This window comes from Staurois parvus, unplaced genomic scaffold (genome assembly GCF_062004578.1).
Source record: "Staurois parvus isolate SC_StPar_1 unplaced genomic scaffold, SC_StPar_1.0 ptg000470l, whole genome shotgun sequence".
NCBI classification, from domain to species: Eukaryota; Metazoa; Chordata; class Amphibia; order Anura; family Ranidae; genus Staurois; species Staurois parvus.
The window spans coordinates 4406426-4478514 of record NW_028318266.1 but is presented as its reverse complement, the minus strand read 5'-3'; the positions used below and the strand labels follow the sequence as shown (position 1 = coordinate 4478514).

General features: G+C 40.8%; 3 protein-coding genes across 3 annotated transcripts in view; all 3 read right to left on the bottom strand.

The window, feature by feature from the left end:
- Positions 1 to 23458: 23458 nt before the first annotated feature.
- Positions 23459 to 24394, bottom strand: LOC149452604 (olfactory receptor 10A7-like). Its single transcript, XM_089689286.1, has one exon. It carries the CDS (start codon positions 24392 to 24394, stop codon positions 23459 to 23461), a length of 936 nt encoding a protein of 311 aa, XP_089545412.1.
- A 16712-nt stretch (positions 24395 to 41106) lies between these two features.
- Positions 41107 to 42265, bottom strand: LOC149452603 (olfactory receptor 1M1-like). Its single transcript, XM_089689221.1, has one exon. It carries the CDS (start codon positions 42263 to 42265, stop codon positions 41327 to 41329), a length of 939 nt encoding a protein of 312 aa, XP_089545347.1. The 3' UTR covers positions 41107 to 41326.
- Positions 42266 to 72056: 29791 nt separating this feature from the next.
- The window catches only part of LOC149452602 (olfactory receptor 1468-like), a 990-nt gene continuing 957 nt past the window's right edge, over positions 72057 to 72089 (bottom strand). The window contains exon 1 of the mRNA XM_089689285.1: positions 72057 to 72089. This exon is cut by the window's right edge and continues 957 nt beyond it. Within this exon, the coding sequence (XP_089545411.1) occupies positions 72057 to 72089 (33 nt within the window).

The window sequence follows — 72089 nt, the reverse complement described above, 5'->3', positions numbered from 1 at the left end:
CGGGTGAGCACGCTCAGCATCATGGTGGCAACAGCTTCTCCACTTCAGCTGCTTACTGACACACAGCTCTCACTGAAGCAATGCCACCAGTAGCCAGGAGTCTGCCTGCTCTCAGTCACATTATGGTGAGTCTTCACCCCCTGATACCCCCACTACCCACAGCTCAGCTAAAGCAAAAAAGTCTAAACAGGGAGCAGAGGAGGGAACTTTTCAAATACTAAGTGAAGGATTCCCTTACCCAGCCTTTGCAGCCATTAGAAGTTTATCCTGCTTCTACATAGCCTGTTACTATTGCAGACCTGAAAGACATGCTACTCTTTCCTAAAGAATTCTTGCATGTGGACACGTCCTCTATGCTTTCTAACATAAACACTGCAGTGAAAAACCTTTCTCTTAGAGTGTCCCCTTCTGATAATAAAAACAGTTACATCTTCCATGCTCATGACAATCTTATTGAAGTGTTCATTGGTCATGATACTGAAATCCAAAATCTTAATGCTAAAATAGTGGACTGAGCCCCCTTTCACATATATGTGATATATTTCCCTTATTGTATTCATATATACCTTTATATATTTTTGAAAACTAGAAAGAAATATTGGGTTTAAAAAAAGAACAATCACGGAGCATTTATGGGTCATTGTATTTATTCATCCCCAGTCTTCCACTGTAAGGGAGAGGCTGATGTCTTTTTCTCAAACTTTACTTCCTGTGTCAGTATTGGGATGCAATTGAGAGGACATCAGGCAGCAGAAATTTAAAAATAAGATGTCTATAGGAAGTTTTATCACTGTATAGGTTTAAAGTCAAAGACTCCCATCTCTCACTTTGCAAATTAAATTACAAAAATGTTCAACTTTTTTAACCTTTATTACACAAAAATGTTGCTAAATACTAAATTATTTAAATAACTTAATTTCTCAAAGTCAATCCTCCCCCCTCAAAGTATGTTAAATTTGTTGGCGAGTTGTCTTATAACTTTATTCAAGTCTTTATTCCTCAGACTATATATAATTGGATTCATTAGCGGTATGGCTATAGTGTACAGCAATGATAGGAATTTAGCAATATTCTTTGATTGTCCTTTTCCGGGTACCAGATACACACAAAGCATTGTACAAAAATAGATGGAGACCACAGTCAGGTGGGAGCTGCATGTTGAGAAAGTTTTCTGCCTCCCAGTAATAGATGGGATTTTAAAAACAGTTACTAATATATAAACATAGGAAACAATGATAATAAAAAATGGGATTGGATTAAAAATAGAAATTGCCAATGTAGATTGCAGTTGAATCATTGTAGTATCGGAGCAGGAGAGTTGTAGAATTGGATCAAGATCACAGAAAAAGTGATCAATAATATTTGGACCACAGAATTGTAACTTGAAAATGTTAGAAATTGGAATCAATATGCTTAAAGATCCAAACGTCCAGCTTGTGATAATCATTATCCAGCAAAGCCGGTGGTTCATTATCAAAGAATACTGCAAGGGTTTACAGATGGCCAAATATCTGTCATAAGCCATCATGGTTAGAAGAAGACATTCCATAATTCCTGCAAAAGAAAAGAAATAAAGCTGCAAGATGCAATGAGAAATAGTTAGGATGGCCTCTTTCACCAAAACAGTATGGAGCATGTTAGGAAGAATATCTGTTGCCATTAATATATCGGACACAGACAACTGAGATAGGAAGAAGTACATGGGGGAATGGAGGGTTGTGCCATAAAACACCAACACGATGATCAGGAGGTTTCCAGATATTGTCACACAATAAACAATGAGGACAATTACAAAGATCAAAATTGAAACATCTTGTGAGGTATGAAACCCTAGAAGATGAACCATTTTTATTTGCGTCAAATTTATCTCATTCATAACCTTAAGATAGAACATAAAAATAAAAGGTTATCCAGCATAAAAACTAAAATATCATAAAATATATATATATATATATTTAAAATCAAACTGGGACTTTTAATTTTATAGGTATAGATAGGGAGGCTAGCGTGGCGGTGCTATATGCAGTAGTAAGTGGCAAGTGTATTCTTTTATGGATAGATGGCACACAGGTCAGAGACCGTTAATCAAGATGGCAGACAACAATGTTAGTGCGTGCATAGAACAGCTTGTGGTGGTGATGTCTCTTGTGAACGAAGGTGCAAAACCCTCAGATATCTACAGAAAACTTCAAGTACAGTATGGTGATGAGACATTTGAAGGTTGTAAATGTTTCAAAAGATGACCATACATCTGTCAATGGGGGTTCGCAGCCCACAGCAGTCATTTTGAAAATTCAGCATGTGGAACTCCTGATTCAGGATAATCAACATAACCTGTTGTGAAATTGCACAAGAGACAAATCTTTCTGTGGGAATAGTGAACACAATGATGATGAAGTGAAGCCGGCTGTCCTTGGATGGTTCAGGTGTACTGACAAATCTTTCTGTGGGAACGGTGAACACAATGATGATGAAGTGAAGATGGCTGTCCTAGGATGGTTCAGGTGTACTGACAAATCTCTCTGTGAGAACGGTGAACAATGATGATGAAGTGAAGATGGCTGTCCTAGGATGGTTCAGGTGTACTGACAAATCTATCTGTGGGAACGGTGAACACAATGATGATGAAGTGAAGATGGCTGTCCTAGGATGGTTCAGGTGTACTGACAAATCTCTCTGTGGGAACGGTGAACAATGATGATGAAGTGAAGATGGCCGTCCTAGGATGGTTCAGGTGTACTGACAAATCTTTCTGTGGGAACGGTGAACACAATGATGATGAAGTGAAGATGGCCGTCCTAGGATGGTTCAGGTGTCCTGACAAATCTTTCTGTGGGAACGGTGAACTCAATGATGATGAAGTGAAGATGGCCGTCCTAGGATGGTTCAGGTGTACTGACAAATCTTCCTGTAGGAACGGTGAACTCAATGATGATGAAGTGAAGATGGCTGTCCTAGGATGGTTCAGGTGTACTGACAAATCTTTCTATGCTGAAAGTGGTTCTAAAGGCTCAAGATTTTTTACCCTCATGAAGACTATGAATAAAGGTAAAAAACCTTTTCTGTGCAGCATCCCCCTCAGCCCCCCTAATACCTAAGCCCCCTCTTGATTCAGCAATGTGCACTGGTATCTCGGCTATCCCGGGACTCCCTCTCCTGATTGGCTGAGACAGAAGCAGAAGCCATTGGCTCCCACCACTGTCAATCACAGCCAATGAGCCAATGAGAAGAGAGAGGGGGAGGGGCAGAGCCATGGCTCCATGTGTGAATGGATACACGGAGCAGCGGGTGCCCCCATTGCAAGTTGATTGCTGTGAGGCACCCAACAGGGCCAGGAGTGCCAGCACTTGACCTGGGAAGAGGAGGATCCTGGCTGCTCTGTGCAAAACCCCTACACATAGCAGGTAAGTATAGACATGTTTGTTATTTTTTACAAATAAATGCGCCTTTAGAATCACTTGAAGCTTTTCAGACATTAGTTTAACGCTGGGATAAGTGTATAATGTAGCAGGAGAGTATGTTGAAACATAAATGCAGTTTCCACTCCTTGAAATCTGTTCTTTTATTATATAAACTCAAATGTCCCATTTTAACTTGAGCGCCCCTCAGTATAATATATAAAGCCATTTATAACTCTGCCCCAAATTAGATTACCAATCTTGTCTCCAAATATCACCCAAACCGTACTCTCAGCTTCTCCCATGACCTCCTGCTTTCTAGCTCCCTTGTCTCCTTCTCCCATGCTCATCTCCAGGACTTCTCCAGAGCTTCCCCCATCCTCTGGAACCTTCTACCCCAATTTATCAGACTATCGCCTACTATGCTCACTTTTAGGTGATCTCTGAAAACCAATCTCTTCAGGGAAGCCTGTCCTGCTCTCAGCTAATAATGGAATCTTCTATTTCTCCTATCAGTCCACCCCCCACAGTTATTACCTTTTGTACAGCCAGCCCCTCCCTCTTAGATTGTAAGCTCCAAGGAGCAGGGCCCTTCTATCCCTCTTGTATTGAACTGTATTGTTGCTATATTGTCTCCCGTTATATTGTACAGCGCAGAGCAAACTGTTGGCGCCATAAATCCTGTATAATAATATATATATACAGTAGATACCAAGCCAAGTACAGATAGACCAAGAAAGATTGCAGCCACAACTGCCAGAAGAATTGTTCTGGATACAAAGGGAAACCCACAGGTAACCACAAGAAAAATACAGGCTGCTCTGGAAAAACACAGTGTGGTTGTTTTGAAGGTGCACAATATGATGACACTTGAACAAAAATGAGCTGCATGATGGAGGTGCCAGAAAGAAGCCTTTACTGCGTCAATGACACAAGAAGGCCCGGTTAGACATGTCAAGGTGTTGCCAGGCATATTGTAATCGAGCTTTTTTGTGCCATTGGTGCAGTGAAAGCCTCTTTCTGGCACCTCAACCAAACAGCTCATTTTTGTTAAAGTATCACCATATTGTACTCCTTAAAAACAACCACACCATCTTTTTCCAGAGCAGCCTGTATATTTTTTAAGGTTCCCTGCAGGGTTTTTCTTTGAATTCCAGGCAATTCTTCTGTCAGTTGTGGCTGCAATCTTTCTTGGTCTACCTGACCTTGGCTTGGTAGCAACAGATCACCGAACTTTCCACTTCTTAATAGGTGATTTAACAGTACTGATTGGCATCACATCACAGCTCCAGGGTACAGCAGAAGCTCCACAGAGAAAACCATACACAGATCCCAAAAGATGGCCGCTGGAACGCACCGCTCAGCGTGCGCTCCACTCACCGGAAGTGACGTCAGACGTACGGGGTATAGACCAGAAATGCTTCTGCTGTACCCTGGAGCTGTGATGTGAGATTCCTGAGGAGGCTGTATATCACTCATTTTCCATCTGGAAGAGGTTGTTTCAATAAATGTGCCTTTTTAAAGTGGTTGAAATGTAAGTGGCCTTAAATCTTTGATTTTATTGAAAGTAGCAATTAGCAATATCACACTATCTGAGATTTTGTTTTCTCCCTGGTTGAATGGTGGAGCCTATTCTGATGGTGAGGAATCCTAAAGAGTGGATATGAAAGAGGGTTTAGGATCCCTTTAAATCCCTAAAAGGCGTTTCATTCACTAAAATCTGGTGAGTGCAATTGATGTTGGTTTGCACGGGTGGAAGGTGGAAGTTTTCTTTGCATCTGAAGAATTTCTGGATTTCTTATCTCTACATAATTTTTTTGTGATTCACAAACTTTTGGTGTCTATTATTATGATGGACTTTCACTATTAATATTATTTATGATATATTTAGTAATATTATGCACTTGATAGATTGATTATATTTAGAGGTCTATGTTTGCGCTGTTTATTTATAGTTGTCACATTTTGTGTGTTTCATCACATTGCACAGCAGCAGGGTAGATCCTGTAGTAGTTTCTTTGGCGCAGGAAGAATTTTTGGTATCTAGCCTAGTCGGTGCTTCCACGTAAGAACTAACAAACTCATTGACTATTTATACACTGACACTAATTGCAATTTAAAAATCCACAGATGTGTGACATTAACCTCTAATTGGCATTTTAACCTGTGTGTCACCTTGTGTGTCTGTACCAAGGCCAAACATTCCAGGGGAGGGAAACTTTTTATCAGGGCCATTTGGGTGATTTCTGTTATCATTATGATTTAAAAAGGAGACAAACAACTATTTGATAATAAATGGCTTCATATGATCATCATCCTTGAATAAAAGAGCATTTTTTGGCGTAATCAGTCATATTTTCAATATCAATGCCAAAATTTCACAATTTATGCCAGGGTATGCAAACTTTTGAGCACAACTGTATATAGTATATATTTTGTGATATTTAACTTTTTATGCTGGATAAACATACATTTTTTGTTCTATCTTCAGGTTATAAATGAGATAAATTTGACGCCAATAAAAATGGTTCATCTTCTAGGGTTTCATACCTCACAAGATGTTTCAATTTTGATCTTTGCAATTTTCCTCGCTGTTTATTGTATGACAATATCTGGAAACCTCCTGATCATCGTGTTGATGTTTTACGGCAGAACCCTCCATTCTCCCATGTACTTCTTCCTCTCCTAGTTGTCTGTATCTGATATATGAATGGCAACAGATATTCTTCCTAACATGCTCCACACTGTGTTGGTGAAAGAGGCCATCCTAAATATTTCTCATTGCATCGTGCAGCTTTACTTCTTTTCTTTTGCAGGAATTATGGAATGTCTTCTTCTAACCATGATGGCTTATGACAGATATTTGGCCATCTGTAAACCCTTGCAGTATTCTTTGAAAACAAACCACCTAGATAATGATTATCATAGGCTGGACATTTGAATCTTTGTTTATATTGATTCCCATTTCTAACATTTTCAAGATACAGTTTTGTGGTCCAAATATTATGGGTCCCTTTTTCTGTGATCTTGACCCAATTCTACAACTCTCCTGCTCTGACACGACAACAATGGTACAACTACATGGTACAGTGGCGGTCTTTATTTTTAATCTCATGCCATTTTGTATCATTATTGCATCATATGTTTATATTATAGTCACTATTTTTGAAATCCCGTCTATTACTGGGAGGAAGAAAACTTTCTCAACATGCAGACTGTGGTCTCCATGACTTTAATGTCCTTTGTATATATAGTATTTATATATATGTATATATATTAGTATTATTATAATAATTAAATATTATACATATTTTTATTACTATAAATAAAATCCATAAAAATAAAAGATTATCCAGTGGAAACTGATCTTAACCACGTCCGGACTTTTTTACCCCCTTCCTGTCCAGGGCAATTTTCAGCTTTCAGCGCTATCACACTTTGAATGACAATTGCGCGGTCATGCAACACTGTACCCATATGAATTTTTTACCATTTTTTGAGACAGATAAAGCTTTATTTTGGTGGTATTTATTCACCACTGGGATTTTTATTTTTTTTACTATGTAAATAAAAAAGTCCAAAAATTTTGAAAAAAAGTGTTTTTTTTTTTATAACATCTTGCAAATAAATAATATTTCATCATAGATCTTGGCCAAAATTTATTCCGTTATTTTTTTAGTAAAAAAAAAATCCAAATTAGTTTATAACCAAAAATTATAATTTTTAAACATTTTTTTTTACATTTTTATTTTATTTTTTTTATATTATTTATTTTTTACATACTGTCACCCTAGCAGTACAGTGTCACCATGGTGACACTGTACTACTTGTGGGGGTGATGAAGATTTTTTTTTTTTTTACACTGATTGCTTTTATACCCATATAGGATGTAAAAGCAATCATTTCTCTTTCTCTCTGTGTGCATTCCTGCACTCATTGAGAAATACTGAGTGAGCTGTGATTGGTCACAGCTTGTCACATGGTACAAGGCTGTTGTGAATAGCCTTGTACCACGTGACCTCTGTGATTATTCACAGATTTCACACGTAGTAAGCAATGATGTCACAAGTGACATCTTGCTTACTACTTTGCATGTGATCACTGATTCGCCAATCAGTGATCACATGATCGGGACCTCGTACAGAGGTCCCGTCTGACGATCAGTGTTTCACTGTGTCTGGAGGACACAGCGGGCACCGGATCGCGGTACTGCGCGCTCCCAGGGAGCATGCACAGCTAGAAAAGGCGAGTGCTGTTTAGGAACGGCAACCCGCCCCTGGACTGCCACCGCCCTGCTGTTTATAAACAGCAGGCGGACGGCAAGAGGTTAACCAAATTTAAATGAAGATCAAAGTGAGATAAAGATTAAACAATAAAACAAGATCAATAATTGGAAAGGAACATACCCTTTACGCTTTAAATGACCCTGTCCACTTTCTCAGGCCTAAAATATAACTTCAGGCAAACGACTAAATACAAAGATGAAAAATATATGAAGAAGCTGTTTTACCCACCAAAAGGAAAGCGATTTATATTTGTCCAGTGAGATTACACAGCTCTGTAACAGAGCCCTGTCTGGCAGGGCAGGAGACCGGCTTTTTCTCTGCTGCAGTTAAGTAGCACAGTTCTTGTCCTTATCCTCAGCCTTTGACTGGACAGTGAAATGAGAAGCAGAGGAATGCTGAGTTCATCTCTCTGTCATTCTACTCTCTTCCATCTTCTGTTATGGCCAGCACATGTGTACTGCTGAAAAACCAATAGGTTCCTTGTGTTTCCTCTCCCCGTCTGAACTCTGCTATACAGGGAATGCAAGAGGCTGATGCCAGGTCAGATTCAGGCACTTACACTGCTTCAAAAATATTGAATTTACCTGGAGTTAAGCTTCATTTAATAAAGCAGTAAAATGAAAAATTATCATTTGCAAAAAGCAAAAACCAAGAGAGATTTTACCTTGTGGGAGTGTGACAGTGAAAAAGTAATTCTAGTTGGTTATACTGTAGTTTTAATGTTAAAAAATAAATGTATTCGTAAACAATGCAGCTATAAACAACTGTCCTGTCAATGTTGATTGTTCTCATTATAATAATTGTTGCGGCTTTTTTTATAATATAGTAGAATTCATTATGTGGATCCACTGGGATTATACAACGTTCAGGGAGGTTTCTTTGGGACTCCCTATCACTGATGTCTAGGGAACTATATGTCAAAATGAGTTTGAAGGTTTATTGACAGGAATGTTTTAAATTGAATGTACATTGGTTAAAATTGGATTGAACAATAATTAGGTTGTATATCATATTTTAGATTTGACATCTTTTAGATCCTTTTGAAATTTTATGTAGTCCATTTTGTAGATGTATTAATGGCACCATTTTTGTTCAAATTAAAGGCTCAGTTCACCTTTAGAAAAAAACTAAATGTGCATATTTTTGCAGGGAAGTAAATGTGCATTTATTATTTTTTCCATAGGGGCCTGCAAAGCTTTGCATTCACAATCAGTGGGTACAATGGCAGGCTTCTTCAGACACTTCCTACAGCTTTCTGCCTGTACCTCCATATGTAACTACAAACCCTTTGTTAAATACATATTACATACACTCTACCATAACACTTGATGTGTCTAGTAAAATCACAGGCAATTAATTTACATTACACATCACTAATAAAGCAATTGGTATTGAGTAGAAATATAGGGGGTCTAATAATGAATGTTCTTGTAAACATATATACTGTTTTTTTGTTTTTTTTAAAAGATCTTTTAATGCACTTTGCCCTTTCTTCCTTCTTAGGAAACGTGGTTTGAAGTTTGTGCCTGTGACGTAAGCATCTACGGGATGAACTAGCCGGATATCTTCCTGTTTCAAGTTTAAGAAAAGCATCTTGTGGTGAAACCAGTTTGAACCAGCAACTGTCATGGCGGATGACCACAAGTCTCTATTTTGGACGAGTCACATGATGTTAACACCCATTTAACTCTGAGCTTGCTGTTAAGCATATAAGGATCTGATTGGACTAAAATTATACGATCGGTGGTGTAAGTTGCCCTAGGCAACACAAAAATTGGCCGCTGCCGCCACCCCCCCCTTCTCTGCCCCAGTACTACCGCCCCCCTTCAAAAATGCTGCCTTGCGGTAAATACGCTACTGCTCTCCACCAAGTATAGATCCCCCTCTCACCTCAGTAAAGACCCCCTCTCCACCAAGTGTAGATCCCCCGACACCTCAGTACAGACCCCCTCTCCACCAAGTATAGATCCCCCCTCACCTCAGTACAGACCCCATCTCCACCAAGTATAGATCCCCCCCTCACCTCAGTACAGACCCCCTCTCCACCAAGTATAGATCCTCTCTCCACCAAGTATAGATCCCCCCCTCACCTCAGTACAGACCCCCTCTCCACCAAGTATAGATCCCCCCTCACCTCAGTACAGACCCCCTCTCCACCAAGTATAGCTCCCCCCCTCACCTCAGTACAGACCCCCTCTCCACCAAGTATAGATCCCCCCTCACCTCAGTACAGACCCCCTCTCCACCAAGTATAGATCCCCCCTCACCTCAGTACAGAACCTCTCTCCACCAAGTATAGATCCCCCCCTCACCTCAGTACAGACCTCCTCTCCACCAAGTATAGATCCCCCCTCACCTTAGTACAGACCTCCTCTCCACCAAGTATAGATCCCCCCTCACCTCAGTACAGTCCCCCTTTCCACCAAGTATAGACCCCCCTCACCTCAGTACAGACCCCCTCTCCACCACGTATAGATCCCCCCTCACCTCAGTATAGACCCCCTCTCCACCAAGTATAGACCCCCCTCCCCACCAGGTATAGTCCCCCCTCAGTACAGACCCCCCTCTCTGAGTACAGACCTCATTCCCCTCTAAGTATAGATTCCCCCCCCTCAGTATAGACCCCCCTTCCACTAAGTACAGGCCCTTCTCCATCATTATAGACCCCCCTCTCTCAGTACAGACCCCCCCTCCACTTGTGCTAGTAGGGAGGGGGGGCAGATATGTTCTGGGGAGGCGCTTTGGAAGGGGAGGAGGCATGTTCTTGTGTGGGGTCAGATTTCAAATCCAAAACAAACTTCTAGAATAGATCCTCTCCCCTCCGAAAGTGCCCCCCCAGCACATAACCCCCATCACTAATTTTTTTTAACTTGCCCCCCCCCCTTCCCGGTCACTCTGTCCCCCTCCTCTGCCCAGGAACAATAAAAGAAAATCGGTACAGACCTCAGTTCAGCAGACATGCACAGCGGTGTCTCTCTTCCTCCCCCCTCCTCCTCCTGTGTACATATAGACAGTGGAGGAGAGGGAGGCGGCTTCGGTGTGCTCTACTGGGAGCCATCCAGGGACAGAGCTGTGGATCAGTGTAACTGGTGCGGTGTCAGCTCCGGTGTCCCTGCCGATGGACTCTGCGTCGATCTGCCTCCCCATTGCACACAAAATGAGCAGAGCTGAGCCCCGGCTTCTCCCAGTCCCAGCACTCAGATCACTCTGTGTCCTGTGTTACTTCTGCCGGGAGAAGGGGGGCCATGCCGCCCCCCTGAAAAGTGCCGTCCTAGGCAAATGCCTTGTTTGCCTCGCTGTAAATATGCCCCTGTATACGATCACACCTTGACTTTATACAACACGTCTGGACTTTATGATTATACATATATCAGTTAAAGGTTAAAAGTTTAGATATATTGATTACCTTAGTCCACCTCATACGAGATGAACTTCTGTATGCTATATGATCTCCACTGCAGAGTAATAAATGCACCTTTCTTTATCAATTTGGACTCACTATCTCATCTGAAATGTCTCTTTTGGGGACCTCTTAACCTGACTTGACAATATCTACCTCCACATTAAAGGATAAGTTCACCTTTTAGACAAAAATAATAAATACACATTTTTTTGCAGATAAAAAAATGTGCAGTTTTTATTTTTGTCTACAGAACCCTGGAAAGCATTGCACCATTGATCAGTAGATCACTGATGCCATGCAGGTCTCCTGCAGACCAGTCAAAATATCTGCATGCCATACAGGAAGGATGTATGAGTAAGCAGATATTCTGACAGGAAGCTTCAATGAACTTCTCCCTGTACTATCTGTCAAAATTATAAACCCTCTGGATTCTTTCCATGTACTTTCCTAAAGTGCAGTGACACACTATGGTTACGATAACCTACGCTAACCTATACTAATATAATGTACATGTTCTGCCAATCGTTTCTTTACAGGACAATAAGTACAGTCTAAATACTGCAGGCCACAAGGGCACTGTAGGGCAATTACTACATGAGTAGTATCACAAGTAATACATTCTGATATATTGTATTATCTATTAGTTGTCCCTGATGTAAAATTAGCTCTATTTTTTTATATTTTTTTAGCTGCTCTGCAGCTACGGCATGCAAATAAAGCCTTTTCTTTCTGGGAACAAAGATTCTCTAGTGGAAGAAATCTAAAATTTTCCTCACAACTTTTTTCCTAAAATGCAAACCCAAACTTATTAATAGCTCCTCAGTTTTCCTGTCTGAGAGATTCCCAATAGACTAAAATATTACTGGATACTAGACAGACTACCAGCAGAGGTAGTGAGTCCATCAGCTGTAAATGAATTTAAACATGCTTGGGACACAAGAAGAAGCAGACTGGGTGGAAACCACTTCCAAGTGCCTAATGTCTAGAACAACAATATGCAAAATTATAACCTTTACACACATTAATAGGACAGGAGTCAACTTGGAACAAAAAAAAAACACACACACACCACATACTGAAGCAACAAAATGCATATGGCCGAATGTTTATGGCATTCTTTATATCATGTGAAGAATAAAAATTAAACAACTACATTAACAATCTCCATGTTTGAGTGCCTAACCTAATATACTTTATCTTTGTTATGTGTGTGTATTTATGCATATGTAGCTCTTATCCCCTACAGGGCTCACTGAGTAGTCCCAGGTTTCTTTCCTAAGCTAGTGTATATGCAGCCAGGCACACCATCTCAGTAACTCTTCTGGCTATACATACAGTACACCTGCTTCATATGAAAATACATTTTTATGTGCTCATTAGTACCAACTGTACCTTCTCAGTGAACTTGAAAAATATAACTTGTAGACAAAACGTATCACTCTATTCCATTTCTTTAACATACAAAGAAAGAAAAAATATACCATTGTTACTTTTACATTATTATATGCTCACTGACATTCCCACTTTGATCTGGTATCTAAATCACACATCATATCTGCTATCCTACCCAATGTTTCTACTCTGCTTCTATTCATGTTTGGTTCCTCATAAGGTGGAGTCCTAGCAGATAGCATGATATGTTGGGTTTCTCTCCTGCATTTTCTGTTGGAATGGAATGTATTGTTTTCTGTGGGCTCTTAACAATTTGGTCAATAGATTATTTTACTTCATTCGGTTCTTTCTTACACTGTACGATGTCTTCATGGCAAGCTTCACATTTTACCTTGACAGCATGTTGTAATATCTCAATCAACCTGTTGGTATTCTCACAATTACTAATAATAGACTTCAGTAGCTCAATTTCATTTTAAAGGGAGTTAATTGTGATATTTACCTCCAGCCAGCTCCTTCAAAACCTTCTTTCCATGGCTTTTACATCCAAGGTGAAACCTGATTACATATCACTAGTAGTTGGTGGGCCATGGCTATTGTAATGGTGTCTTTTTCTGTTTGAAATGGTGGCCAATTTTCTTGTAGTGCATCTTGCTAAAAAGGTGTTATTGTTTTTACTCTGTACTCTGGTAATATTCCTTTGATTTTAAGGACATGGACCTTCTGAATACATGGAAAGACCATTGCATCAAGTACATTATGTTTTGATATGAATCTTTAACCACTTGAGCTCCAGAGGATTTACCCCCCTTAATGACCACGCCTCTTTTTGCTACTTGGCGCTGCACTCATTCAACTGATAATTGCGCGGTCATGCAATGCTGCACCCAAACAAAATTTATGTCCTTTTTTTCACACAAATAGAGCTTTCTTTCGGTGGTATTTGATCAACTGTGCGCTTTTTATTTTTCACGCTATAAACAAAAAAAGGCCAAAAATTTTGAAGAAAAACAATATTTTTTACTTTCAGCTATAAAAAATATATAGTAAACTCAAAGTTGGTTATAAATTTAGGCCAAAATGTATTCTGCTCCATGTTTTTGGTAAAAAAAATCCCAATAAGTGTATATTGATTGCTTTGTGTGGAAGTTATAGCGTCTACAATCTATGGTATAAATACTGCAATTTACGCCATTTTTCTGCTATACAGCGCTGCGCTAGTTTAACGGACAATTGCGCGGTCATGCAATATGGTACATAAATGAAATTTACATCCTTTTTTCCCACAAATTGAGCTTTCTTTTGGTAGTATTTGATCGCCTGTGCGGTTTTTATTTTTTGCGCTATAAAAAAAAGGCTGACAATTTTGAGGAAAAAAAAACAATATTTTGGACTTTTTGCTATAAAACATGTCCAGTAAAAAAAAATGTAAAAATCAAATTTAGTCATAAATTTCTGCCAAAATGCATTCTGTGACATGTCTTTGCTAAAAAAAAAACAATACGTGTAAATTAATTGGTTTAAGTGAAAGTTATAGCGTTTACAAATGGCGGGAAAGATACTGGGATTTTTAGGGGTTTTTTATACTAATAATGGCGGTGATCAGCGACTTATGGCGGCGATCAGGGACCTATGGCAGCGACCAGCGACTTATGGCGGGACTGCGGGACTGCGGGACTGCGGGACTGCGGCGGACATTCTGATATTGGGGGGTACTGACTTGGGGTCACTGACATCCCCAAAAACACTAATACAGTGATCAGTGCAAAAAGAAAAACACTGACACTGTACTAACGGCACTGGGGAGGAAGGGGTTAACTTTATTTTGCAGAGAAGGGTTATCTGAGTGAGGGGAGTGTTTTACTAGGGGGCGGGGGTGTGTACTGGACGGGACAAGGCTGATCGAGAGAGAGAAACTCTTCTGTATCAATCATCTCATCCTCGAGCTGACAGGGAAGTGACAGACAGCACAGCTACTGCAGCTGTGCTCTCTGTCACTGTTGATCGCCGGGAAACAGCCGCTAAGGACTGGCTGTGACCCAGCTACTGACATCCGCGGCGGTGATCGGCAGGACAGATAGGGCGGTGGAGCGCCTCTCGCACGCTCCCTATTTGTTTACAAAATACACGTTTTAAAACGTGGTTTTGCCTGCCAGTGCCGCCCTGCCACCGTATTTCTACAGTGGCTGGGCAGCAAGTGGTTAACCACTTCCCATCCAACCCATGCACATAAAAGGCCGGACAGGAGCAGTGCAGGAGCGGGTGGCCATTTATAAATGCCCTCCCGCATTCCCTGCCTGTGCGCGCTCCCTGGGAGTGAGGGGAACCGTTATCTGGTGCCCGCACTGTCCGAAGGACACAGTAGAACACCAATCGCTGTACAAGACCTCTGTGTGAGGTTCTGATTATGTGATCACTGATTGGCCAATCAGTGATCACATGACTAGTAGTAAGCAAGATGTCACTTGCTGACATCATTGCTTACTACTTGTGAAATCTGTGACTGATCACAGAGGTCACATGGTACAAGGCTATTCACAACAGCCTTGTACCATGTGACAAGCTGTGACCAATCACAGCTCACACAGTATTTCTCAATGGCTGCAAGAATGAAGCCAGAGAGAAAGAGAAATTATTGATTTTACAGCCTTTATGGGTGTAAAGCAATCAGTGTAAAAAAAAGAAAATAATCTTCATCACCCCCCACAAGTAGTACAGTGTCACTATGATGACACTGTACTGCTAGGGTGACAGTATGCTAAAAAAAAAAAAAAACCCACAAATAATAATATAAAAAACAAAACAAAAATGTAAAAACAAATTTGTAAAAATTATAATTTTTGGTTAAAAACAATGGAGAACCACCTGTGGACTTTTCTACAAATTGATTTAAGTTATGTGTTTACTATAGAGTGTTACTTGATTTTAATATGTGCATTCATTTATTTTATAATTTTTTTTCTGCTATATATATATATATATAGCAGTATAGTCCCAAGTTTGGGGACTAGAGCATGGCAAAATATATACACTTTGTTACATGTGGGCACTTGTCAAGTTTTAGTCGCACATTTATGTCCAAGGATTTGTTATAGTCCTTGTGGATTGTCTTTTAGTCAGGTTCATTTATCCTGACTGTCCTATTGTTTGTTTCTATAGGCACAATAGTGCCATTTGTCAGCTAATTTCCACTGCACCTTTGGGCATTCATTTCATGCATTACATGCCAAGTGTTTTATCACATGTGGTTTAGTGCTGTTTGTGATTTCACCCTCTTTAGGGACACAAGTGGATCTATGTATTGTGTTTTTTATGTGTTTTTCACTTTTATTTTTTATATGGTATTATTAAATATCACTGTATAAGATTGTATAATAAGAAGAAGAATTGAATTTGTGACAATTATACACAGAAGGATTCACTAGGGGTGAATTTGAAACCTCATTTTGATTTAATAATTTATATAAATACAAGTGTGGGAGCGTAGCACCATTTTTGTTACATATATCATTTTTGGTTACAAGCTAATTTGGGTTATTTTATTTTTTTACTAAAACGATAACTGAATACATTTTAGCCAAGATTTAGGATGAAATATTATTTACTTGCAAAATTTTATAAGAAAAACACTTTTTTTTTTCAAAATGTTTGGATTTTTCATTTATATAGCAAAAAAATAAAAATCTCAGTGGTGAATAAATACCACCAAAATAAAGTTTTATCTGTCTAAAAAAAACGCTAAATAATTCATATGGGTACAGTGTTGCATGACCGCGCAATTTTCATTTAAATTGTTATAGCACTGAAATCTGAAAATTGGCCTGGACTGGAAGGGGGGGAAAGTGTCCGGACAGGAAGGGGGTGAAAGTGTCCGGACTGGAAGGGGAGGAAAGTGTCTGGACTGGAAGGGGGGGAAAGTGTCTGGACTGGAAGGGGGTGAAAGTGTCCGGACTGGAAGGGGAGGAAAGTGTCTGGACTGGAAGGGGGGGAAAGTGTCCGGACTGGAAGGGGGGGAAAGTGTCCGGACAGGAAGGGGGTGAAAGTGTCCGGACTGGAAGGGGAGGAAAGTGTCTGGACTGGAAGGGGGGGAAAGTGTCTGGACTGGAAGGGGGTGAAAGTGTCCGGACTGGAAGTGGTTAAGAGGATCCATACACAATCCACATTTAGGTTTGAATTTAGGATGAGCATTAGATATTAGGAGTGTATTGTCCTCTCTGTGTACCTTCTTTCACCTACATAGTAGGTTGACCATGCCCTGTTTGCATAAAAAAATGGATTCTCATGGTTTTCCCGCTTTGTTCTATATGCTGCTTTTAAACCTATGTCACAGGGATGTAATACTTTAACAATTCATCTACAGTTTTGTTGTCATTTGTTCTTCCTTCTTTATCATTGTCTGGTAATTCTGCAATGCTAGCAAAATATTAGCATGCATTAAAATAAATCTACTCCCATGATATCTTCCTCTCTAGCTCTCTCCTCACCTCCTCGCACGCTCGCCTCCAGGATTTCTCCAGAGCCTCTCCCATCCTATGGAACTCCCTACCACAGCATGTCCTGTCAGTTTCCACCCTGTCTGCCTTTAGGCGATCTTTGAAAACTCACTTCTTCAGGGAAGCCTACCCCACCTCCACCTAAGAACTGTACTTGAATCACCTCCACCAGATCATCTCCCGCAGCTATCACCTTTGGTATCACCTCCCCCTTCCTTTAGATTGTAAGCTCCACAAGCTGGGCCCTCCTATTCCTTCTGTACTGAAATGTATTGTAATTGTACTGTCTCCCTTATATTGTAAAGCGCTGCGCAAACTGTTGGCGCTATATAAATCATGTATAATAATAATAATAATAATCTACTCAAAAGGTAGGACTATCATTCTACCACTTTACAGAACCTTGGTTCAGCCACAGCTTGAGTATGCCATCCGTAGAGCACACAGGATGTTTGGCCTGTGTGTACTAGACTTTAGTCTTCAAACTTTACACCTAATGTTATGTGTTCCATAGTATATTACCAATAGGCTACCAATCAGGGCTTTTTTTCTGCAGGAACGTGGGGGAACTCAGTTGCGGCACCTCCACCACTAAACGATGTATGGAATGGCAAGGGATACTAAGGTGTGCTGCAGGGTCTAATGATGCTGGCTAATGGGGGATCTATTGTCATTGGAAGAAATCTATTTTTGAAGGAGGGGGGTCTATTGCTGCTGTGGAGTTCTACAGCTTTGCTGGTGGGGGATACATTTTCTGTTGTAGCTGGGGGTGGGTCTTATGTTGCTGGGGGTCAATTATTGCTGGGAGAGATTTACTGTTGGGGGGGAGTCTCTTATTACTAGGTGCATGGGAATATTATTTACTGCTTTTCTTGTTATCATTACCAAATTCTATACAAATTACTTAGCACTACAAAATTTTACATGGTTCTGTATTCTCTAAAAGGGGTGGTACTGGGAAGTGGGTAGGGGGTGGAGCCAAAAGACAGTGCTCAGAGGTGGGTAGGGGTGAAGACAAAGGGTGACTCTGAAAGGAGGAGTTCCTGAACCTATTTGCTGAGAAAAAAAGTCCACAAAGCTATTTGTTATAGCTCCTTTCTTTATCAAGCACACAGGGTACCTGACGTTCATTGTCAGCCTTCAGAAAACTCTTCATTAGTGTGCTTTTTTAATATTGCAACCACTTAAAATATTGCTGAAAGAGATTACCAAATTTGCATCCAAGAAGTGGTCCCCATCTGTCAAAGTGGAGTTCCACTTAAAGGTGGAAGCTTTGCTTAGTTGCCTCCTCCCCCCCCAACTGCCATATTTGGTACCTTTTGGGGGGAGTGGATACCTGGTTTTGACAGCTACCCGCTCCCACTTCCGGCTCAATTCTCCATGGTGAAGTGAGCTGGAAGTTTGGCCCCCTCCTCCCACCCGCAGTCTCCTGGGAACTTTCACAGGTCATAGAAGACTGCTGGACCAATTAAGAGGCGCATCATGACTCGCACATGTGCAGTGGGCACCCGGCTGTGAATCCGCAAGCTGTCTCAGCCTGGTGCCCACAGTTGAGATGCTGGCTTCGTGGAGTAGAGAAGAAGAGAAGAGACGCCGCAGGTGAAAACATCGCTGGACTCTGGGACAGGTAAGTGTGTGTTTATTAAAAGTCAGCAGCTACAGTTTTTGTAGTTTTTGTTTTAATAAACACAAAAAATGGCTGGAACCAGGGGCGGACTGACCTTTTGCAAACTCGGGCACTGCCCAAGGGCCCAGGGTCAGTAGGGGGCCCCATGAGATGCCCCTGGTACCTTTTTCATAGGCTTTTTTGAGTTTGGGCAAGGACACAGGGGCCCCATGATCCCCTATTGCCCAGGGGCCCCATGAGTTGTCAGTCCGCCCCTGGCTGGAATTCCGCTTTAACTAGCTTAAGTGTATAGGTGAATACATTCCAATTACAAAAGGAATTTTTACATATACACAGCTAGATCTGAGGGTTCTTGGACAGAAGATGTAGTTGGAACTGCAATGTATACATTTATTGATAGGGTTACATAATATGTACAAATCACACACTAAACAGTATTTACAACACATTGTCCAGTATAAGTACGGCGGGTTACATGACATTTACAAAGTGAATGCAATACAAAGTACAGTATAAGTATGGCGTCTGTTTACCTCTCAGCGTCAGGTCCACCATACTGAGTGCAACCACAGCTTGGCAATAATTCATTCTATCCCCCTCTCCCTTCTGTACAATGCTCCCTAATTGATATTGCTAGAGAAGTTTTTTTTTTCTTGGAAGAGTGTATGTGATCAGCACAGGGCCAATCAGCATTGTCTAGACAGAGGTCAGGGGTTCTGCATCCTCCTACAGCAGAAATCAAACTCCTCCTGCAAGTTTTCACCAGTGCTCGGTTGAACACTGATAGAAGTCACAAGACTGCTCAGGGGTGGACTGACCATTAGGAAACTCAGGCACTGCCCGAGGGCCCGGGGTCAGTAGGGGGCCCCATGAGATGCCCCTGGTACCTTTTTCATAGGCTTTTTTGAGTTTGGGCAAGGACACAGGGGCCCCATGATCCCCTATTGCCCAGGGGCCCCATGAGTTGTCAGTCCGCCCCTGAGACTGCTGTAACTGCTGATGAGAAAAGGTATTTAGCAGTTTATATTTACTAAAATAATTGCACTTCCATGTTCTGTGTACTGTGGGAAACCAGATATAGTGAATGCAGGGTCTTGGGTGTAGTAACACTTTAAATCCCTTTTATCAGAATGGGACAAATATGAGTGGTGGTCATCAAAATTACATACCTCTCTAAATTGTTATATTACTTTAGTGTCCTCCCTGTGTTAGTCCCCATTGTGACACTTTGGTCTCTACAACACCAAATTTTATCTTTTGTGTGGCAATAAGCTAAGCTATGGTTGAAGAAAGTGACCCTTATCAGGAGTAAATATTCAATTAGTCTTGGCCTCCCAGTTCTTCAGAAGTACTTGCAAGCAACAAAATTATCTCAATTGCCTAAATGTTATGCCCATTTGGAAAGCCCTATTTTTGTTTACATAATCCAGAATTCCCCTTGAGTGATGGGATGTGTACCTTGTTTACCCAAGAAAATGCAATTTATAATGGGATGAGGATGGTCAAGGATAATATAATGGCATATGTAGCAGGGAGAAGGGAGGGGTTATGAGAAGGTTAAGGATAGGCTGTGGCAGAAATGAGAGAAAAGGCCAAATGCATTAAATAAATAGAGAAGAAGGGAGGTATTTGAGTTGTAACTGAAAAAGAGACCTGAACAAGATGTTTACCAAAGCAGTTACAAGAAAGGACCATGTGGTAAACCATTACACAGTAAGTGTGCGGAACAAAACAATTTTATTATGGTTCAAAACAGGGGAGGACTGACAACTCATGGGGCCCCCGGGCAATAGGGGATTATGGGGCCCCTGTGTCCTTGCCCAAACTCAAAAAAGCCTATGAAAAAGGTACCAGGGGCATCTCATGGGGCCCCCTACTGACCCGGGTTTCAAAATGGTCAGTCTGCCCCTGGTTCAAAATATAAATGCATAAAATTGCCAATCATTACACATAAAGAAGAAATTAAACACCAATATCCATCACCTCACCCCAGACAACGTTGTCTGTATCACCATTAAAATATATACCTGACGTCATGGTTTGGACTTTTGTATAAAAGAAGATTTAACAAGTCAGTGACAACCACCAGTCATCTGTTGGGCTATTTCTAATAATCCTCTGGTCTAGCAACAATGGGATATTCCAGCATGGACTATTACCTTGACATAAACTTGTCCACGTTTGACTGTGCTAATCCAATGATTCCTGGATGGAAATATGTGTGACATAAAGTCCAAGTAGTACTACTGGGGTACTGATGAGAGAACAATCCTGGTCAGGATATGATGGTATGTCTAGTCCCACATCATAAGTCACTGGACAAAATGCAGATTTGTGGTATGCAAAGCAGGCAACCATTGGCATAGGAATGGATAGGTAGGTAAAGATAGTGAATGCAGAAGGTCCATGTGAGTATAGGCAAAAGGGCATGAGTTCATTGTACCGAGGCAGTCAAGCCGAGATAAACAGCTGTGAATGCTGACAAAGCTTAGCCACTCACCATCAAGCTGGAACCAAAATGTATGTTCACTCACCCTTTCTGCTGGTGAATTCAATTCAGCATGCCCCATGCCCATGCGTGTTTACACCTAGTGAGTCTGTTTTTGGCCATGCCAAAAAGTTCTTCCATACTGTGCGTCTGCTCAATTCTAGAAAACCTTTTTCTTAAGTGTTGGTAATTTTGCTGTCAGCACAGTTCAGGGATGCAAAAAGGAAGAAAAAACCCCACTAGCACGATTGGACGACGTGTCATCCACATTGGGGGACCCTCAACCCTCTGAAGTCTATTTCTAATTCAGCAGTGTACTGATGTGTAGTTCTCTTCTCTCACTCTTCCTCTTCACCCCCCCAATTAACCCTCCATCCCCCCCCAATTCCCCCTCCATCCCCCCTCCTCTACACTCTCTACCCCCTCCCTGACCTCTCCCTACCTTCCCCCCTTTCCTTTAGTTTCTATATTATTTTGTCTAACCTGATATCTAGGTGATAGAGACCTTGGAAATGTTCCAGCTCAATGTATTAGAATTAAGGACCATTTTAGGAATTTGATACAAGGAATTGTAGTAGAGTACTCTCTATTCCAAAGACATGCTGGTAGGTTAATTGGCTCCTGTCTAGATTGTCCCTAGTATGTGTATGTATGAATGTGAGTTAGGGAGCTTAGATTGTACACCCCTTGAGGGTCAGGGACTGATGTGAATGTACAATATATATGTAAAGTGCTGCATAAATTGGCCCTAGTATGTGTATGTATGAATGTGAGTTAGGGACCTTAGATTGTACACCCCTTGAGGGTTAGGGACTGATGTGAATGTAATATACTGTATATGTAAAGCACTGCGTAAATTGACAGCGATATATAAGTACCTGAAATAAATAAATAAATTGCTACATGGCAAAAGCATTCTCTGACATCCCATCCATGTCTCCACAACAGCAAGCATCTTTTGCACCTCACTTAGGCTCAGTTCACACTAGTTTTGTCAGCAGGCATCAGACAGGCATTTGGGAAGCGTTTTTAACATTTCTCAAATGCCTATGTAAATTCTGCACATGGCAGCACACAATGCTGTTCACACTGAAGTGTTAGCGTCGCGTCGTGTTGCATCGCGGCAAAGCTGACGTCTCATGTCGAGTCAGGAGGAGTTGAAGTCTCCCATTCAAGTCCATGGTGCCACTCTTCAAATGCCTGGCAATTGTTTGCGGTGCGATTGTGACGCAGTTGCGAGGCAGTTGCAGTGCGTTAATACCATTTATCTTCATTATAGGCGTTTGTGGTGCGGTTTTAACGCTTGGCAAATGCCTATCAACCGCCTCAAAACCGAGCATGAGGCTTTTGGGGAGCATTTGAGGAGCGTTAAAAATGCTTCCCAAATGCTTGTCTAACGCTTGTAAAACGCTATAGGGGCATTTGGCAAGAGTTAGAAATAAAGTCAAGTGTGAACGAGCCCTAAGAGATATAGAGAACATACAGTAGGTAAGGGGGATGATACTTAACGTTTTCACAGTAACTGTTTCTTCTGCATTTGCCATTCCCTGGTATCACAGGTATTGTCCATTGTTTATTGTCTTGGGCTGAGCCCTTCCTTTTCCATTCCATTTCATTGGCTTACATTTATTTTACATGGTGATGCTGCATTGTATTTATTTTATAATAAAATATATTGAAAAAGGGAAAAAAAGGCACTGCCATCAAATATGTATATACGGTATCTGCCAGTGTTTTCTCCGCTTGTTCAGCATTTGTTAACATTAGTAGGTGACTTTTTCTAGAGGAGAGATGGGATGTGGTACCATCTGATATGGGCTTTATATCCATTTTTTTCCATAAGAAGAATCACAAAGCATTTATGGATCATTGCATTTATTCGTTCCGAGTCTTTCTCTCAGAGAGGCTGATACAGGGGCGGACTGACCATTCAGAAACTCGGGCACTTCCCGAGGGCCCAGGGTCAGTAAGGGGCCCCATGATATGCCCCTGGTACCTTTCATAGGCTTTTTTGGCTGTGGTTTGAGTTTGGGCAAGGACACAGGGGCCCCATGATCCCCTATTGCCCGGGGGGCACCATGAGTTGTCAGTCCGCCCCTGGGCTGATATATTTTTCCCAAAATTTACTTGCTGGGTCAGAAATGGGATTTAAACTAAGAGGACTTTAAGGAAAAGACATTGAAATAGGATTTCTTTAGGATGTTTCTGCTGAGAATTTTATCACTGCATAGGTTTAAAGTCAAAGACTCCCATCACTGATTTTTCAAATTAAATTACAAAATTATTCAGCTTTTTTTTAACTTTGTTACTCAAACATTTGACAATATACTAAATGATTTAAACTTAATGCCTCAATATCAATCCTCCCCCCTCAAATTATGTTAAATTTGTTAGTGAGTTGTCCTATAACTTTTTTCAAGTCTTTATTCCTCAGACTATATATAATTGGATTCACTAGCGGTGTGACTACAGTGTACATCAATGACAGGAATTTAGCAATATTCTTTGATTGCCCTTTTCTAGGTACCAGATACACACAAAGCATTGTACCAAAATAGATGGAGACCACAGTCAGGTGGGAGCTGCATGTTGAGAAAGTTTTCTTCCTCCCAGTAATAGACGGGATTTCAAAAATAGTGACTATAATATAAACATATGATACAATAATGATACAAAATGGCATGATATTAAAAATAAAGACCGCCACTGTAGCCTGTAGTTGAACCATTGTCGTGTCAGAGCAGGAGAGTTGAAGAATTGGGTCAAGATCACAGAAAAAGTGATCAATAATATTTGGACCACAAAATTGTAACTTGAAAATGTTAGAAATGGGAATCAATATAAATAAAGATCCTAAAGTCCAGCCTGTGATAATCATTATCCAGCAAAGCCGGTGGTTCATTATCAAAGAATAATGCAAGGGTTTACAGATGGCCAAATATCTGTCATAAGCCATCATGGTTAGAAGAAGACATTCCATAATTCCTGCAAAAGAAAAGAAATAAAGCTGCAAGATGCAATTGAAAATAGTTAGGATGGCCTCTTTCACCAACACAGTGTGGAACATATTGGGAAGAATATCTGTTGCCATTATTATATCGGACACAGACAACTGAGAGAGGAAGAAGTACATGGGGGAATGGAGGGTTCTGCCGTAAAACACCAATATGATGATCAGGAGGTTTCCAGATATTGTCACACAATAAACAGCGAGGAAAATTACAAAGACCAACATTGAAATATCTTGTGAGGTATGAAACCCTAGAAGATGAACCATTTTTACTTGCGTGAAATTTATCTCGTTCATAACCTGAAGATAGAACAAAAAAATTAATGTTTATCCAGCATAAAAATTTAAATATCACTATATATATATATATTCCATAAAAATGAAGGTTTACTCAGAAGGTCATACTGATCTGAAACAAATTTAATTGAAGATTAAAATGAGATGAAGAGCAAAAAAGAAAACGAGGACAAGACTCGGAAAGGAACATAACTTTTAAGCCTCAAGCCACCCTTACCATTTTCCTAGGCCTAAAACTTAACTTGAGACAAACAAAAATTCACAGATGAAACATATGAAGAAGCTATTTTACCTGTCAAAGGAATTGAATTTCTGTTCATCCAGTACTGAGATTTAAACAACTCTGTCTGGCAGGGCAGGAGACCAGATGTATTTCTGTTTCAGTTAAGAAGCACAGTTCTTGTCCTCATCCTTTGAATGGACAATGACAAGAGAAGCAGAGGGCTGATGAGTTCCTCTCTCTGTCATTCTGCTCTCTTCCATCACCATGTTATGGCCAGCACATGAGTACAGCTGAAAGAGCAATTGGCTCCTTGTGCTGCTTCTTCCTCTTCTTGTCTGAATTCTGCTGTACAGGGAATGCAAGAGGCTGATGCCAGCTCAGATTCAGGTACGTACACTGCTTAAACAAATATAGAATTTTATATTTACCTGGAGTTAAGCTTCATTTAATAAGGCAGTAAAATGAAAATGAAAAATTTTAATTTGCAAAAAGCAGAAACCATGAGAGATTTTAGCTTACAGGAGTCTGACCAGTGAAATGTCAATTCTAGTTGGTTATAGTTTTATTGTTTATAAAAATGTATTCTTACAAAAAGCAAACAATAACATACTTTTCTATAAAAAAATAATAAATGTATTAGTAAACAATACAGCCATAAACAATTGTCCTGTCAATGTTGATTGTTCTCATTATAATAATTGTTGCAGCTTTTTATAATATAGTAGAGTTCATTAAGTGGATCCACTGGGATTATACATTGTTCAGGGATGTTTCCTTGGGACTCCCTATAACTGATGTCTAGGGAACTATATGTCAACATGAGCTTGGATGACCTGATATCCATGACGGGAATGTTGTAAAATCAATGTAAATTGGTTAAAATTGGATTAAACAATAATTAGGTTGTATATAATGATTTAGATCTGATATCTTTTACATCCTTTATTTTTGTAATATTTATTAATGGAACATTTTTCACTTAATTTAAAGGCTCAGTTCACCTTCAGGAAAAAATAATAAATGCGCATATTTTTGCAGGGAAGAAAATGTGCATTTATTATTTTTTTCCATAGAAGCCTGCAAAGCTTTGCGTTTGCAATTAGTGGCTCGTGGATACAATGTCAGGCTCCTTCAAACACGTCCTACAGATTTCTGCCTATACCTTTAAATGGGCTTTCAGTTAGAAAGTTGGAGAAAATATCAATGGAGAATTAGTGCTCTGATTACTGCACTTGTAGTCCATTGAGAACTAGAAGCTTATCTGCTGCAGTGGTGAATGTGGATGGGACCATGCACAGATCCCATGCACATGGATGTGTGGGTGCTTATATAATATATACACACTATATACAACGAGAGGGTGAGAGTTTAGTAAATTTAGTAAAAAGCCTACAGGATTCTCAAAGGTACAGTTTTTTTAATCTTGGATCGGGGTCTGGAGCTTGAAGGTTGCATATGTAAGGGTGCAGGTTTCGAGGTAAGGGTGCAGGTTTCGAGGTAAGGGTGCAGGTTTCGATGTAAGGGTGCAGGCTGTTTTGTGCTTAATCCAGAAAGCAGTGAAGCATGAAAGAACAAAAAAACATGCCACACATCACCAACAAAATGGGCAAAGAGGAATGTGAATGGCCTCAGTCTTGAGCTCCTCCTGTAGCCATGCCATTGATGTGTTTCACACCACCAACTGGGGCTTAATATTAGAGGCCTCTATGATTTCATCTACAACTATAATTTATCCTGGGGAGCATGGTGAAATACATTGAGCTTCCAGAGGAGCTCGAGGCAGAGGCCATTCACATTCCTCTTCACCTGTTGAGCTGGTGATGTAAGCCATCTTTCTGTTCCTTCAGACCCTTATCCTTAATGAGGCTATGGTATGGATGTCTGGGCAGACCTCCTGACAAAAAAGGTGTGGGTTCTCTTCAATATTCATTGGAGACACTTAGGGATTGGTATGGACTTTAAGGGGGCCCTTACATAAAAACAAGAAAAAAAAAGCAAGAGTTCCACCCCAAATTTTTATCTGAGCATGGAGCCTCTCTGGCTAGAAAAGGGGGGATGAGCAAGCGTTTCCCTTCCTGAACCATATCAGGCCAGATGGGGTATTCTTCTTGCAAAACATATTGGTCCCATGTGCAGGAGGACAAGAGCCTTTTCCTGGCCTGGTGGTTTGGGGGATATGCTGAAAGAGGGTTTATCAGAATCTGAAAGCCATATTTAAAAATAAGGGGGTCCCAAGATACTGCCCCCGCATGTGACAGAGTAAGGGGCGCTTATTCACAAGAAGAAGTGCAAAGTAAATACAGTACATTATTTAATCACCGCTGGGGTTTTTATTTTTTGCTAAATTAACAAAAAAAGACCAAAAATTTTGAAAAAAAAACACATTTTTCTTTGTTTCTGTTATAAAAGTTTACAAATAAATAATTGTTCTTCATAAATTTAGGCCGAGATGTATTCTGCTACATGTCTTTGGTGAAAATAACCCAAATTAGGATGTATTATTTAGTTTGTAGGAAAGTTATAGAGTTCACAAACTATGGTATAGATCTGAATATTGATCAATCCTGAAGTACTGACAGCCAATCTAAGTTCTTGAAGTCCAAGAATGTCAGAACAGAACAGATATCCCCCAAATGTCAGGGCAGTACAGATATCCCCCAAATGTCAGGACAGTACAGATATCCCCCAAATGTCAGAACAGTACAGATATCCCCCAAATGACCCCTTTTTGCAGAGTAGACAGTCCGACGTACTTCATAAGAGGCATGGCAAGTTTTTTGAAGTTGTATTTTTTTGTCATAATTTTTCGGAAAATGAAAAAATTAAAAAAATTATTTTCACTATTTTTTTTTTACATACTGTCACCAGTGCAGTACAGCATCATCATATAACTGGCATGGCGGTGAACAGCGACACTGACTGGTGGCAGTATGAAAAAAAAAATATATATTTTTTTAATTTTTTTATTATATTTAATTTTTTATTACTTTTTTTTTTATTTTTTTTAAGATTTTTTTTCATATTTTACTATGACCAAAATAGTACAATGTTACCATAGTAACACTGTACTACTTTGGGGAAGTGATCAGTATTTTTTTTTTTTTACACAATTTGCTTATAGCAAAGAATTACTTTGCTATAAGCAAGCATTTACCTGAATGAAATCGATTCATTCAGCTTTTTTTTTTTTTTTTGTGGTTAGCTGTGATTTGGTCACAGCTAATCACATGACATGTGCATGTGATTAGCTGTGACCATTCACAGCTAGGCACTAGTATACAATGGATGGCATCATGAATGAAGCCATCCATTGTATACAACTGTCATGTGACCTGCTGTGATTGGTCACAGCAGGTCACATGGTACCGGCAACGGGAGCCGGTACTCGGATCTGTCATCGGCCGTGTCCGAGGTGCACGGGCGGTGACAGATCGCATTGCTGCGTCGCTCTGCAACCGCGCAAACCGTGCATGTGCAGGAGCACGCCAAATGGCGTGCACCCGGAAAGCTGCAGCGCTTTTCAAGCCGCCAAACGGCCATTGGCCGGGCGGCTAATGGTTAACAACCATTGACATCACCTGACGCCATTCACTTACATGGCCTGGGATCCATACAGGCCCTTATTCAAGCATGCAGTCTGGCAGGCCAGAAAATAGGGGGGGAAGAGTATGCCCCACACCCCAAACCATATTAGACTACAGGCCCTTGGCTAAAGCCAGGTACATTCAGCTTATTCCTACTGCACACTTGGTCCAGTGACATGGAAACATTACATTTCATATGAAGGGATGGCCCTACAGGCAAAGAATTGGTGGCCAGGAACCTGGCACTGTGATATGGCACAGTCCCCAAATTCACAACAGGGGCTAAATTTATGAACTGGAAAGGAAGGACCTGTAAAACCAGAATTTTTGCCAAACTGGCACTGAGAAGTTGGGCATGGGAACATGGCCATCAGCAGGAGCAGAGAAATGTGCCTTATGAATGCTGTAGTAGAGATGCAAGGCTGCAACCTACATTTGTCCCTACTCTGAGTGGCACCATGCTGACCCTCTTCCTTGCTGGAAGAGCTATAAGGTAAACCCCTTACTTGGGAAACAAAGAAGGAGGAGGTAAAAGTATCGGTTAGACTCTCCCCCACCTCTTCTGTGTGCTTTGGGTGTTTAGTATGCTCACTGCCAGAAAAGAAAGGCACATGTGCCCTGCCTCTAGATGCTGCACCAGACCATTGTTTTGACCAATGGGTTCAGATGTTTGTCCCCTGATAGCTTCAAGGGCATTACTTCTGCATCTCCCATTGGGCCTCACAAATGTAATATTGTTATCCTGGGGGTTATTCCTTACTCCTTTCTATGGCAAGAGCTATATCTGAAGGTTGTGGTGCTTGGGTGCAATGGAAAATGTGGTACGTTTGTGGAATAATCTATGCTACAATAATATACAACACTCGACGGTAAACAAAAGGCAGAATTTGTGGTGTCACCAACAACTTCACAGGTCCTCGTTAAGATGTTTGTCTCAATAAAAGAAGAACAAAAAGGGTGTTTTTTGCAGCACCAGTGCCCAACAACTTTTTATTTCCCCTACTGATAGTCTAAGATCATACTTGACTTGCAGCCTTGCAATATGAGAGGAAGCAACTCAACACAGTCAATGTGCAGTACTGATAAGGATATACTTCCTGCACTGGGGAGGACTCATTGGAGTTCAGATGGTAAACCCAACTGAAAGAGGAAACGGAACAAAAAAGTAATTGTGCAGGCCAAGAGCAGAGCAAAAGCAAGCTGGAAAACCAAAGAAGGTATAAGGGGAAATGAGAATCAAACAGCACAGAAAGAAAGAAGATGTAAAAAATATGAGAAATATCCCAAAATATAAATGTATCTAATAGCATATTCTATACAAACACCCTTTTGAAAGAATCTGGGGCCCTTATTAATGCTTAGTAGCCATATGTGAATCCAGGGCTTCAGGCAAGCACATAGTCAAGCCCAAATAATCAATTTTAAGTCTAGGATATCCTAGATTATCTCCGATCACTTATGTCAGTTACAGGGGCGTACTGACCATTTGGAAACTCGGCCCCGGGCCCGGGGTTAGTAGGGAGCCCCATGAGATGCCCCTGGTACCTTTTTCATAGGCTTTTTTGAGTTTGGGCAAGGACACAGGGGCCCCATGATCCCCTATTGCCCGGGGGCCCCATGAGTTGTCAGTCCGCCCCTGGTCAGTTACATATGTGTGCATTTTTATCTTAAAATATTACAGTTAAGGCTGTTCTCCACCTTTAATCGTGCACAGTTGTACCTGTACCTCTCATCTGGGTGTTACCTAAGGTAGTCTGCTTTTTCTTTTAGGAAGCTATGTAAAGCTCCTCCCACCAGCCATTAAATTTTCCATTTGCACTGGGAAGCACAAGGACCCAGTGATGGGTCTTAAAAAAATATATGAAATAAAAATGGAAACATTTTATATAAAAATTCCATTAGCTTGTTAATGAGGAAGGAGAAGGAAATTAATTAAGGACAGCAAAATATAAACTGAGTAAACTCCAGCTATAGAGTCAGTGGTGTATTTAGGTTTTGCGCTGCCCTAGGCAACACAAAAATCAGCGCCCCCCACAGAGAGAGCCTGAGATTGACCAACAACACCCCTGACTCCCACCCAAGAGAGCTTTCTGCTACCACTGCCCCCCATACACCAGCCATCATCTCCCATGACAAGAGAGAGAGACACTCACCATCACATCTCCAGACATCCCCGGGAACAAGAGTCGGGCTGTGCATACACCGTCATGAAACCCGCAACCTCTCTCGAAACCCAACAGGTCCCAGTGCCGCGTGTGTCCTTTCTTCCATCCCTTCTTCCAAGGGGCAGTGCTGCCCCCTGAAAAATGCCACCCTAGGCAAATGCCTTGTTTGCCTTGTGGTAAATACACCCCTGTATACAGTAGTTGTTAAACGCACAGATCAAAGGGTTTTCCCAGCTCCAGATGGCAGAGGGTAAGAATCTGATGTCACACAATGCGCAAAATAGAGAGGAGTGCTGAGTGTAATCTGAGACCTGAGTGGAGGGAATGGACACACTCCACTCTACACACTTTCACAGGGAATCATGGACAGCTGAGGCTCTCAAACACCTGCTGTTTGCTGGAGGGGGGGACGCTATCTGCTGAGATTGTCTGGTGTCAACGACCCCTTAGATAAACTACTGTGTAGAGATTTAAAAACATGCTCAAAGCAACTCCAAAGCAATGAAAACACAGTGGAAAAAAAACGCTTAAAGGTAAAATCAAATAAAACAGTGTTTTGTTAAAGAAAAGAAAATTTGAAACCCAAACATATAAATTACTTTCATCTTATATTCCAACTATTGATGTAAAGTGCTAAAAATACTAATGTGGAAAAATATAGTGCAAAAAGACAAGGTACAAAAACTGCAATCTTCTGTAAAATGCAGAATAATATGGCTATCTGCTAAAAAAAATTAAAAAATATCCACGCTGACTGGGAGTGTAAAGCAGCTAACACCAAAAGGTAGCATACAAACCTAAATAGTAACTGAAACATAAAGTGTAGCGCCAAACATATGATAATGAAACTGAAATATATCAAAACAAATAAAAATCCATGATATCAAAGAATAGTGCAAAAAAAATGGCGCAATAAAAAAATATTTTAAAATACTATCCATCCACCACCATAAAGTGCTCATGCTTGCAGCAAAACAATTCCAATCAAAATTGTCATCACCATCTCCCAGTGAAGACTCACTAGAAATGATGGCTGCCAATACAACAGCATAAATGCCCATGTGTTTAACCTCTTCGCGCAGACACCTCCAGGCCCTTTAAGAGTTTCAGAAGCCGGGAGTCGGGGTGGGGTTTTAGGGTCATGTGACGGCTGTGATTCGCCGTCACGGCGGTCACATGATTAGAAAAGGTCCTGATCGAAAGGTGAGATCGGGACCTTTCCATAAGTCACGGACATATGTGCTGGAAGCGCTCTCAGCACATATGTATTTTCTAATTGTACACAAATATACGGCCGCTCAGCGTCAAGGCCCAGACGCCAAGAGGCCGCATATTTGCGTGCGCTCGGTATCAAGGGGTTAAGCAAAGATTCCAAAGGCACATGCATCTTGACATGAGACTCTGTTGGTGGGTGTCCTTCTGTCTAACCTGTGGAGCAGAAACAAACATCCAAGAAGTGCTAATACTGCTGGAGCTAGCTACCGAGCGTGAGAGTTTGTATGTGATAGTTTCACTGTTGATTTAGGTTATTACGTGGCATTGCCGATTACAAGATTTGTAAATTATTTAAAGGTAATGACTAGAGATGAGCGAATTATTCAAAAATTCGATTCGGCTGATTCGCCGAATTTGCGGGAGAAATTCGATTCAATGCGAAATTAATCGCCGCAAATTTAACTTATTTAAAGGGTTTCTAGGCTTCAGAGAGCCTTTATATTAGTGCAGAACACTGTACCTTTAATTTAAATGCCCTTGGAGTCTGCTGGGGAAGAGAAATAATACTGTCAGTCAGTATGACATGCAGATGAGTGCCGTCGATCTTAGAATCACCGCACACTTCACTCATTTGGGCAGTCACGGGGCACGAAGAAGAAGAAGAAGAAGTAGAAGAAGAATGAAAAGAAGAAGAAGAAGAATGAAAAGAAGAAGAAGAAGAATGAAAAGAAGAATGAAAAGAAGAAGAAGAAGAATGAAAAGAAGAATGAGAAGAATGAAAAGAAGAAGAAGAAGAATGAAAAGAAGAAGAAGAAGAATGAAAAGAAGAATGAAAAGAAGAAGAATGAAAAGAAGAAGAATGAAAAGAAGAAGAAGAAGAATGAAAAGAAGAATGAAAAGAAGAAGAAGAATGAAAAGAAGAAGAATGAAAAGAAGAATGAAAAGAAGAAGAAGAAGAATGAAAAGAAGAATGAAAAGAAGAAGAAGAAGAAGAATGAAAAGAAGAATGAAAAGAAGAAGAAGAAGAATGAAAAGAAGAAGAAGAAGAATGAAAAGAAGAATGAGAAGAAGAATGAAAAGAAGAATGAGAAGAAGAATGAGAAGAAGAATGAGAAGAATGAAAAGAAGAATGAAAAGAAGAAGAAGAAGAATGAAAAGAAGAAGAATGAAAAGAAGAATGAGAAGAATGAAAAGAAGAATGAAAAGAAGAAGAAGAAGAAGAATGAAAAGAAGAAGAAGAAGAATGAAAAGAAGAATGAAAAGAAGAATGAAAATAAGAAGAAGAAGAATGAAAAGAAGAAGAATGAAAAGAAGAAGAAAACGAATGAAAAGAAGAAAGAAAAGAAGAAGAAGAAGAATGAAAAGAAGAAGAAGAATGAAAAGAAGAATGAAAAGAAGAAGAAGAAGAATGAAAAGAAGAAGAAGAAGAATGAAAAGAAGAATGAAAAGAAGAAGAAGAAGAATGAAAAGAAGAAGAAGAATGAAAAGAAGAAGAAGAAGAATGAAAAGAAGAATGAAAAGAAGAATAATGAAAAGAAGAAGAAGAATGAAAAGAAGAAGAATGAAAAGAAGAAGAAGAAGAATGAAAAGAAGAATGAAAAGAAGAAGAAGAATGAAAAGAAGAAGAAGAAGAATGAAAAGAAGAATGAAAAGAAGAAGAAGAAGAATGAAAAGAAGAATGAAAAGAAGAAGAAGAAGAAGAAGAATGAAAAGAAGAATGAAAAGAAGAAGAAGAAGAATGAAAAGAAGAAGAAGAAGAATGAAAAGAAGAATGAGAAGAAGAATGAGAAGAAGAATGAGAAGAAGAATGAGAAGAATGAAAAGAAGAATGAAAAGAAGAAGAAGAAGAATGAAAAGAAGAAGAATGAAAAGAAGAATGAGAAGAATGAAAAGAAGAATGAAAAGAAGAAGAAGAAGAAGAATGAAAAGAAGAAGAAGAAGAATGAAAAGAAGTAGAATGAAAAGAAGAGTGAAAAGAAGAAGAAGAAGAATGAAAAGAAGAAGAAGAAGAATGAAAAGAAGAAGAAAACGAATGAAAAGAAGAAAGAAAAGAAGAAGAAGAAGAATGAAAAGAAGAAGAATGAAAAGAAGAAGAAGAAGAATGAAAAGAAGAAGAAGAAGAATGAAAAGAAGAATGAAAAGAAGAAGAAGAAGAATGAAAAGAAGAAGAAGAATGAAAAGAAGAATGAAAAGAAGAAGAAGAAGAATGAAAAGAAGAATGAAAAGAAGAAGAAGGAGAATGAAAAGAAGAAGAAGAATGAAAAGAAGAATGAAAAGAAGAAGAAGAAGAATGAAAAGAAGAAGAAGAAGAATGAAAAGAAGAATGAAAAGAAGAAGAAGAAGAATGAAAAGAAGAAGAAGAAGAATGAAAAGAAGAATGAAAAGAAGAAGAAGAAGAATGAAAAGAAGAAGAATGAAAAGAAGAATGAAAAGAAGAAGAAGAAGAAGAATGAAAAGAAGAAGAAGAAGAATGAAAAGAAGAATGAAAAGAAGAAGAAGAAGAATGAAAAGAAGAAGAAGAAGAATGAAAAGAAGAATGAAAAGAAGAAGAAGAAGAATGAAAAGAAGAAGAAGAAGAATGAAAAGAAGAATGAAAAGAAGAAGAAGAATGAAAAGAAGAAGAAGAAGAATGAAAAGAAGAAGAAGAAGAATGAAAAGAAGAATGAAAAGAAGAAGAAGAAGAATGAAAAGAAGAATGAAAAGAAGAAGAAGAAGAATGAAAAGAAGAATGAAAAGAAGAAGAAGAAGAATGAAAAGAAGAAGAAGAAGAATGAAAAGAAGAATGAAAAGAAGAAGAAGAAGAATGAAAAGAAGAAGAATGAAAAGAAGAAGAAGAAGAATGAAAAGAAGAAGAAGAAGAATGAAAAGAAGAATGAAAAGAAGAAGAAGAAGAATGAAAATAAGAAGAATGAAAAGAAGAATGAAAAGAAGTAGAATGAAAAGAAGAAGAAGAATGAAAAGAAGAAGAATGAAAAGAAGAAGAAGAATGAAAAGAAGAATGAAAAGAAGAAGAAGAAGAATGAAAAGAAGAAGAAGAAGAATGAAAAGAAGAATGAAAAGAAGAAGAAGAAGAATGAAAAGAAGAAGAAGAAGAATGAAAAGAAGAATGAAAAGAAGAAGAAGAAGAATGAAAAGAAGAAGAATGAAAAGAAGAATGAAAAGAAGAAGAAGAAGAATGAAAAGAAGAAGAAGAAGAATGAAAAGAAGAGGAATGAAAAGAAGAAGAAGAATGAAAAGAAGAAGAAGAAGAATGAAAAGAAGAAGAAGAAGAATGAAAAGAAGAATGAAAAGAAGAAGAAGAAGAATGAAAAGAAGAAGAAGAATGAAAAGAAGAATGAAAAGAAGCATGAAAAGAAGAAGAATGAAAAGAAGAAGAATTAAAGTACAGCAAAAAGTGTCTCTGCAGAGAGCTCCGCTATTTCTGACAGTTCTCTGACAGTTCCTTCACATTTACAGCGGTTGAAACATTGTATCTATTTATTTCCGAATAAAAACATCTGTATCCTAAATGGAAACAAATAGATACAATGTTTCAACCGCTGTAAATGAACTGTCAGAACTGTCAGAAATAGCGGAGCTCTCTGCAGTGACACTTTTGCCAGCTGATCGGGAAAAATTCGATTCGTGCACCCGAAGTTTGCTGAAATTCGGATTCGATGCGAATCAAATTTTTCCTGATATTCGAAACGAATTCCACTTCGCCAGGTTCGATTCGCTCATCTCTAGTAATGATGTTGAGAAGCATTTACCTAGTTAGGTGGAGCTGCGGTCAAGAAAGCAAATCTGTATGGATGAAATAGATAAAATGGGTAAACGAGCGCTAGATAAAAGAATTGTGATAAAAAGCAGCTGGCATAAAAGGTATAACCTCCAACCTTCAAAAGTACAAAAATCATAGAAATGCAGCACTCTGAACAGGGGCGGACTGACAACTCATGGGGCCCCTGGGCAATAGGGGATCATGGGGCCCCAGTGTCCTTGCCCAAACTCAAAAAAGCCTATGAAAAAGGTACCAGGGGCATCTCATGTGGCCCCTTACTGACCCCGAGTTTCCAAATGGTCAGTCCGCCCCTGGCTCTGAACAAACATAATGATATCTATATGTATAACCACATCTGGAAACAAAGTGAATGCGTTAGTATAAACGTTCATATGAAAACCAAATATGATTTTTTCTGCACTCCGGGACCCAGGCCGGTGGTGAGTAGGTGAAATCAACCCCAGATGAAGCAACCACCGGAGCAAAAAAGGTCGTGCAGCTCCAAAACAAGGCTGGGGAAGCCCGAACAATACTGCAAAGTGAAAAAAACAAGAAGCGCTGCAACCTTGCGCATTACCTCAGAGCTCTGAGGAAGAAGGCATGACCTTCAAAACGCGTCAGCTGTACTGAGTGTCTACCCCCATGATGGAATTCGCGCTGTCCTCTTGTCTCTGAAGTCCCTTGGAGGACTTACATGCCTGTTTTTATTTGCTGTTTGTGAGTACCATTCTTTTATTTAATAAATTTTGGTTACTGAGGTAATGCGCAAGGTTGGTGCGCTTCTTGTTTTTTTCACTTTACATTCATATGAAAACACCAGATAATTATACACCTAGCGTATTGAACTGCCAGGTTGTATGCAGTCCTGCCAAATGGTGATATATGGGTGTGCCAATTAGCTGCGTCTGGTTATGGCGTAAATGGTGCGTGAGTGATAATAAAAGTCCAATATACAAATAGGTGAAAAACGTGCTCCAAGTGGGTAGTGAAAAATGAGAATTTATTGCACTAACCAGAGCGCAATGAGAAGCGCCTTTGAGTAACTCAGACCACTCCTGGTCATCATCGTCCTGGTGTATCCACGGGGATCATCTGGCATACGGCCGCACAACAGCTGATCATCCACTGCTACTGTCCGGACTCCAGGAGAAACTTCACTCCAAGTGTGTGTATAGCAAACAAAAGCACTTAAGAGATCCACCTTAAATGCTCAAAATAAATGAGCCAGGAAGAGAAAGTGCTAATATAGTGCAGTAAGTTTATTAATTGGCGAATAAGCAGTAAAAACAGAAAGCACTCACATCTGGATTACAGGAATGCTGTGGAAGCATACATGGATATGTAACCAAATTAAAGATGGCCGCTGGCCTCCCTCATGGCTCATGCAGTATCAGGTCTCTGGCTTGGCTCCTCCCTAATGCATTTTGTGCACTTGCATGTTATCAAAGGTTATTGCGTTGCATTGCCGATTACACGATTTGTAAATTATTTAAAGGTAATGCCGTTGGGAAGCATTTACCTAGTTAGGTGGAGCAAATCTGTATGGATGCCCGCTGTAACAAAGCTTATAAAATCTTGGCACAGTGTACCTTCCAGCAGTATTAGCACTACTTGGATGCAGGGGCGGATTGACAACTCATGGGGCCCCCGGGCAATAGGGGATCATGGGGCCCCTGTGTCCTTGCCCAAACTCAAAACAGCCTATAAAAAAGGTACCAGGGGCATCTCATGGGGCCCCCTACTGACCCCAGGCCTATGGGCAGTGTCCAAGTTTCCAAATGGTCAGTCCGCCCCTGCTTGGATGTATGTTTCTGCTCCACAACTTCAACAGAATGACACCCACCAACGGAGCCTCATGTCAAGATACACGTGCCTTTGGAATCTTTGCTTAAACACATGGGCATTTATGCTGTTGTAGTGGTAGCCATCATTTCTGGTGAGTCTTCAATTCACTGGGAGATGGTGATGACAATTTTGATTGGAATTGTTTTGCTGCAAGCAAGAGTATTTTATGGTGGTGGATGGACAATATTTTAAAATACTTTTTTTGCACCATTGTTTTTTTGCACCATTGTTTTTTTGCACCATTGTTTTTTTGCACTATTGTTCTTTGATATCACGGATATTTATTTGTTTTGATATATTTCAGTTTCATTATCATATGTTTGGCAGTACACTTTAATATACTTATCTGGATGAGTTCTGTACACAGAATGCGTAGAGAACTCCCCCCAGCAACATCATTTCCTATTTGTATGATTGGCTCACTGATTTTCCCAGATGTCTGCACTACATTTCAGGCTTCCCATACAACAAAAATGTCATTTTTGGTGAGATACTCCCAAAGGGGAATCACATCTAAAGGGATGCAGACCCTTCCGTTTTCCTCATTAGAACCCTGCAGGTGCAGCAGCTGATCGATAGTTATGAAATCACTCCCATGAGATTCATTTTCCACATGGACATAGACTAACAAACAGCTCTTTCTTCAGAATAACAAAAGGTGGGAATCTGCAACAAAGGTTGTTAGAATCCTTTCAATGTACAGAGATCACCCAGAGGGGAATGTTTTTTTCTCAACAAAAGTGGAGTTTCTCTTTATAGGTATATAAACATGCTTTAAAGAGAGTTGTCTCCCCCCTTCTATGGCTGAAGCTTTAATAACTCTTATTCTTAAGCCTCAAAATGATCATTCATATTGTGAATCTTATTGTCATATTTCTTTTAATAAACTCCAAAAAATCCTATATAAAGTTCTGGCCTGCAGATTAAAAAATGTGGTCACATCTATTATTCTTTCAGATCAAACCTTAACAAATGTACTGTTTATTAACCTCCCTGGCGGTCTGATTATTTCAGATTTTTGGTGCTGAAAGCGGTACCATTATTTTGCATGGAAATATGTATTTTTTTTATTGTAGGCTGTAATTTTTAGGAATAACTCACTGAAATCTGTCTGAACAAGAGTCTAGTAAACATCCCGGCTATGATAAAATTTGAAACACAAAATCATAAATTATAATTTAATAAATAATCATAAAAAATAATAATATAATAATAATACATTTAATTCAATAATATAATCAAACCAAAAACACTGAAATGTGAAATAGAGCTCCAAGTTCGCACATCGCTGAGCTCAGTCGCAGAATCGTTTTCAGTGTCTGATGAGGAATTTCCCCCACGAATCATTATCACTCAATTCTGCAAGTGGTTCTGATTTACTATCGCTGTTCTCTAGCCGGTCTAAAACCGCTTTTGATCTAAAGGGGCGCTTTTTGGACGCCGTGGACTTTTCTAAGTTTCCAGGCAGAAAGAACATTCAAAATGCAGACGGGGACAGGACAAAGCACTCGGGACAAAATGTATGTGAAATGGGTTGAAACAGCAATGTTTTACTATGAAAAATCGTTTTGAAAAAAATGAAATTTTTTTTAAATTTTCAAATTTCCCGCCGGCGGCGGCGGCGCCCGTACGTCCCGACGTCACAGGGACCGGAACACAGGAGCCGGATGCCGGCATCTGCCGGAGGAGATGGCCGGGGACGCTGCAGGGGGGACATCGCGGGAGCGAAGGACAAGGTAAGTGCTGCAGGGACTCCCTATGCAGCGCCGCATGGTAAACCCGAGTGTAGCTCGGGGTTACCGCTTTTGGTATAGAAATTTTACCCCGAGCTACACTCGGGAATACCGTTAGGGAGGTTAACATAAAAATTAGCCATCCGGCCATGACATCCAGGGTTGTAGTGACCCTGGATACCCATACAGCATTTGATTCATTTGAATGGCCATACGTGTTGAAGGTCCTGGCAAGTTTTGAGTTTTGGAGAGTCATTCAGTCAGTGGGTCAAACTATTATATTACAAATACAATGTCAGATTGTATGTTAGCAATTATATATCTGACCTATCTGACCTGTTTTGCATTTGCAGAGGCACTAGCAGGGGCGGACTGACAACTCATGGGGTCCCCGGGCAATAGGGGATCATGGGGCCCCTGTGTCCTTGCCCAAACTCAAAACAGCCTATGAAAAAGGTACCAGGGGCATATCATGGGCCCCCCTACTGACCCCGGGCCCTCGGGCAGTGCTTGAGTTTCCAAATGGTCAGTCCGCCCCTGGACACTAGGTATTGTTGTTCTCTGTCCCTTGTTGCCCACTTGCAGAACTGTCATGATCTCACTCTGCTGTTTGAGGTTTTATCATTAATGGACTGGAGGAAACATTCTTCCTATTTGTAGATGATATGCTGATATATCTGGAATACACCCAGATCTCCCTATAAAGATTTGTAACCCTCGCATGGGGTGTTTTACCATTTCTCTGCCTTCTAAGTAAATTGGGAGAGATCAAATATTTTCTCTACATGCTTGTATCCTTCAGCCAAGCACGAAACTCAAATAGAGAACAATCAACGCAAATTTCTACCACCCAGCTATTAAAATAATAAAAGGGTCCAAAAAGTCCAATGTAGGACTACAAAAGTCCATATAGCACTAGGGCAAGCCTCATATAGAAGTAGCAGAACTCTGTGTAGAATAGAGAAGAGAAGAAGAGCCGCGGAGTGCAGTATAGGTAACTTTAATGAATAACAAAATGTAGAACAACTCACATACTGCATGTTAAAAGCAAGCACTCAGAAGACCGAGGATGTAGGAAAGAGTCGGACGGTTGAAAGGAAAGGCCTTAGCTTGATAAGGGAGCATGCTTCGGCCCTTACAGGTCTAGAGCATGCTCCAAAATGTGTCGCTATGCATGCTGCTCCATATACGTGATAACACTGATGCTGACGTCATGCCTCAATGTGCATTACAGACGCCATCTTTAGGAGACTCCACATGCCGGCTGGTTCTTTCCTATATCCAGGGTCTTCTGAGTGCAGACACGGCTGAAAGAGCATGGACACAGCCTCTCTCCCATCCTTTTGAGCTTGCTTTTAACATGCAATATGTCAGTTGCTCTACATTTTGTTATCCATTAAAGTTACCTATACTGCACTTAGAGGTGCTTCTTCTGTTCTCTATTCGTGTCCTTCAGCCTACTTTCCTACCTCCTGTCCATTACAGACATTGCTTTCTATGATAGATTATATGGTAATGGCATTCCTCTGGGAGAGTAGGTCAGCCAGGAAAGCAAAGGATACTGTACAACCTGTAGTGTTGGAGGGGCCATTCCAAATCTTCAGGTGTATTACATGGCTTCACATCTTACCCATGCCCATTGGTGGTTCTTTTCTGAAGCTAATAATGTGGCTACAGCAGTGGAAGAAACTATTGTTTTATTGTATGAATAACCAAGGAACGTAGTGCATAGACAGAACCAGGTAATACTTGGAGGCACTAAAATAATATCTATGACACTCTGTATGCTCCACTTAGCCTCAATAACTCATATGTAATCCAACTAGATGTTTGTTGGGTTATATGGAAGATTGGGTTATATGGAAGATTCCAATCTTCTCAACTGTACAAAATTTCTTTAGTGTTTATGATTTTGTTACACCAAAAAGGTTAATAACTATTCAGTGCAATTTCCTAGAATTACCAAGATGAATGCATTGGGTTTAATATTACTCAAGCAATATGTTTGTACAAACTAACATATGAAGAGTGGCTGTCCATAAGAGTTTGAAAAATGTTTGTCCCCCTGGCTGAAAACGTAATTCACTATACTTACAAAATGATATCCACTGTTGATTTTCTGGTATTCCACACAACATAATGCTACCATATGAAAAATGATAATAGTGGATATATAAAGAAACAATGTTGTTTTCTGAACATACATTTATTAATCAAGATGATGACCATACAGTTTAGTTGACATGAACTCATTCTGTTATATTGAACAATTTTTTTTGCAATGTAGTATTGCTTAACCATGAGTGAATATGAGTTGGTTACTTGTTTTTCCACTTTTTTTCTTCCTTGCAAGCATATACACTATACAAAGCAAAAAAAAAAACAAATTCACCAAGTAAACAATAAATTACCAACAGTTTCCCTCTGAATTAACCAATTTTCCCAGAATGTTTGTGAAGTCTTTATTTCTAAGGCTGTATATAATTGGATTCATCAATGGAGTGACCACAGTGTACAGTAATGACAGGAATTTAGAGATGTTCCATGATGATACTCTACTAGGTACCAAATAAACACAACCTAAAGTAACATAATAGATTGAAACAACAGTCAGGTGGGAGCTGCAAGTGGAGAAAACTTTCTGCCTCCCAGAAATAGATGGAATTTTAAAAATGGTGAATATAATATAAATATAGGAAGCAATGATGATAAAGAATGGGATGACAATAAAAATAGCACTTGACAATGTTGCTTCCAGTTGAACAATAAAGGTGTTAGTGCAAGAAAGTTTTAGAATTGGATCAAAATCACAGAAAAAGTGATCAATAATATTGGGACCACAAAACTGCAATTTTGACATTGTCAAAGTATGAATCAAGATAACTGAAAAGCTAATAGTCCAACTTAGGGAAACCAAAACCCAGCAAAGATTGTAGGTCATTGTTGAATTATAATGCAATGGTTTACAGATAGCCAAATACCTGTCGTAGGACATCACTGTTAGAAGAAGAATCTCTAACGTTAATGAAACACCATAGAAATAAAACTGGGTAATGCATATAGAAATTGAAACTTCCCTCTCTTTTAAAATAACAGCCTGAAGTATGCTAGGAATAATATCAGTTACTAATAAGATATCTGATAGAGACAGCTGGGAGAGGAATAAGTACATGGGAGAATGGAGCGTTCTGTTGTAAGACACCAGTGTGATGATCAAGAGGTTTCCACATATTGTCACACAATAAATCACAAGGAAAAGAAAAAACACCAAAATTGTTACATTTTGAGGTGCCCTAAATCCTAGTAGGCAAATGTTTCTGATGCTGGTAATATTTTTCTCATCCATGACCTGAAGAAAGAAAAAGAAAAGTGAAAAAAGAGAAGAGAAGAGAAGAGAAGAAAAGAAGAGAGAAAAATATTTTAATCGGAAGACTGGTTTTATTGTTCTTTGGCTATGTGTATTCTCAATGTATCCATGTAGGAAAGAGAAGAGAAGAGAAGAGAAGAAAATTATTTTAATTACAAAAAAAATTCAAATAATTGAAAAGGATTAGACAATATATTTGCATTTCTTTATTACTTGTAATAGATTTAATATTGATATTTGCATTAAATTCAAACTGCTCACTCTGACCTATAAAGCCATTCACAACACTGCCCCTAACTACCTCACCGACCTGATTCCCAGATACCACCCTACCCGTACCCTTCGCTCTTCACAGGACCTCCTTCTATCTTGCTCCCTGGTCTCCTCCTCCCACGCACGACTGCAAGACTTCTCCAGGTCCTCCCCCATCCTCTGGAACTCACTACCCCAACCCATCAGACTGTCACCTTCCCTCCTCACCTTCAGGCGCTCCCTGAAAACCCACCTCTTCAGGGAAGCCTACCCCACCCTCACCTAACAGCCGCTGCCCTTCCCTCCTCCTTCCACTCCATCCCCCACAGCCATTTCCTCCTGTACCTCTACCCCCTCCCTCCTAGATTGTAAGCTCGAAAGAGTAGGGCCCTCTTACCCCTTGTGTGCTGTTTGATGTTACTGTACTGTTTCATGTATTGTCCCCCCTCTATTGTACAGCGCTGAGCAAACCCTTTGGCGCTATATAAACTCGATAAATAAATAATAAATAAATAATATTGGCCTTACTGGCACTTTCATATGTTGACACACAGCTTCTGGGTGAGATAAATGCATTTAGATTATTATTATTATTATACAGTATTTATAAAGCGCCAATAGTTCTCTCAGCACTGTACATTACAAAGGGGGACAGAACATGTGACAGAACAACAACAATGCAATGCAAAACATGAGGGGATCGATGTTGATCTTTGGCTTTAGAATTTGAACTTTGAGCTTATGTTTCATTGTTTGAGCATACCACACGTCATAGTGCATGTGTGCAATTCAGATTAAGCTACGGAGCTTACACAAGCACTCATGCACTATTTTGAATGGAGTTTTTTCATTGTGTTCTAGATATTACCAGCTTCCATCTTCTATTAGTTTTGGGCCAGAATTTGGACCAGTATCTTCAACAGTTAGGGTGTACTCTTACATTTTGAGAGGTCTTACCTGTCCATATTGGACAACAAGAGAAAGTACTTTATATAGCAGAGTTCAATGTTTTGTTAAAGGGTTGGTGCAAATCTAAAGGCTTTGGTTATGTTAGTCGTGATGCTAGCAGGTGGTCTGACATTGAGCTGTACAAAAGAGAAGGTCTGCATCCCTCATACAAGGTTCCATTCGAACAAGACTGAAAATTATCATACCTCCTTTTATTATCCCCTCTCATGTTTTTGCATGCTAAACATCTTCCACATTTGAAAAAAACAACCCTATCCAAGAAGGTTGGCAGCTTCCTTGGTAAATCGGGAACATTTTTACCAATCTACTCCTTAGCGTTGGTGGTGTTCTATAAATGAAATGAGATGACTGTGGTTCTCAATTTGCCTTTATAATCTAGGGTATATAATTATTGTTTTGTACCAACTGAGGTTTTGGGATGTAACACTGTGCCCCAAACTTTCTATATGAACTAGTGTTTAGTATAATTGTCTGTAGGAATTGGTTTTGGGATACGTGTTTTGTTGAACATAATGTGAAGGAATTCCACGGGGGCATAGGATGACAGGGTGAGAGGATTCATTAATATCATTTGACCTATGAGAAGAGAGGGGAGGGTCCTTTGTTGTGGATAAAAGTGGCTTGGTGCTGGAGGTGTGTGTCTCTGAAAACACCCTGTGGGAGGGGTGAAACGTGTTGATGCACTTCCAGTCTGCTGTTCAATGTCATACGTCACTTCCGGTGAGTGGAACGCATGTCGAAGCGTTGAGTTCCAAGCGGCCATCTTGTTGTTCTGTGAATAGATAACCTGTCACCCTCTGCCAAGCTGTGGGATTTCTGATGCTGTCCTGGATGCAATGAGAATTGTGATAGCCTTTTGAGGCAATAAAACATGATGGTTTTTATTCTATCAAATGTGAGTGGCCTGGTGTTTTTACATTACTGAATGCTGGGTGTTGCAGTATTACACTATATGTGTTTTTTAATTTCTCCAACACTATTTTGGAGCCTGTCTGTCTGGGAGGAGAAGTTTGGAAGTATTAGAAGGTGGATTAAAGGTCTCATGTGGTGGAGTGGAGTTCTGGAGGCTGAAAAGAATGGTCTAGGATCCCTAAAATTCCTAAAAGGCGTTTACTTCACCAGAATCTGGTGAGTGCGGTATATGTTGGTTGAAGCACTGGTTCGTGGTGGAAGCACACTTCTTTTGAACAAAGACAAATTTTTTTTCTTTTTCTTATTTTTCTCATTTGTTTTGATATATATTTTTCTCAACACTTTATATAATTTACACAACTTTTTGGAGTGGGACTATTTGTTCATTTTAATTTTATTTGGTTTTATTATTTGCGCTGTTTATGATGATTTTACCTTGCAGGTTTTTGTTGCTAAGGACTGGGCTGATGGGTTAGTCACTTCAATTAAAGTTTCTAGTGGTAAAAATAAAGTAGTAGATCACAGTGTTTGTCGCGTCATGGGCACTAATGTTCATAGTTTAGGCAACAAGCTTTGTGAGCTGGCAGCTCTTACGTCTACGGACAACCTGGACCTTGTTGCAATTACGGAGAAGTGGTTCAGGGATTCAAATGACTGGGAAATAACTATACCAGGGTATATACTATACAATAATGACAGAGTAGGGAAGAGGGAAGGTGAAGATGCCATATATGTCAAAAATAGCATAATGCTAACATTCACTCAAAAACAAATGAAATACTTGAAACCCTCTGGGTCTGCCTTCCTAAAAGATAGGGGTCCTCCCTTAGAAACAGACCCCCAGGACAGACTGAAGATTATGATAACATGTTGATTGGCTAGAGGTTATGAAAGAAGAGGTTTAAATTATGGTTGACTTCAACATGCCTGACATTGACTGGAATTCTCAAACTGCTACTGCAGGAGCAGGGGTGTAATGGAGGTAATGAATGGGGTTTCTCTAAAACAGTTAGTAAAAAGCCCAACCTGAGGTGATCATATTCTAGACCTAGTACTGACAAATGGGGATCAACTGTCTGATGTTGAGGTGGGAGAACATTTTGGTTTTAGTGATCACCAATGTCTTTGGTTTGATATTAAAACAAGAACGGAAAAATCATTTACAAAAGCAAACATTTTAAATTTCAAAGAGACAAATGTTGCAGAAACAGGTACATTTATAAAAAAACAAATCTTGATTTCAGCAAGGCATACAGTTCTGCATAATGATTCAATACAAAATTTAAGTTACTTGACCTAATCCTTGGGTGGTCCAGTGAATACGCAGTTGGCTAAAGGATAGATACCAGAGTGATTTTGTAAATGGGGTTCATTTGGATAAGAGACTCATTATTACTGGTGTGCCGCAAGGCTCTGTACTAGGTACTGTTCTAATTAATCTATATATAAGTGATATACAGTAACTAAAGGGTTGTTGGGTAAAGTATGTCTTTTTTCTGGTAATACAACGGCTTGCATTAGGGTTAATATACCTGGAGGTTTCTGTAACATGGAGCATGATTTGGCATTGCTGGAAGATTGTTTAAAACGGTGGAAACTGCAGTTCAATGTTTCTAAATGAAAATAGCGAGGCTGAGCTGGCCCAAGCTGTGAGGAGAGTGCAGGTGGTGGCCGCTAGTTTGGCCAGTGTGCAGACATGTCTCCAGCTTGGCTGGGGCTGTTATGGCGATCTCAGTACTGGGATCATCTGGACCAGTGGGGTTCCCACATTTGTGGGTGCTGGCAGGTATTGGAAGACTGGTTTTATTATTTTTTGGCTATGTGTATTCTAAATATATCCATATAGGATGCATCATCCTGGTCCACTGCTCACCACTGATGAAAGAAAATATTCTGAAACGCATCAGGTACTCAAAACATAAAGCTATAGTGGAACAAATGAAAATGTCATAGATATACAAACTAATGTCTTTTGTCTTTTTGAAACATAGCCATTTACATATGATTTATCTATGGGTCAAACCATATAATTTTTGTATTTGTTTATGTTAAGAAAGCTTGGTGTATTTTACCTCAGTATCCTTTTTAGTTGCCCATAGCCTCCCTGGCGGTATTCCCGAGTGTAGCTCGGGGTAAAGTTTTAGCACCACAAGCAGTAACCCCCCCGAGCTACACTCAGGATTACCATGCAGCGTTGCTCCGCAATCCCTCGATCACTTACCTTGTCCTGCGCTCCCGCGATGTCCCTCCTGCAGTGTCCCCGGCAATGTAATCCGGCCGATGCCGGCATCTGTCTTCTGGGTTCCATCCCCAGCGAGCGTTGGGACGTATGGGGGACAGAACCGGTGGGAAATTTGAAAATGACAAAAAGTGACATTCACTAAAATCATTAAAATCACATAGTATAACATTCCTGTATCAAACCATTTCACATACATTTTGTCCCGAGTGCTTTGTCTGGCGCCCTGCCTGCATTTTTACTGTTCTTATTGCCTGGAAACTGAGAAACGTCCATGGCGTCCAAAAAACGTCCCTTTAGGTCAAAAGCAGTTTTAGACCGGCTAGAGAACAGCGATAGTAAATTAGAACCACTTGCAGAATTGAGTGATAATGATTCGTGGGGGAAATTCCTCATCAGACACTGAAAACGATTCTGCGACTGAGCTCAGCGATGGGCGAACTTGGCGCTATATTTCACATTTCAGTGTTTTTGGTTTGATTATATTATTGAATTAAATTTATTATTATTATATTATTATTTTTTATGATTATTTATTAAATTATAATTTATGATTTCGTGTTTCAAATGTTATCATCCCCGGGATGTTTACTAGACTCTTGTTCGGACAGATTTCAGTGAATTATTCCTAAGAACTGCAGGTCTACAATATAAAACGCCAAATTTCCATGCAAAATATTGGTACCGCTTTCAGCACCAAAAATCAGCCAGGGAGGTTAAAGTCCCACATATTTTATCTTGGGGCTTCTCAGCTTCTCATAACTATAAAATAATGCACACAGGGAAAAATAATCCCTTAAAAGAGTACAACATTGGGGGTATGGTGTTGGCCAGCACTACAGAGGAAAATTATTTGGGGGTACTTATTTCAAATGATTGCAAAATAAGCAAACAGTGTGGCCAGGCAGTGGAAAAAGGAAAATGAATTCTAGGATGCATCACTAGAGTGGTCGCTAACAGGAGGAAGGAGGTCCTGGTTCCTTTATATAGATCTTTAGTTATAATTTGTAACGGAACCGACCCACACTGTGCTTGAGTACTTCCGTTCCCCGTCCGAACACCGACAACAGACACCACAGCTGACCATACAAGACTAGACGACTTTATTTGAACACAGATACAAGACATATACACTCAGGGGACAGTCCCCCCTCCCTGAATAATGACACAGGGTGGGGCAATCTACATTTAGTAACAAGAGACAAACAGGTATTCAGACTTCACACCAGAAGACAGTCCCATCAGGAGGGAGGGCTGCAGGAGACACCCCCCCCACTAAGCTCATACACATAAACACATACATCCCATAATAGTTTGCTCCCAAGCTAGACACATAATAGAACAATGGAATGCAGCCACATAGCATTCAACAATCAACAACCCCCACCCCACCTATCTCCTACACATGTCTACACAGTCTGAGACAAAGCCCACACAATATTAGGGCAAATCACCCTGTACCCCCAACAGGCACAGGGTGACTTACACATAAGAGGGATATGGGGAGCTGAGACAGGGGTCTCCCCACCTCTCCAAAGTGAGATGGGTTCCATGGGCCCCCCACCCAAAGTGACTCCCATCACATGCTTCATTTAGAATACTGTGTCCAGTTATGGAGACCGCTCTTACAAAAAGATATTGAAAAAATAGAACTAGTCCAGAGATGGGTAATAAAAAAAAAATGGTGAATGGTCTGGGGGATAAAACATATCAAGGGGCGCATGCGTGGCCAGGGATGATGGCAGACGTGTTCTGCTGAGCTCCGCTCATCCCCGGCCAGGAGTGACTCACCCGCTTCGCACTACAGCTGATCTTCTGCCTCGGGTGAGTCACGTTTCACCAAGCACCCGGCCCAGCACCAGGGAGAGGCTTCTATGGGGAAGATAGGGCGCTGGAAGCCCCCCTCCCCGCAGCCTCAGGACCCGCGGCCCTCGCCTCTGCGGCGCTTCCTATATAGGCCGCAATCCCCGGCCTCTAGTGAGGATAGAGGTCCGAGGAACGATCCCGGACCTCTAGCGGCCGCGGAGGGTACTGCACCCTGTATAATCCCAGCACAGCTGCAAACCTCTGCTCCGATCCTTCCACACATGGGGGATCATGACCCCCAATTGACAGCAGGAGAGGCTATGGACAACCCTACTCCAGGGGGTCTCCCAGCCCCTGGTCTGAATCTTCAGCAGACAAAGTCGTCTCCTCTGCTCACAATCTCCGCGTTAGACGACAAGCTGCAAATTTTTTTACGAAACATTACCGCCTCTATAGCCGCTGAAGTGGGAAAATTGGCTAATGAGCTCAGAGGGGAAATAGCCCAGATTGGGGACCGCACGGATAAGCTGGAAAGTAAGTTTGATGATTTGGTGCAATACGTTCACGTTTTGGAGGAAGATAATGCCTATCTGAAACATTCCATGTCCCAAATGCAGCTCCAGCAAGAGGACCTGGAAAACAGGGAACGGCGCCAAAATATCCGTATACGTGGTTTGTCCGAATCTGTTGCTGATGCTCAATTGCACTGCCATCTACTGTCCTTCTTCATCGCTACTGCCCCCATGGTCCCAGAAGCAGATTGGCGGATGGATAGGGCCCATCGCTCTCTGGGCCCTAAACCGATTGAGGGAACCAGTCCACGTGACGTTATAGTCCGCTTCCACTACTTTCAAAGTAAAGAAGCCTTACTATCAGCAGCCCGCCACAAATCTTCTTTGGAGTTTAAAGGTGATAAACTCCAACTCTTCTGTGATCTTTCTCCGATTACTCTTGCTAAGCGACGGGCTTTTAAGCCGATCACCACACATCTTCAACATCATCGTGTCCTGTATCGTTGGGGGTTCCCCTTTAAGCTGGTGGTTGTTAAGGACAACACCCATGTTGTCCTCCGTGATCTTCAAGAGGCGGATTCTTTCCTTAAGCAGTTGGGACTTCCACCTCTACCTGTTGATATGTCCTCGCCGCCGCCTACTCCATCCCGTCCTTCTGCCACCCCTTCCAAGATATGGACACCAGTCCGCGGAGGTCGGAGGAGACGCACACCGCAACGTCCACGCCCTCCCCGATCAAGCGACCCTCCTGCCTGATGATTTTCAGGGGTGACCTTTTGTGCCGAATCGGGTGTTTTGTTCGGCCATAGCCTTGCTGGGTGCATTTTATTTTGTTCTTGTTTTCTCTGGCCGGGTTTGACGTCCTCCCGGAAGTGTCGGATGTTGTGCTGCCCTCGATACTGTCTAGCCAATGGCCTAGACGACTTGGGCTTAGTTGACGTTCCCAAGTTTATATCCTTGCGGATACCTGCTCTTCATTGTGTATTTTTTTCTGTTGTGTTATGTTTTCTGTTTTCTGTTTTTTTTCTTTTTACTACATCGATGGTAATTTTTCCATTTGTCATGCTAATACATGTAGCCCAGCCACTGTTATTCTATAATGGCTTTGAGGTTTCTGTCATACAATGTTAAGGGCCTCAACTCTATTCAAAAAAGGTGGATGGCTTTGAAGGAATTTCGATCCTCAGGAGCAGATATCATTTTTGTCCAAGAGACCCATTTCAAATCTACAGGCTCCTTTCGTTTTGCCTCGAGATTTTTTCCCCGTGCCTACTCGGCTTTTGATCCTTCTGGGAAGGCCGGAGCGGCAATTTTGATTGGGTCACATTGCTCCCTTCGGGTTGTTTCCTCCAAAGTTGACCGACAGGGTCGTTTCATTCTTCTGGAGTGTATGTTTAGTGAGACTCCCATAGTTCTGCTGAATTTATACGCCCCTAACACAGGCCAATTGCAATTTCTATCCCAAACACTCGCCGAACTGGATTCCTTTTCCACTTCACAGGTGATAGTTGGGGGAGATTTTAATCTGATTCTTTCCCCCCATAAAGACAGGAAGGTTCTTTTTGAGTCCTCTCCCTCGAAGCGGCAATGCTCCTCTTCAAAATCCTTTCGTAGATTAATTAGGGAGCATCGTCTCTTTGACGCATGGCGGATTAAACATCCTCTCCATAAACAGTTCACTTTTTACTCTACCCCTCACCGTAGTTATTCTCGCCTAGACCATTTTTTCGTTTCTGCTCCATTGCTTCCACTTCTGGTATCTTCTGATATTAATCCCATTACTTGGTCTGACCATGCCTCTTTGACTTTAAACCTTTTTTTCCCCCCTCTTATATCCAAACCTTGTCATTGGCGCCTTAATGAGACCTTTCTTTCCACAGACCATCTTAGAGATGAATTATCGCAGGGACTTGATACTTATTTCACCCATAATGTTGGTTCCGTAAACTCCTCCTCAACTCTATGGGAGGCTCACAAGGCGGTTTTTCGAGGGCTCTGTATTTCTATGGGTTCTCGTTTAAAAAAGTCCTCGGCGAGTGCTAGGGCTTCCCTCATACAACAGCTATCTTGGGCGGAAGGTCGGTTATTGGCTAAGCCATCTATTCCTGGGCTCCAGAGGGTAATTTCTCTACGGGATCAGGTTAAAGCTCTTGACTCCAGTAGGACTGCTCAATCCCTCCTTTGGGTCAAGCAGAAATTCTATGAATTTTCCAATAAGCCCCATCGTATGTTAGTCAATCGTCTCAAAGCTCAGTCCCCTTCCACGATGCCTGACTTACTAATACAGCCAGATGGAAGCCCCACTTACGATCCTCGGGCTATGGCAACTCTTTTTGGCTCATTTTACGGGAAATTGTATAACTGTTTAACCCCGGACCTGCAGCCACCCCTCACACAGTCATTATTTGATAATTTTTTTGATACATTGTCACTCCCGAGTATTTCACCTTCGGACACTGCCACCCTTAATGCTGACATTACCCTAGAGGAATTACTGGACACAATCAAACTTCTCCCTTCTCGTAAAGCTCCGGGACCGGACGGATTGCCCTACTCCTACTATAAAACATTTATTGGTATTCTGGCACCGCATCTCCTCTCTCTATATCACGATATTTTTAAGGGAATTATACCTCAGACTGAATTCTCCCGTGCATATATCTCGGTCATCCCTAAACCCGATAAGGACCATTCTATCGTGGACAACTACCGCCCCATTGCCCTACTCAATTCCGATTATAAGATTTTTAGCCAACCGATTGTCCGGAATCATCTCCAAGATCATACATAGGGATCAAGTGGGCTTTGTACCTGCCAGACATGCCGCAGATAACACTAGGAGAACTATTGATCTGGTTGATCTGGTTAACAGGTCCTCTACCCCTACAGTGTTATTAAGCTTGGATGCTCAAAAAGCTTTCGACCGTTTAAGCTGGCCTTATATGTTCATGGTCTTGGAGAGATTTGGTTTCAAAGGTCCATTTGTAGCAGCTTTGAAGGCCCTCTATTCATTCCCCCTTTCACAGGTCAGATTAGCTTCTTTTCTCTCGCCTCCCTTTCAGATGTCAAACGGAACGCGTCAGGGCTGCCCACTCTCTCCTTTACTGTTTATTCTTTGTCTGGAACCTCTAGCCATCGCTATTAGGTCAAACCCGGATATTCGCGGGATACAGTCACATTCCCATGAGTACAAATTATCGTTATTTGCAGATGACATTCTTCTCACGCTTACGAGTCCCCATACTTCTTTACCGATTTTGCATAAGTCCTTGAAACAATTTGGGGCTATTTCAGGTTACAAAGTCAATACGTCCAAAACTGAGGCACTCCCAATACATATCCCACCTATCGTTTTGTCCTCGCTTCAGGAAGCCTTTCCCTACCGGTGGTGCACACACTCTTTAAAATATGTAGGTACTAATATTTCTCTCTCTTACCAATCCATATACGAGGCCAATTTCCCCCCTTTGTTTATAGCAATCTCTCGCTCTCTGAAACGTTGGGATGCCTTGCCCATCTCTTTTCTCGGTCGCATTAACGTTCTAAAAATGACCGTGTTACCCAAACTCTTGTACTTGTTTGCAACTCTCCCCGTTCCCGTTCCTATGTCCAAGCTTCACTCGCTTCAGAAATCTTTCCTAAACTTTATCTGGCACAATATGCGGCACAGGATTGCACGTTCTGTTCTGCTTTCTCCGCGTTCTAGGGGAGGTCTGGGAGCGCCGGATATAATCAAGTATTATTATGCAACTCACCTTAGTTTTCTTCTGTCATGGTCCACGCAACACCCTCCCAACACATGGACTGAGATTGAATCTTTACAACTGTCCCCAGTTCATCCATGTTCCCTTCTTTGGTCCACCGCGGCAGTGGATATCTCTTCCTTCCGCCATCTATTCCTTGGTCCCATGCAATTTTCATTGACGGTATGGCAGAAATGTAAGACTCAATTTACTCTAGCCTCTGAATGCTCCCCTTTGACAAATATCCTCTACAACCCTAACCTGCCAGACAATATGGCCATATCTCGGATGTCTCTTTGGGTGGTATCTAACCTTTTTCAATTGCATCACTTGGTACATCCGGTGACTCGTAAATTACATTCATTCCCGGATCTCCAGAAAAAAGCTTCTTTACCTCCTCATCACCTATATATATATTTCCAAATACGCCATTTTTTCTCTACTCTATCACCCTCATTGATCCTGGGGAAGCCTACACCCTTCGAACGTTTATGTATGCAGAGCCCCCACCAAAGGGGTATTATCTCCAATACTTATAAAATTCTTATGGCTGCATCCCCTTTATCTAATGAAACTCACCTTTACATGCGTAGGTGGTCTCAGTTTGTACAACGTGATATTGATTTACTGACGTGGAAGAATGTTTGGGTAAATGCATCTAAATCTTCTGTTTGTGTGGTTTTTAAGGAAAACATTTATAAGATTTTGATGTTATGGTACAAAACACCTGAGGTTCTTCATGCTTTCAACCCGAGTGCTTCTCCTGTCTGCTGGCGCTGTGGTAAGGATTCAGGTTCTCTCTATCATATTTTTTGGACTTGTAAATCTATTGTTCCTTTTTGGGAGGATGTCCGTTCCTTGTTGCAATCAATGCTGCATGCCTCGCTCCCTTTTGACCCTTTGCATTTTTTGCTGGGCTTGCCATTCCCGGGTCTATCTAATCCAGCCAGAAAACTTGCTGCTCACGTGTTGACCGCGGCCAGGAGAAGTATTCCTATGGGTTGGTTATCTTCTACTCCCCCCACACTGCTGACTTTGTACAAACTTATTGCTGAAGTAAGACGGATGGAGTATTTGACTGCTTTACATAATTGTTTGTCTGCTGTATTTGAGTTGATTTGGCTCCCGTGGGATTCCTTCATTTCCTCTTTGCCGGCTCGAATCTAAGATCCTGATTGTTTCTGCACTGATTTTGTATGACTTTGTATGATTCTATTGGACATGATTATATGTAGCTATGCCATCGATGTTTCTCTCTGTTCTGTTTATAATTTACTTATTTGAAAACCAATAAAAATTGTTAATACAAAAAAAAAAACATATCAAGAGAGACTTTAGGAACCTAATATGTACAGTCTGGAGGAAAGACGGAAAAGGGGAGACATGACTAAAATCTTTAAGTACATCAAGGAGATGAATAAGGTTCAAGAGAGCAGTATTTTCAATATGACACCAAGATCAAGAACATGAGGACGAGACATCAAACTAACTGGAGGAAAGTTAAAACCTAATCTTAGAAAAGTATTATTTTACTTAAAAAGTAGTCAAGGAGAGGTAGTGAGTCAGTCAACAGAGGGTGGCTAATATTTATGGTGTTTACTGGGAAATCTGCACTTTCTGTAATTTATACCTGATGTCATCCACCATTGACATTTTGATCCAATCCAAATATGTACTTATATACACTACTATGAAGTCACACCATTGACCTTGAACAGATTGCACATGGGGTGGACAGTGTTTAACAGTGTCTACATAGTTCAACTTGGTTAGATGTTCACTGTACAATGTATACCAGCAATTCCTAAAAATTGAACTTTCTTTATTGTTGTCAGTATGTACTTATCTTAAAGTGTTACTAAATCCACAACAGTAAAATCAGTCTGTATCTGCAGTAAAGTGTGCTTGTTATACTCACTGTGGAACCTAAAGGATTAATCTGCTGCATTGTGTGGAAAGGCTGTTTGATCCTGTCTTCCCTGATCCTCCCCTTCATCTAATGTCCCTCGTCCATCTGCTGATAGAACAGAGCCTTGGGGGCAAGCAGCACATGCTCAGTTTTTTTTTCTTGGGAGAGAGCATTTGATCAGCACAGGGCCAATCAGCACTGTCCAGACAGAAGGTCAGGGGTCCTGAAACCTCATAGGACAATCAGGGGAGAATGAAAACTCCTCCTACAAGCTTTAACCAGTGCTCTGCTGAAGACTGACACTGTCCGCTTGAACCTTATTCATTCCCTTGATGTACTTAACAGCTCTAACTGCTGATGAGAAAATGTATTTAGCAGTTCATATTTGCTATAATATTTGCATTTTCATGTTCTGTGTACTGTGGGAGACCAGATATAGTGAATGCGGGGTCCGTGGAGACCGGATATAGTGAATGCAGGGTCCGGGGAGACCAGATATAATGAATGCAGGGTCCGGGGAGTCCGGATATAGTGAATGCAGGGTCCGGGGAGTCCGGATATAGTGAATGCAGGGTCCGGGGAGACCAGATATAGTGAATGCAGGGTGCGGGGAGACCGGATATAGTGAATGCAGGGTCCGTGGAGACCGGATATAGTGAATGCAGGGTCCGGGGAGACCGGATATAGTGAATGCAGGGTCCGTGGAGACCGGATATAGTGAATGCGGGGTCCGGGAGACGGATATAGAGAATGCAGGGTCCGTGGAGACCGGATATAGTGAATGCAGGGTCCGGTGAGAGCGGATATAGTGAATGCAGGGTCCGGGGAGACCGGATATAGTGAATGCAGGGTCCGGGGAGAGCGGATATAGTGAATGCAGGGTCCAGGGAGAGCGGATATAGTGAATGTAGGGTCCGGGGAGAGCGGATATAGTGAATGCAGGGTCCAGGGAGACCAGATATAGTGAATGCAGGGTCCAGGGAGACCAGATATAGTGAATGCAGGGTCCGGGGAGACCAGATATAGTGAATGCAGGGCCTGGGGAGACCAGATATAGTGAACGCAGGGTCCGGGGAGACCAGATATAGTGAATGCAGGGCCTGGGGAGACCAGATATAGTGAATGCAGGGCCTGGGGAGACCAGTTTAAAAAAAAAACCTCCTGATGCTTGTAAAAGTGGGTAACGCGTTTAGCAATGTCAAGCATTTGGACGTTAATTAATTTCATCGGCCAGAGTAAATAATTTATTATGGACATTAAAAATCAAGCAGTAAACTAGCATTAATGAATAGCTTACATGCATTTAGAAGCGTTTACATATTTCAAGTGTTTTTCTGCCGAAACTCTGCTGCTCCTGGATGCACTGGCAATGTTTTTTTTTTCTTGCCGCTAAACTTCAATGCTACTAAATGCTACTAAAAGTCTATGTGTGCCTGGACACATAGGATAAAGTGCAGGGGAGTTTAGAGGCAAGAGAAATATAAAGAGCAGCTGTAAAACGTCCATTGTACATGAGGCCTAAATAAAAGGGGCAGTCAGTTTTCCATCTGTGTTGTTACCATTTTGCACATAATTTATTCATATGTATCACAATATCACTGAAGCCAGTAATATTTTACAGTTTTTTTTAGGAATTAAAAGCCTTTGGTAACAGTTAAAGGTTTTTTTATATATATATGTTTGGTATACTTTTTTTATTCCTTTCATCATAATTTGTTTGCACTCCTAGATCACTGTTTTTATATGCTGATCTTTGTTATTCAGGCACAGTCGGCACCAGGGGCGGACTGACAACTCATGGGGCCCCCGGGCAATAGGGGATCGTGGGGCCCCTGTGTCCTTGCCCACACTCAAACCACACCTAAAAAAGCCTATGAAAGGTACCAGGGACATCTCATGGGGCCCCCTACTGACCCTGGGCCCTGAAAGTACATTTTAAGCCTCAAGTAAAGATATTTTTGTATAACAGATATGGACTCAGGTACTTTTAAAGTTTCAATATTTTGAGCACATACTCTTTATTCTATTTCTGTAGGGTACCCTCAACAAACAAATGTTTGGATTCTTTTTTTTCTTTATCTGATCTTTTTCTTTACAACCAGGTTGAATGGTAGTGTATTACACATTGGGGTTGATTTTTCTAAAACTGGAGAGTGCAAAATCTGGTGCAGCTGTGCATGGTAGCCAGTCAGCTTCTAACTTTAAATTCCTGAAGACATCCAATTAGGACGAAACCGGTTGAGGTGTGGTCTATGAGCTGACATCACTTCCATTAACGTCATATCCTCCTGTTGGAGCACATGCACAGCCACGGCCAACTTTTCCTCCCTAGGCAAGTCATACATACCCAGTGCCGTTTCTTATAGGCACCTACAAATATGAGTGTGATTTTGTAATAATAATTCTGTGTGTTTTACTAATTGACTGGTGTTACGCTATGAGATGCTCCCTGGCATTTTATCTGCATGCATGATGGTACACCATCTGAGAAGGATCCCTAAGAACAAGCCATTAGAGACTCAGGGGTATATTTCCAAACACAAGTGCTACTGACCTGACTAGCAATAGTAGTTCAACAGCAGTGGGGAAACTGCATGTGATTCAGATAGGAATAGCACTCCTGTTCAATTTGCATGCTATTCTTTGCGGTGCAGTTTGCGTCCATACAGTTTGTATTGGTAAAGTATAAGTACTTGGTATCAGCGAGTACTTGACCAAAAGTATTGGTACTCATACCGGTTATGACTGCAAACAAAAATGCACAGTAAGGTTTTATTGGTGAAGGAGAATTGTAAAAGAAAAATGAAACTGATGGACAGGAACGTTTAAAGACTAATAAGGATTTTGACCAAAGAACTACTTCAGCAAAAGTGTCACATAACTCAATATCCACCATGAAGACAAAGTTTCCACAAAAATACTGTAATCAACACAGAATGTCACAAAACCAACATACTGTACATGGAAAAGCTGAACTTCCTAAATCTTTAATTACAAATACTAATGCTAAAAATATGGTGTTAATATCATAAAACCTGGACAGCTCATTAAAAGATTATAATGAACTTATATATATATAATGAACCGAAACCGCCCTACTTAAAATCAGAAACGACCTGCTAACCACCAAAGCTAATGGCCACTATTCTGTCCTCCTGCTCCTTGACCTCTCCGCGGCCTTCAACACAGTCGACCACCCCCTCCTCCTTACTAAACTGCACTTCCTTGGCATCAGTGACGCTGCTCTCTCCTGGTTCTCCTCCTACCTTTCCCAACGCTCCTTCAGTGTCACCTATAACACTGCCACCTCCCCTATCCCTCTCTGTTGGGGTCCCCCAAGGCTCTGTCCTCGGACCCCTCCTCTTCTCCATCTATACCTCCTCCCTTGGCAAACTAATGCACACCCACGGCTTCAATTACCACCTCTATGCCGACGACACACAAGTTTACCTCTCCACCCCCCACCTCAACCTCTCACTCTCCGCCCGAATTGCCCACCTCCTGAACGACATATCAGACCATTTCCTCAAACTTAACCTGTCCAAAACCGAGCTCCTGGTCTTACCCCCACCCCGCGCCACCCCCCATTCTCTCCATCACTACTAACAATGCCACCATCACTCCCACCCCACATGCCAAAGTCCTGGGTGTCACCCTGGACTCCCACCTCTCCTTCCTACACCCCGTCCAATTGTTATCAAGATCATGCAGGCTCCACCTCCGCAACATCTCCAAGATACACACATTCCTCACCCCAGACACTACCAAACAACTCGTACACTCCCTCATCATCTCACGCCTGGACTATTGCAACTTCCTTCTCACTGGCCTACCCAAACGAACGCTATCCCCACTCCAGTTGATCCTGAACTCAGCGGCGAGACTCATCCACCTCACCAACCGCTCCACATCTGCCACCCCCCTCGGCCAATCCCTTCACTGGCTCCCAATTGCCCATCGCATCAAATTCAAACTGCTAACCCTTACCTACAAAGCCATTCACAACGCCTCCCCAAACTACCTAACCGACCTGATATCCAAATACTACCCTAACCATGCCCTTCGCTCCTCACAGGACCTCCTACTCTCTAGCTCCCTGGTCTCCTCCTCCCACGCCCGATTGCAGGATTTCTCCAGGACTTCCCCCATCCTCTGGAATTCCCTACCCCGATCCATCAGACTGTCACCTACCCTCATCACCTTCAGGCGCACCCTGAAGACCCACCTCTTCATGGAAGCCTACCTCACCCTCACCTAACAGCTGACCTCCTCCACTCCTCCCACCACTTCATTCCCCACAGCCATTTCCTCCTGTACCACCTTCCCCTCCCTCCTAGATTGTAAGCTCGAAAGAGCAGGGCCCTCGAACCCCTCGTGTATTGTATTGTTACTGTATTGTCTCATGTTCTGTCCTCCTTGCTATTGTACAGCGCTGAACAAACCCTTTGACACTATATAAATACTGTATAATAATAATAATAACTTAAACATCTGCCTTGGCCAGCTCAATTACTGGGCTTAAATATCATTAAACCACTGTGGGCAGTTTTGAAGAGAAACTTGAAAAGGTTACCTTCTTCTACCAGTTGGCAGATATTTTAACAGAAGATTGGTACAATGTTCGATAAACATTATGTGTATCTATTCCAAGAAGGATGAAAGTCATATCAATAGCAAACTGTGGTTAACCATCTCATAAACAAAGTCTATTTTTTAGATGTTTGCATTTGTTCATTAAACAATTGTATATTAATAGCAAAAATAAAAAAATATATACAGTATATTAGCATAGCCATAACTCCCTGTTCTCTAAATGTTCAATTTCCTAAGGACACAGAATATGGAGGCTTTTATAAGTACAGTAAAATAAATTGCATTGAACTACAGGGAATTTGGAGTGTTGTATGATATTTTCATGACATTAATTATTATTGGTATATTGGGAAATTATTTAGAGATGTATCTAGAGATTTTTTTTAAAAGCAATATACAATGACTTTAGTTTAAATTAATTGTAGGCTCATCCATTGTTCAGGAGGTTCTGTGAACAGCAAAGCTTTTACTTCCCACCGAGAAAACCATCAGTTACAGTGTAAAGTAAAACATTTAATACTTAGTGTAAAATGGTGCACCTGCATGATGTACTAAAACAAAAGTGGAATTTAAAAAAAAATTAAATTTAGACCTTAACCTCCCTAGCATATGATTATGTCAGTATTTCTGTGCTCAAAGCGGTACATTTTTTTGCCTGGAAATATGTCGTTTTTTTATTGTACGCTGGTAATTTTTAGGAATACCTCACTGAAATCTGTCCGAACAAGAGTCTAGTAAACATCCCGGGTATGATAAAACTTGAAACACGAAATCATAAATTATAATATAATAAATAATCATAAAAATAATAATAATATAATAATACATTTAATTCAATAATGTCATCAAATCAAAAACACTGAAATGTGAAATAGAGCGCCAAGTTCGCACATCGCTGAGCTCAGTCGCAGAATCGTTTTCAGTGTCTGATGATGAATTTCCCCCACGAATCATTATCACTCAATTCTGCAAGTGGTTCTGATTTACTATCGCTGTTCTCTAGCCGGTCTAAAACCGCTTTTGACCTAAAGGGACGCTTTTTGGACGCCATGGACGTTTCTCAGTTTCCAGGCAGAAAGAACAGTAACAATGCAGGCAGGGCGCCGGACAAAGCACTCGGGACAAAATGTATGTGAAATGGTTTGATACAGGAATGTTATACTATGTGATTTTAGTGTATTACAAAATGCCAGTTTTTTAAATTTTCAGATTTGCCGCCGGTTCCAGGCCCCGTACGTCCAAACGCTCGCAGGGACTAGAACACGGAAGCCGGATGCCGCATCGGCTGGAGGAGATGGCCGGAGAGGCTGCAGGGGGAAAATGTGGGAGCGCAGGACAAGGTAAGTGCTGCAGGGAATCCCGGAGCAACACTGCAGTGAATTCCCGAGTGTAGCTCGGGGGGGTTACCGCTTTTGGTGCTGAAACTTTACCCCGAGCTACACTCGGGAATACCCCCAGGGGGGTTAATGGTCTGATATTGTTTGGATTTATTGATTGTAAAAGGGATTACACACACACAAAAAAAAAACATAGATTCCCAAAATGCATACTAAACTCCCAAGGTCTGGTATAAATTTCAAGGTAATACACCGTGCAAAAAAAATGTAGTTCATCAAAATCTATACCAGACCCTTTCCCAAGCATGAAGTCAGGAAAGAAAGAGGGGCATGGGTAGTGTACATTGCCAGTGGAGCCGATTTTGCAAAGCACCTTGTCCCCATGTCTCATCCCCACAATCCTGGATTGGTGGATGTGGGGTTCTTCAGAGGGAGAGGGGGAACTTATTGGAATCTCTAAACCTTCCTTTAAAATAAGGGTGTTTCCTAATATCTACCCCCCCCCCCTTACCTCAAGTAAAGGAGACATATTACCTCTGCTTTCTCAGTCACAAAAGTGTAGAATAGTAAATAAACATACACAAACCATACCTAAAGTTCCTTATTAAAATATTAATGCCCCAAATATATATAAAATATCTCCCACAGTGTCCAAAAATAATGCCCCACAATACCCTAAAATAATGCCTCACGATGTCCAAAAAAATTATATCTCAAGATGATCCTCTCCAGCCAATCTACCTGAGAATGACTAAAACCTTCAATGCTGTAATTTACAACAGTATAGTGGTTTCTAGAAATCCGGGAGCTGCTGACATCCTACAAATAATGATGCATTGCTAGGACCAGGAACAGCTGAATGTAAACAAAGGAGTAGTCATGCTGACTAAAGTTATTGACAATATACTGGCATGACAATTATGTCAGCAAGCGCCCCCAGCCCACCATCTACATTCAGCTGAATTTTATCCTGCACAACTGGTGTTGGTGCAGTGGGTGGGTGAACAGGTCTGTTAGCTCACACCTTTTCTAAAGTACAAACAGATAAGGTTTGGGGTGAACCCAGAATCATCCTGAATTATACCTTATCTCTACTGATGTCCGGTAGACTTTTTACAGACTGACCTTGTGCACTACAATGATAGGCTGCATGCATTTTACACAGGGCATATTTTTTTTTTTTTTTTTTCAGAGAACAGTTTATTGAACATCAATAAGATTTCCAGAGCAAAAAGAAGACAAATTAATTACAAATTACCTTGTAATACATTGTACACGCATAGCAGTCATGACAAAGTCCAAGGTTTGATCCACAGACTTAGCAAGTGACATGCACTCAAAAAGTACTGTAACATGGGCAATGCTCATAAATAAGGTACATACCAGTAAACAAAAACAGCAATCTAAGCAGAGTGTAAAATGTGTTATTTAACCCTGTATAGTAGTAGGTCTATGGGGGAAAGACCAGGGTTATTCCACCAACCCATCCATGTTTTTTCAATTTTGGCAGGATATCCCTGGTGTAAATTGACGGGTATTGCCCGTATGATGAAGCGACTCCTCAAACTTCCAGTATTGTAAAATAAGCCTGAAACAGTGACCTAAAAAAAATCACTTTTCTAAGATGCTCTGATATCATTACTGTGCCCAATATGACTAGCATACTTCAGTTAGGATCTAATTTAAGATCAATTTAAAAGGCTGCATTTGTTGTAGCAACAACCACAGCACAGTATCTATGAAGCTTAAGACAATCCCAACTCACGTGCATTAATTCACCTTGATCTTTTCGGCACTTGACACACATAGGGTCTTGCAGAAAACCCATTATAAAAAAGCTTTGGAGAAGTATAGCAGGCAGTAAAATGTATAATTGGGAAAGTTTTTGTGTGACATTCAAGGAACTTAGATGGACTGACTGCAATGCAGTCTCATGCTGGCCATCCCCCATATCACCCACATTCATCTTCTAACCCTCATGGTGAATCATGGTGTAACAGCGAGAAATAACACCTGTAGTTAGTATGTTGCATAATATTGAAAACAAGGGTAGTTGAGAGGCCCCTGGGCCATCAATGCATGCTTAAGTTGCAGATAATAAAAGTGAAGTGTATATGATTAGGAAGACCAAATTGAGACTTTCATTCCAAAAAGGGGGCAAGTTACCTCCCAAATATGTGTTGCAGATGATTAATCTACTATATCACAGCATGTTGTTTGGCCAGTTGACCAGAATAAGTATTGTTCATCCAGAAAGGACTATAGGCGGTAAAACCAGTACTTGTTGCAATTATTTAGCTTTTCCTTAAACTTATGCATAAATGTACAGTATATGTAAGAAAGCTTTGATTATATTTACAAACATGTTGGGATTGCAAGCCAGCAGGAAGGGTCTGTGATTTGGTCATACAGTATGTACAGTGAGGGAACATGTGGAACCTCTAACTGGAGCAGGCCCCATCAACCACTGAGACACCCCCCAACCATATGTTGTAGCTGTGCTGTTGATAGTACAACCAGTGTTTAGGCAATGCTACACCCCCTTCCCCCTCATCTTTGGGACATTGCAAATGCTTTAGCTTGACCCTGGGTGCACGAACCCTCCACAATAAGGTTCTAAAAAAAAAGAGTTAACTATATAAAGAATTTTTAGTGGGATAAGCACTGGGGTGTTATGCAACAGATACAGTAATTCAGGCCAGGGGCGGACTGACCATTTGGAAACTGGTAGAAGGCCTGGGGTCAGTAGGGGGCCCCATGAGATGCCCCTGGTACCTTTTTCATAGGCTTTTTTGAGTTTGGGCAAGGACACAGGGGACCCATGATCCCCTATTGCCCGGGGCCCCATGAGTTGTCAGTCCGCCCCCGATTCAGGCATAAATATGTATTTGACATGATCGGTCCTGCCTATTAAGGATAGCCATAATTTACTCCAAAGTTTAACTCTATCACAAAAACATGATAGCATGGGCATAATATTCATATGGTGATAATACATAAGGCTGGCTAAGTTCAGAACCCTAAGATATTTAAAGGATGTTGTAACCTACACTGCGCAGAAAGAGGACAGGAGTGGATTAATGGTCCTGTCAAATGAGAATAGGACAGCTTTAGACCAATTGGTACTAGGTCCAGGATTCAGGTCAAATTCAGAGATATATATAGCAAAATTAGTTAAAAAACCGGGATGCCCAAAACATATAAAGTGGTAATATCATTAGCAATGGAGTTCCAGACATTTAGATAACTCCAAAATGATTATGACATTAATACAGCCGACTCACCAGTTTAGAAACAAAGGGGGGTGTCCTCGGAACCAATCGTGACACTGCAAGAAAAAAGGGAAAAAACCAGGGGAAAGAGATCCCGCAGCTTGTAAAGGAAAAATCAAAAATTTATTGCAAAATCAAACATCAAAGAAATCAAAAAACATGTATCAAAAGCACATAATATCTGATACCTCCACCACCAACAGAAGGATGGTCCTTGAATGGCCATGTTGTCTTTTCTTTTATCCTTCTGTTGGTGGTGCAGGTATCAGATATTATGTGCTTTTGATACATGTTTTTTGATTTCTTTGATATTTGGTTTTGCAATAATTTGTTTATTTTTCCTTTACAAGCTGCGGATTGTCCTCATTGGAACCCCTAGGCTAGCGGGATCTCTTTCCCCTGGTTTTTCCCTATTTTTCTTTCAAATTCAAAGATGATTGACAGTCTTAAGGGAGCAATCTGTATCACTCAAAATCAAGAGCATATCATCAGCCTAAAACAGGATTTGTTCAATATCTAAAGTCCTCAATGTTACCTGCCAATCTAAGCAGGACTGCTAAGGGCAGAGAAAATAATAGGGGGAATTTCGGGCAGCCTTGTCTTGCCTCCCTTCCCAGTGCAAAGGTGGGAGAAAGTCTTCTTCCCTCTCTTATATTCGCTTGCAGGGCATAGCATAGCGATGTTACCAAGGAGAGAAAAACCTCCCCAAGGCTGAGTTAGTGTAAAAGGTTGTGGAGTCTGTGACCGAACTCTGAGGAGGGAATACTTGTGCTACTAAGCAGTATATGACCACTCAATGTAAACATGTATTTTTCTATACAGTATATGTTATATGCACTGAGTGGAATATATCTGGACACTAATTTCATTTTCAATATGATCACATATAGCTTATTAATAGTTTTGTATATTTTGTTTTTAGTTAACCAGCTTGTTTACCATCTCTATAAAATGCAAACTTGGTAAGGAATCCCTTCTTCACCACAGAGAATTGGCTAACCAGACAAAAAAACTTAAGCGGATAACCAGGCCACCTTGGTAGATTCAAAGGTGTTGGATATATATTCCTGTTCAAGTCTTTAGACCTGTTGAGTCACTTGATATTCATGTTCCCTGGTAGCATTTTTGACAGCCATGTTTTAAGATATAAAGATACCCCTAAGGAATATTTTTAACACGTTCTGTTGTATTAGGAGGTCTGGGGAGTGTTCATGGGCAGAAAATAATTCTGTAATTCTGTTTTTAAGTGAAAAATGAGAAGGGAAAGGATTTAGCCAGAACGTGTTTAATTTCCAGGGAACTCTGGGCAGAGTAATGAAGGGTTTGATAGTTATCCATATTAAATAATAAATAAATATCATAAACCTTTTCTACAATCCTTCCCCAAAACTTAAATCCTACCCCACATTCCGCCAATATATCCAAAATATCCACAATGCAAAGTCCACAATGCAAACATCAAAAGTCCACCACGAGTCCACACTCATATAAAATCTTCCAAGCGTTGAAAATTGTCCCATTCATCACTTCAAATCCAGGAAACCTCAAATAAAATAAACTAAATATAGTGCATTAACTTTTAACAACAATCAAATATTGTGATACCATGTAAAAATCACTCGTGAGAGAAAAAAAAAAAAAATTATTATTTAAAATTACTACTTTTAGTGGATCTCATGTGTAAAATACTATAAATAAAATTAGGGTGAATACACCTACACAGCCCACTGGTGAGGTGAATCCACTGCAAAATAACCAAACTAGTGATATATGTGCAAAAAGTGCCAACACTTCAACAAGAAAATACACAGCAAGTGCTCAACTTGTGAGTATGTATAATCCACAATCCAAAATAAGTGCCACCACTCTGGTAGGATTAAAAACTATTACCCTCTTTCATCTCTCATAAGCATTTTAAATACTCCAGGGTACAACAGCTTTCTCCTTGCAGATAACTATAAGCATTGTTCCCCGATCCTCACAGGGCAAAAAAGAGCAAGATTCAGTGGGATGTATAAGTAATAAAACAAAATTTTTATTGCTGCTTACATTCAATAAAATGAAAGTCCATCCTGTTCCAGCATAACCATAGTTAAACCAGCAACAAAGATGGCCGCGCTGCTCCTTCTGGTTTTGCGTCTGATGTCACGACACTGACGCGTTTCGTCACTTCTGACTTTTTCTCAATAAATGTTGCGCTATATGTGAGAAAAATTATACACATATAAAACCATATATAAATGACTAATAAATACACAATAAAGTGTTCCAAGTGATACATGTAAATATAATCATAAACACTCCATGCAAAGGGCAATAAATAATCAAAGTCCACGTGAGTGACAACCTTCACAAACAATTCATGAAAAAACACATCCGTTTTCAGAATGCAATATCAATAATGTTGATCTTCTTTCCATCTAACAAACCACCAACGTGAATGGACCACCACCATATAAGCGAAATGGAGGCTTTCCAGATAGAAAGACCCCTTAATTATAGGGGGTCTTAAAAGACTCAGTATAAACATAGCTCCACCCTGACTCCTATAGCTTGACTAGGACCCAGGTTCCGCTGGTCGGTAAGCCATTCCCATACCAGTATCAGAACAATATCATGTAAAAAATGCCTCTCATAGTGCAGTAAACCAATGTGCCTTTAATGTGCAAATAAAATCCTACTTACAAACACAAAGAGAAATAACAACATTCGTATACAAATTTTGTTCCCCCTCCCTCCTTAAGTCATTGCAAAAATATGGGTGATGTCATTGCCCTTACATATCCCTGACCAAATATCATCAGTGACTTAGGATTCCAGGGAGTTTATTTAAAAACAGTAGATGGACATCTATCATTTATTGACAGTAGTGTGGCAGGGCAACATCAGCAGGTGGTGTGTTGTTGCAGTGGTGGGGGAACATCATTGGATGGTGGGTCATTCTGATTGATAATGAATCTACATTGCTGGAAGATGTGCTTGACACTGGATTTACATTGGAGAACAATTGTTCAATGATTTGAAACTACTTTTATTTGATTGTGATCCCTGTTTTGAGTCCCGTACCAGCATACTGCACCCATGTGCTGCACTCCTATGAGAGCCCTGTGTGTTAAGTACCTCTCTGTACCCAGGGGACAGCTACAGCTTTAAGATGAATATAATAGAAAAAAAATGCTTTTACTTAGCTGTATTTTTATTCAGCTTTGCTTAAATGCATGACAAAGGATTTACAGAGCACTACTGGTTAGCAAGGGAAGCAGCACAGATTTTTTTTGTGCTCTTTTCAGTTACAAAAAAAAACTTGATTAATTTACAGTAGCTATCTGATAAGGGAAGAGTCACTGATGTGATGACTAATTACAGTTCTGTAAACAATGTGCTTCTGTTAGAACCGTTGAAATAGTCCGAGTATTTGAAAAGTAGACTATTGTCAGGAATCAGGGTATGACCAGAGGTGTGTGGACGGACACAGGGAAACGCAGGCTTCAGATATGGTATAAATAAGACAATTTATTAAGACTAACAATACAAATATAAACACAGTGCACCAAACCCCAAGCTAACACAAATACATACAACAAGGTGAAACAAACCCAAACCTAAACTGATATAGATACACAGGTACATACACATATAGAGCACAACGTAGTCAGGCAGGCCGGGTCGATAACTATCGGGCAGGTAGGTACAGGAGGGGCAGGCGGAGAGTAGTCAGGTCACGAGCCGGGTACAGCAACTAACGGGCAGGTAGGTACAGGGGATCAGGCAGAGAATGGTCAGGGTCACAAGCCAGGGATCAAACAGGAGAAGTCAGCAGAGGTCAGGATCAGGCAGGGTCGGCAACAAGTCAGGCAGAAACAGGAACAGGAATGCAGGTTACAAGATACAGGGGCCCATGGAAAAACACACACCAAGGCCCTGACTGTGAGTCTGGCCATTCCTTAAATACAACCCCCGTAATCAGCTTCAGGTGTTTGGCTGACTGCAGGGTTGAGTCTCTGATTGCTGAGAGCAACCGCTGGCCAGCCCTGGTACTGCAGCCCACACAGCGGGTGAGTCCCACCATTATTGGCAAGTCCATTCCTGACAACTATAGCCCCCTGTGTTAGCTGGATAGAAGACTGTATAATATTAGTATGTGATATTTTATGTTTATGATTAAAAAGAAAAAAAAAATCACCTTTAACCCCTCGCCCTCCAGAAGATTTACCCCCTTTCCTGACCAGGCCATTTTTTGTGATACGGCGCTGCGTTACTTTAACTGACAATTGCGAGGTCATGCAACGCTGCACCCAAATAAAATTTATGTCCTTTTTTTCCCCACAAATAGATATTTCTCTCGGTGGTATTTGGTCGCCTCTGCGTTTATTTTTTTGTGCTATAAACAAAAAAAGACAGACAATTTAAAAAACAAAAAAAACTATTTTTGCTATAAAATATGTCCAGCAAAAAAATTTAAAAAATCAGATTTTGTCTTAAATTTAGGCCAAAATGTATTCTGCTCCGTGTCTTTGCTAAAAAAAAAATCCCAATACGTGTAAATTAATTGGTTTACTTGAAAGTTATAGCGTCTACAAATGGCGGTATAGATACTGGGAATTTTTTAAAATTGCTTTTTATACTAGTGATGGCAGAGATCAGCAACCTATAGCGGGACTGTGGAGGGCATTCTGGCACTGGGGAGGAACTGACTAACTGCCACTCACTCTGAAGGCCAGTATTGGGGGTTGCTGGAATATTTCTTTCAGAGTTCCATCCTCTGTTATGATGGGTTGTAAATCTTTGATTCTTTTTCTTATTCCTTCTAGTGCCGGGTTGTATGTGGTTACTAGAGGTACACGGTTGTTTGTTTTTTTCTCCTTGTACTGAAGCAGATTTTCCCTTCGGGTTCTCAAGGCTGTGTTTATGCTGCTACAACTTTGTGATTAGCACTGCTTGGACCTCGAAGAAGGGTAAATTCCCCGAAAGCTTGTCCTCAAAATTGTATGTTAGTGTAAATAAAAAAAGTATCATGGACAGTACTCAATTGTTTCTGTCGCAAATGCACTAATACGGCTACAATCACCTCATATAAAACTATTAAAAATGTAAAATGGATTTGCTCAGCATGACTTTTTTTGTACATTTTTTTTTCTTTTAACCACTTGCCTACCGGGCACTTATACCCCCTTCCTTACCAGGCCAATTTTCAGCTTTCAGCGCTGCCGCACTTTGATTGACAATTGCGCGGTCATGCAACATTGTACCCATATAAAATTTTGATCATTTTTTTCTCACAAATAGAGCTTTCTTTTGGTGGTATTTAATCGCCACTGGGCGCTTTACTTTTTGCGCTATAAATTAAAAAAAGTGCAAAAAATTTGAAAAAAAAAAAAAAGTTTATTTGTTTCTTTTATAAAATTTTTCAAACAGGTATTTTTTCTCCTTCACTGATTTGCGTTGATGAGGCGGCACTGATGGGCACTGATAGGTGGCACTGATGGGCACTGATAGGCAGCACTAAAGGGCACTGATAGGCAGTACTAATGAGGTGGCACGGATAGGCGGCACTGATAGACAGCACTAATGAGGTGTCACGGATAGGCGGCACTGATATGCAGCACTGATAGGCGGCACTGATAGGTGACACTGATGATGGGTACTGATAGACGGCACTGACTGGCATCACTTCTGGGCATTGACTGGCGGCACTGATTGGCACAACCCCTGGGCACTGACTGGTGGCACTGACTGGCAGCACTGCTGGGCTGCACTGGTGGGTGGCACTGGTGGGCAGCACTGGTGGGTGGGCACAGGTGGGTGGCACTGGTGGGCACAGGTGGGTGGCACTGGTGGGTGGGCACAGGTGGGTGGCACTGCTGGGCACATGTAGGTGGCACTTCTGGACACAGGTAGGTGGCACTGCAGAGTGGCACAGGTGGGGGCACTGCTGGGCACAGGTGGGGGCACTGCTGGGAACGGGTGGGCGGGGCTAGTGGGCGCACTGCTGGGCGGAACTTGCGGGTGTCACTGCTGGGCACCGATCATCAGGGCACTGATCATCAGTGCCCTGATGATCGGTGCCGATCCCCGCTCTGACAACTGCAGGTTCTCGGCAGTACTTTCCTCACGATCTGATAGCGTGAGGAAAGTGCAGCCGAGAACCGGCACTTGCATTTCCCTGTGATCAGCGTGTCATTGGACACCGCTGATCACATGGTAAAAGGCCGGTGGGATCGGCCTTTCACCACATCACGGAGATCGCCGGGTGCGCGCCCCCTGGGGCGCGCAGGAGAGCGCGTTCTGGGAGGACGTCATATGACGTCCACTCAGAACTGGCCGGCCGCGGTGAAGCCGTCATTCGGCTATGCGCGGTCGGCAAGAAGTTAATAACAATTGGCAAATCACATGTAATAAAATAAAATCTTGCTCTATATGAATACATGCGTCTTATTTACCAGATCATCTTTTCATGACGTCACTTCAGCCCCGCACCCATCTGTGCATTCCAGCTTGGTTCTGGATACATCAAGGCTCCCTGTCAGAAGTCAGAGCCAGGTCCAGTGAGCCAACAAGTGTCCATTTTATTGCATGCAAGTTGCCAATTGTTATTTTAATAGATAGAAATGATTCAATGCTACACTTAGTTGGCGCTCCCCTTTTTCCCTTCTCTTTCCAAGACTTGTTAAAACCACCCTTACTGTCTAGGAAAGTGTTCAGTTTTCAGCACTGTAATATTTTGGATACAGTTTTGCAGAATTTGCAGTAATTTTTTAGTCAATGTATCACTGTGCTGAAAACTGAAAACTGGCCTGGACAGTAAAGGTGGAATTAACATGGCTTGGAAAGAGAAGGGAAAAAGGGGAGCGCCAACTAAGTGTAATATTAAACCATTTCCATTCATTAAAATAACAATTGGCAACACACATGTCATAAAATAAAAGATTGCTTTATATGAATTTATGCCTTTTCTTTACTGGATCATCCTTTTTGTAACATCACTTCAGCCCCGCACTGTCTGTGCATTCCAGCTTGGTTCTGGATACATTGAGGCTCCCTGTCAGAAGTCAGAGCCAGGTCCAGTGATCCGACAAGTGTCCATTTTATTGCATGTAAGTTGCCAATTGTTATTTTAATAGATGGAAATGATTCAATGCTACACTTAGTTAGAGCTCCCCTTTTTCCCTTCTCTTTCCAAGACATGCTAAAACCACCCTTACTGTCTAGGAAAGTGTTCAGTTTTCAGCACTGTAATATTTTGGATACAGTTTTGCAGAATTTGCAGTAATTTTTTAGTCAATGTATCACAGTGCTGAAAACTGAAAACTGGCTTGGACAGTAAAGGTGGTTTTAACATGCCTTGGTGCCTTCACCATAGTGGAGTTTGGAGTGTGACTGTTTGAGGTTGTGGACAGGTGTCTTTTATACTGATAACAAGTTCAAACAGGTGCCATTGATACAGGTAATGAGTGCAGGACAGAGGAGCCTCTTAAAGAAGAAGGTACAGGTCTGTGAGAGCCAGAAATCTTGTTTGTTTGTAGGTGACCAAATACTTATTTTCCACCATAATTTGCAAATAAATTCTTTCCAAATCAGCCAATGTGATTGTCTGGATTTGTTTTCTCATTTTGTCTCTCATAGTTGAGGTCTACCTATGATGCCAATTACAGGCCTCTCTCATCTTTGTAAGTGGGAGAACTTGCACAATTGGTGACTGACTAAATACTTTTTTGCCCCACTGTACATACAGGAATAAAAACTCAACTGGGCTTCTAACCCTTCTACATTCTTGTTAAACCAAAAAAATATAGTTGTTGGTGTAAGTTCTTTGTTTTTCTAAAAATGCAATCCTTAAGAACATAATTAGAAGAAATACTGAATATTTCAAAACAATTTTTTTTTAAGGAAAATTGTGCAACCTGAGTAAACCAGCAGAGTTTCACCCCCATTAAGTACTGTATATTTCAAAAATTAAACCATTCTTTCCTTCATCAACTAAAAAAAAAAAATAAACAAAATAGGTCAAGCAAATGTCAAGAAACATAATAAATATTGTTATAGAAACATACATTGCCCTATGAAAAAAAAAACACATTGACATTTATGTTACATTCACAAGGAATATTACATTTGATTAGAAAACTTACACACATTTGCCAATGTATAAAATAATATAGAATATTTGTTAAATTGTGAATTTAAAGTTCCCTAAATATAATATCATAGTTACATTCACGTGCCTGGTTAGGGCATTTGCATATTTTGATGATTACAGAA

Bases quoted from the DNA above. Each gene is read 5' to 3' on its own strand.
- LOC149452604 (XM_089689286.1), bottom strand. From the start codon at position 24,394: ATGAACGAGATAAATTTCACGCAAGTAAAAATGGTTCATCTTCTAGGG.
- LOC149452603 (XM_089689221.1), bottom strand. From the start codon at position 42,265: ATGGATGAGAAAAATATTACCAGCATCAGAAACATTTGCCTACTAGGA.